This window comes from Uloborus diversus, chromosome 7 (assembly GCF_026930045.1).
Source record: "Uloborus diversus isolate 005 chromosome 7, Udiv.v.3.1, whole genome shotgun sequence".
Classification (NCBI taxonomy): Eukaryota; Metazoa; Arthropoda; class Arachnida; order Araneae; family Uloboridae; genus Uloborus; species Uloborus diversus.
In genome coordinates, this window is record NC_072737.1 from 143990363 (window position 1) to 144062451 (window position 72089).

At 32.3% G+C, this 72089-nt stretch overlaps 2 protein-coding genes across 4 annotated transcripts in view; both read right to left on the bottom strand.

Moving 5' to 3' along the window:
* Positions 1-1673: 1673 nt before the first annotated feature.
* On the bottom strand, positions 1674-49992 carry LOC129226043 (probable ATP-dependent RNA helicase DDX17). Of its 3 annotated transcripts, XM_054860622.1 has the most exons (15): positions 49852-49990; positions 40793-40970; positions 36590-36686; positions 24981-25114; positions 24828-24893; positions 23590-23731; positions 15467-15627; positions 11970-12142; positions 11710-11755; positions 11569-11633; positions 11434-11495; positions 9861-9920; positions 3554-3793; positions 2866-3027; positions 1674-2130 (listed from the first exon to the last, which is right to left on the bottom strand). In XM_054860622.1, the coding sequence occupies exons 1-15, from the start codon at positions 49881-49883 to the stop codon at positions 2102-2104; spliced, it is 1647 nt and encodes a 548-aa protein (XP_054716597.1). In that variant the 5' UTR covers positions 49884-49990; the 3' UTR covers positions 1674-2101. The 3 variants fall into 3 exon arrangements, with proteins under 3 accessions (XP_054716597.1, XP_054716596.1, XP_054716598.1); XM_054860621.1 differs by having other exon boundaries at positions 1674-3027; positions 49852-49992; XM_054860623.1 differs by lacking the exons at positions 1674-2130; positions 2866-3027; positions 3554-3793 and adding an exon at positions 5782-6040.
* A 4964-nt stretch (positions 49993-54956) lies between these two features.
* Positions 54957-72089, bottom strand: part of LOC129225939 (zinc finger protein 33A-like) — a 31443-nt gene continuing 14310 nt past the window's right edge. Inside the window, exons 3-4 of the mRNA XM_054860486.1 lie at positions 65199-65286; positions 54957-58731 (exon numbers count right to left, since the gene is read on the bottom strand). Of these exons, the coding sequence (XP_054716461.1) occupies positions 57257-58731; positions 65199-65286 (1563 nt within the window). The 3' untranslated portion in view covers positions 54957-57256. The remainder of the gene's footprint in view (positions 58732-65198; positions 65287-72089) is intronic.

Here is a 72089-nt window from a genome sequence, read left to right on the forward strand (position 1 = left end):
CGCATAATCTACACAAACACAAATGCATAACATTGTTTTCAAAATGCAGGGAGAGGCGCAATGGGCTGGGATGTCCCATTGTCAGTAAACTTAATTTTAAAATTTTATACATCACAGGAATGAGAGTGGTCAGAGAGAGGAAAAAAAATTTAAAATCATGCAGAAAAAGGATGAGATTAATATAACCCCTAGAGTCCATGACCTTTCAAAATTAAACAAAAAATGACCAATTAACCATCAGTTTCATGTCTCACAAATACAAAGATTTTTCACTATTAATAATGTTTGAAATAATTGGCACATGGAATTAATACATCACATGGCACACATTGTTTTTAAAGCATAGTATTTATTGCTCAAATTTCAGTTATTTTGAAAGAAAGACAGCAATTTCTAGTACCCAAGTCCTCTAATAAAGGGTTGAGGGAGCCAGAGTTAAATATTAGCTGCATCACTCAATATTATATTTCTCTAAAAGATATGAAAAAATTGATATCTATTTTAAACTAAAACATTTGAATTTAAGGTATTGAAAATGAGAATAAAAATTTTTAAATTAGGAGATTTAAAATTTACAGAGTAAAAAATCTAAGTTTTCCTTGTATGGTGGAATATACTTTTCACAGCGAGAAGTGAAAATTAATACATAATTGGTACCCATTTTCCTTGCATTAGAACTTCTAATTTGCCTTTAAAAAAAACTTGAAGGGAAAAAAAAACTGGAAATTGCTTTATTTAATCATGAAATTCCAAAAAAATTTACTGGCTGAAAAGTCTTCTGAACGCTTTCTTAAATTCATAAAAAAAGATTCATGCAAGTTTCAATACAATTCGAGAATGGGAGTTGACCACATTTTTGACTGACTTATTTTTCTAAAATAAATTTAAGAAATAAAAATATTATTGAAATAATGAATGAAATAAGTATATATATATATATATATAAAGTAGCATGTGGTGAAAAACCTTTCAACAATAAAAATGATTGAAATATTTGCAGGATGCTAAAAGATTGAAATCTCCAACAAGGCATGCAATTTTCGGCCAAACACGTGTTTGAGACCCCCCCCCCCCCCGTTGGCATGTGTCGCGTAACTTGCTTTCAACTAACTTCTGCCTTGCGGATAGAACATATACTTGAAACCAATATTAACTTATCACATTTATTGAAGAAAGAACACGAATTAAAATGAATGAACATAAAACAGAATCAGAACATAACTGAAATACATGAATTCACTGGGTATCTATACCGAACTGCTTGGTCAACATTACCCCCATTTTAAAGAACATAAAAGTTTTTCCACAGCATGTTTTCCAAACAAACGTTTTCGGCAGATATTGCGGAGGATGAAGATTTGAAGGTGGAAAATAGAAAAAATAAAAAAACTGGGACTGAACTTGATAGTTTAAAAATTAAGGAAATTTTCCGAAAATAAAAAACGTGTCAAACTCCCCCCTCTTAAATGGCTAGAGAAGCACTAGGAATGCCGCTAGTGCTCAGTCTTTTAAGATGCTAAATCCTCTCTATTTACTATTTCTACTTTAACTATAATATGGTACAATTAGAGTTTAAGCTTATTGTGTCAATCCGATAGAAATCTTGTAAGATATGTCTCCCAAAAACAATTTAATCCGGTAGTATGCAATTTTTCCAAATTAAAACAAAGTCATTCATCTTAAAAATCAGTTTATTCAATACAGCAACCCCAAGCCTTGGGATATAAATACATGAACTTCGTAGCAATTATTGTATTTGTTCTTTCAAATAAAGTTAGTGTAAGGATAGTCAATATATATATATTTAAGAAACATAACAAATATGAATTTTGCTTATTACAGAAGAAAATAGTGTACGTGTACAGTACAAATCAAATTTTAATATTGTTGAACTATTTGGTTTACAAATGCTGGTGTAATACGATCTATTGGTCCAATATAAGCATCAATTTAAAAATTCTCGACTTAGATGATTATGGACAAGAAAAAAAAAATAGAAAAGAAAATGGTGAAACATTTACAAATGCACATACAGTTCAAAATACTGTATGACAAGAATGGTAGATGGGTCTTACTTAAATCTGAGTTGCATATGAGGTTTTCACGTGTAGGTCTTGTGCTGTGGATTTCCTATATTAAGAATAAATGTACATATACATTACTATTATGAAATCTTTCACACGTAAAAATGTGTTCTAAAAATCAATGTTGAGAGGCATAATACTTCAAAATAGCAACCAGAGTTTTTTAAGTCAAGACTTCAACTAAAATACACCAGAAACTTAATCACTTCTGAAATTTATAGCCATAAAACTACTGTGAATGATGAATAAGTAGTGGAAAATACATAATTTAAACATCAAACAAAACAATGAAGTGAGAAGAGTCAAGTGTCATACAATACTGCATCACAAAATCATAGAAAGACAAATTTTGAGAAGATTGCACAAATAAGATTCCATATAAATAACATGAAAGGAATGCTAGTAAAAGAAAGCAAGTACATATTTTAACGCATCACAAAAGAGATTCACTGATAGTATCCATTTTGACTGGGTGCAGCAGAATGTGAGTTCTGCATGTATGCATTACTGTTATACGGTGGTGCTCTATACGCTCCAGATGTAGGTTGTTGTGGAGGACCAGATGTGTAGTTGGGAGCAGAGTTAGCTTTTGGTGGTACATTGTAGGAATTGGAAGCCTGAGAGCCGAAATTCCCTTGGTTTCTATTACCGTAATTGTTACGATCACTCCACTTTTCAGAAGAGCCGCCACTGCTATATGACCGGCCATTTTTTGAATCATGATGGCCTCCAAATTTTGAAGGACCATTAGAATTGCCATATTCTTCACGATCACTATTACCTTTGTAACCGGAATTTCCATATTTGGTGTTTTCTCTATTGCTGCTGAACCTGCTACCTCTGTTATCCACCCGAGAGTCATTTCTTCGATCGTATGGATTATGTCTCTTGTCATCAAATCTGCCTCGTCCGCCTCCAGCATTCCTCCCTCCCCATTTGCGATCTAAACAAGAAAAAATTTCAAACTAGTATCTAAAAATTGCAAAAACTAATTTCACACTAATTCAAAAGACTAGTCTCAAATCTCACAATCAGTTTGTTAAATATCAAAATGTTAAAATATTTACCAAAAAAAAAAAAATCATCCATGCTACATCTATCAAATGTCAATTCATGAATACAAAAATGTGAACAGTTTCATAAGCAATTATTACCTAAGAATTTAACATCACAGAATTAAAAGTTTAAAATGAAATGGGAAAAGCACACTATAAAAATACCGCCAATTCACTGTTCTGAGAAAAAATAAAAACGGCCTCATTCATTTCATTCTCCCTCTTCATTCCTTCCTCCACAATAGAGGAAAATCTAAGCATTACTATTATTTATTATTTTACAATGAAATTAAGACTACAACTAAATTTTCGTTAAGTTTTTATGACCTTATGAATGGATATTACTGCAATACCAAAACTAGTCAAATTTTGATACAAGCAACAATATAGTGCACACTAAACAAAAATACTTACTTCTTCCGCCCCCAAATGATTTGGACATTTCAACCAGATCCATCAATTTGGGATTTATTTTCTGATTAGCTTCTTGTAAAACATCAACAAGGTCCCTGGCTTGTTTCATATTCCCAAAAGTGAAGAAAGTGTAAGCTGTGCCAGTATTGTTTGATCTAGCCGTCCTTCCAATGCGATGGATATAATCCTCCGAGCAATTTGGAAAATCCACATTTATAACAAACTTTACATCATCAACATCTACAGAGAAAAATTTGTTACTAACTTGTAATTGAAGGAAAAATTAAATAAAACAAAGCAAGCAACTTAAGTTTAAATGCAAGTTAAGACAGTTTATTTACTTAATTTTAATTTTTTCAGGAGTTCTAAGAATCCAATAAATGTTACCATGAGTTATAACTATTAGTGCTCAGTTAAATATTTTATCACAGGCATGCACTTTTAAGAAAGGTGGTTAAAATATTTATTACTTGCACAATTTGAATATTTATACTGATTATTTACTTAATGGGTCATTCTCATTAAAAGTCATTTTGAGGTTATTAGTTCAGAAAAATTAAAGTAGGTGAAATCAGATGAAACCTTTTATAGAGGCAACAATATAAATATGCAAGGGCTTAATGAAAAAAATATTGATCCTGAAAAATAAAGCTACTTTTTAAATAGTTTACAATGTACCTTCCCTTAAGCATCGACGAATTTATTAAAATTCGATTCTAGTAGTTATGCCTAACTGGTACTTAATATTATTTGCCTAAAAACATTCTCAAATGAAGAAGTAATGAATGATTATTCCATTTTACTGCATCATTTTATTGAACTGCAAAAGGACCTCATCTGGTGTCATGCTTTTATATAAATTTCTAAGAACAATTTTCCTACAGCTTAATTACTAGAATGTATGTATAAGAGAAGTATTTCAGAAATTCCGAGTAGGAAATTGCTTGCTGTGAGACTTGGGAAAAACTTAGCTTATTTTTTAGTAACAGTGGGGATATTTGGGTACTTCAGACCATAGTAAGATAAAAGTATAAAGCATCTGTGCACATAGCTAAAAACTATCTACAGGAATGAAAATCAACATGCAGTGGATAGGTACAATTTGTAGTAAGAAAATGCTTTTTGCTTTCAATAATATATTATCAAATTTTGAAGATTTAAAATAAAATATAGACACTTTATCTTGTTAAACTGTTCAGAAGAAAAGTATTAAAGCCCTTAAAAATATATATGAGTCATAAAACATTTGTAAATCTTAACAAGGACATGAAAATGAGTTTCCATGAGGATGACCCTAATACAAAGAAGTTTTAAACAAAGTTAAAAGCATACTATCTTTAAATTATTAAAATAAAATTCACAAAAATGTACTTCAATCTAAGGAAAAACGAGGAAATTATGAATAATTTATAAACTTTGACATGCAGAATGTCTCATTGCACAAATTGTTAAATATGGAAATCAATTCTGTATGAAGTCACATTCAGTATAACCCAAGAATTAGGACTAAAATGCCTACCAATATATCACGGAAAATTTGAAATTTGAAAAACTTAAAAGTGAGTAACAAAAGGAAACAGTATTCTGTATATTGTCAACCTTTTCCCTCGAAAAGATTGTACAATATAGAACCTAAACCCCGACTGTTCTTCACAGTGCATACAAATTTGAGACATTCAGCAGTAAATGTTATAGAAAAATTGAAAGAGAATGATACTACAACCTGTAAAGCTGTTCATACTGAGTCCATCCACCAATTTCCAGCTACACCTCTAGATAACAGGCAAGAGACTTATCCTTCCAGGATGACACAACACAGAGATAAATGACCTCTGCGTGCTCAAGTTCCTTGCCTCTTGACTAGGGATACCGCAATACTGGACTGTTATTGATGGTCTACCCAGCAGCATTGCTCAACCACAATATTTAAATACTTACATTTATCCAAAACCGAAGCCTAAGCAACAAGAATTCTACACACTGTAACTATTAATAAAGAAAGTAGCTTTTAATATTGAATTTAATAGCAGATTACAAATTTTGTTTTAAAATTAAAAAAAAATAAAAAATAGAAATAAATAAAAATATTTAAAAAAAATAATAAAACATTAACATTTTGGCAAAAAAATCAATTGTTAAATTCCAACATTTTTGAATTAAGATGCTAATTAATTAAATTTGCTATATTATCAGACACATTGTACTGATACTTTCGTTAAAATACTTCAAATGCTTATGAAATATAAAAAATAAAAATCATTTTTGAAAGAATAAGTTTAAATTAAAATACATTAAGATTTCAAAATAAGACTTTCTTTATGCTTGTACATAAAAATTTTGAAGTTTGATTAAACACTGTGTGTAATTCAATTCGGTTGAGGATAAACATAACTCTGGAGACAATTTTTACTCCACCTGAGTAACTGTCTCCCATAAATTGAATTAACTGAAATTCATAACAGAGGCACTAAGTTTTTCTGCGTGCCTCTGAAAAGAAAAAAAATATGAAGAATTAATGACATGAATAAATCTATGCAAATACAATTGATAGCATGATATTTATTCAAGACAAAGGTTGAGCACACTGCATTTAACTATGAATGGTTCAAAATTAGGCTATTAAAGGGTCTGTCCAGATAGCAACGAGTGAATTTTCCGCACCAAGCAAAAGGCTGAAGGGCAGAGTTTGCGGGTGTTTGGACCTGTCATGGTACAGTGGCAATAATATAGCCTCAAGCCTCTACAATGCACATCACCAAGAAAACATACATGTTTGAAAGTGGTGTCTGGTTTTGAGGATGTTGTGGAATTTTGAGCAGCAATATATTACTAAGTTGTATAAACCTAAACAAATCGTCTACGAAGACTTACCACATTACAACAACATATCATTCAAGGAAACAGCCTATCAAACGGGAAAATAAATCAACTCCACGATAAAGAAACCAAGGGACGTTTCAAGCATTAATTTTACTGGTAAATATTTCCATATGCCAAAAAAAAAAAAAAAAATTCATTTCAACTTCCAATTTTCTTGGAGATCCATAAAAAGATTCTACATAAAAGTGCCCACCTCTCCACCCCTAAATACTGAAGAAACACTGAAACTAATGAAATTGACTGTGCATCAAATCGGGAAAGAATTTCAGATGAAAATTGTGCTAAGTTGTTTTCAAGGATTAGACCAAACCAAAACAAAGAGGCAGAGTGGCACATGCCCCGAACTTCTTGTTTAAAGAGAGTGAACAATTAAGAGCTAAAGACCATGTCCATTTTCTTGGACACTAAGAGAACTACCTGGAGAAAATTAATGCAGTATCTTTACTAACAAAAGCATAGTAAAGAACTGAATGATGAGCAATACCCACAAGGTCGATGTAAGAAAAATATTTTTATAAGTAGCAAAAATAGAAACTTTCAGTTACAAAAAAGCCCAAGAAAATTGCAACAAGTAGCATTTATATGATTTGATACACTAAGTTAAGAATAAATTGTGCAATTCAAAAATGATATAGTGGTAAAAAGCTCATTTTTTCTCTTTTTTGATGGATTTAAAACAAATGTGAATATACATATCCACAAGCAGATTTTGTCTGGCATGTGGGATGCTTTCAAACTGAAAATAGAATTTTTTCAACACTGAATTTAAAATATTTTTATAGTGCAAGGGGAATGGGGAGTCCAGTTTTACCCAGGCCACCCGCTTGCATCATTGGCCTCCCCACCTTGCCTTCAATGTGGCCCTTGAGCATAAAAGGGTGGAGATCCCTGGTTTAGATGACATAAACTTGATTATTGAAGAGGATAAGCAGAGGTGGTGATTGGGACTGAAAAGGGGGGGGACAACTAAAAGCCATAGTACTTTTAGCAGCAAAAAAAAAAAAAAAAAGAGAAATCCAGCATTTTTGTTAGGGCTGGTTTTGAGAGCAGATGAACGTAAATCTTGCAACTTTTATTAAGATTTTGATGAATTTTTACACAATAACTTTCCCCAAAGAAACACTTAAACATGAATTTGACTAACATTATTAACTCCAAACTATTTTGAGACGTCACAAACACATGGCAATTACATTGAACATGTATGGTTTGTTTTTAAGTGAAACAATTGATTTAACATTATCTAAACAATAATAACATCAGGGTTGAGCGATTTAAATCAACCCAATTTAAATCATGATTTTTAAAAAATAAATTTTTAAGTTCAAAAGAATGAACTTAATGTGTACAAAGTTTCGAGTATTTGTAATAGAAAAAACCAATAAAAAAGCAAATATTAATTATAAACAACCTTACCAAAAGAAAATAAAACGGTTCATATAGTCATTAAATAAAGTAAATTGAAACCAAAGAAAAATAAAAAATCATGATGTCAATAAATTTGAAAAGAAAAATTGCAAAGGATAGATGAACTAAGATGTTTGTTTGGAATTAGGAAGGATTCATCTGTTAGGAGTTAAAGCTATTAAAGGTTTCATTTAAAAATGAGCTTGTTATACAATACTCAACATTCAGTAAGTCGAAACAGTGTTAAAAAACAAAATATGCATATTAATAGCACAAAAATTTGAGGGAAAAAATGATTTTTGCCCTTGGTGAATTGTATTAAAGGTTTAAAAGGCAAGATGTAGGTTTTTTTTTAAAAATCATGATTGTTCTTTTATGGTTATTTAAAAAAGAATTAAATAAAAATTAATAAAAGGCATTATTTGAAGAAAATAATTCAATGTTTTATGTTACATTTATTCTTCATTTCTACAGTTAATATAATTCTATATTATTTTTAAATTTTATAATTTTTTAAATAGAAAAGATAAATATTTTTAATTTAATTGTTACAAGATGTCTGGGAAATAAATTCATCTGGATATGGGACTTGAGATTTGTGAATGAGAAATACTCTCCAGAAATCATACTTGTTCTGATAAAATTTATAGAAAAGTGGGATCCTTTTTACGAATCTTTTTGGTAAAGATGTTCTAAGTAAGATTTCCCCACTCGATTGGTTGAAAAGCTTTTCTCTTGTAAGAAGAATGGAGAAATTGATTACTTAAACCAGGCATTGAACCAACTGTTAACAGCGAGAGCATCAACTGCTTCGATAGAGAGGATTTTTTCTACGTATGGGTTAGTACAGTCAAAAAATCGCAAGAGGCTTGGAAATGAAAAAGCAGCCCAACTTGTTTTCATTTACAAATCATTGAATTTAACTCTTGAATAGAGAAATAAATTTAAAATTTTCATGAAAAATAAAAATTATGATTATCCCTTAGTTTACTTCATATCTCTAACAATTCTGTGGTTGAAGGAGTAAAACATTAAAATTAACATGAAGCATTCTTCATACTATATAATTAAAACAAGGAAAAATCTGTACATTGTTAGCAATTATTTTCTACTAATTTATTAACTGCTCTTTTTTATATTTTTAGTTTTATGTATTTTTCAATTTATATATATAAAAAATCTGATTTAGACATGTAACTTGAATAATTTAATTTGTTAGTATTAAACATGCTTAGTTAATCTTAAACTAAAAAAAATCTATCTAAAAAAAATTCAATTTAAATTTAAAAAAATCTGATTTAAACAAAAAAAAAAAGATTTTTTATTTAAAAAAAATCGTGATTTTTATCAACCCCGGATAACATGAAGTTACTGCTTGTGCGAAATAATGTTTCGTAAACAGATATACTAAGTAAAACTGAAAATGTTCTGAAAATTTTGCTTTTTTTTTAATTTTATTTTTGGTTACTAAGTTGAAAAATAAAAACAACCATTAAAAGTGATGGTATGGTCGTTGCACCCCCCCCCTAAATTGCCACTACTGACTAAAAGGCATCATTACTCCCCCCTCCCCTAAAAAAAGGGTAGAGAATAGATTAACTCTGCACCCTAATTGCAGTTTAATAGCAATGGCTTTAAATAGCCATTGTCATATTTTTGAATGAAAACCTTGCTTTAGGAAAAAAATCCAAAGTAGTTTTTTTTTACCCTGTTTTTGCTTTGATAAAAAAGAAAGGTAGTAGAAAGTCTTATTTATTAAGCAGCCTGTGGCAACCCTGTGAGCATTAGCCTACATTCATTAACTATTGGATTCCGCACAAAGACAATGCTCGCATCCACAAAACAGTGCATACTCAACATTTTTAAAAATAGTTCTGTTAAAAATTCATTTATATGTCTAATATCTTCAAATGAGCAAATTTACGGAGTTACGCTCATTACTTTCTGGACAAACCCAGCATAAAATGTTAGAACTTCTAGTTTCAAAGAAACAAGCAAGACAATTAAGAAATGAACATACCTAAACCACGAGCAGCAACATCTGTAGCAACTAAAATAGGTGATGATCCATTTCTGAACTCTAGAAATATAATATATACATAAGAAAATAGTAGTGAGATTTATCAAGTATGAGGAATAAAAAGCAAAAATTTTAAATTTGAATCATTTTAAATCAACACAATTTGTGGAGGAGACCCCCCCCCCCTCCCATCCATTATGAAATGACTCTCATTCCCTCTCATAAGCTAGGGAATGATGATTTCATTAAAATTGGATTCCAGTAGTTATGCCAAACTGATATTAGAGTTTATTGGCAGACAAATGTTCTCAAAGGAGGAAGCAACTTATGATTATTCAATTTTCAATTTTACTGTATTTCTCTATAAGAACAGTTGTAAAGGAATGACAGATGCAAAAACCTTACTTTGGTTTAAACTTTCATATACATTACAAGTGAAAATTTACGACAAATTAAAGACAAACATGCTGCAATATTATACTGGGTTTCCAGCTCTAAGACACATTTTTTGCTAAAAAAAAATAATTTTCTTGTGATTCTGGGAAGGACTATTGGGAGGGAATGACACCAACTGCCCCCCCCCCCTGGGGATAAGCTTAAAAATAATTACATCGACTAACTTTTAATGAAAATTTATGTTTTTTTACATAAATTCTTCAATATTTCAAAATAAGCCATAAAATTGTGAACTCATTGCTTAGAAATAATTTTTGCTCATTTCTTACTAACAGTGGGAACAAGTGAGGGAATGACATTTGGGTACTTTGGATTTACTTTAATGGCATTTAAAATAAAATATAGAAATTTTACTTTTAATCATCTCGTTAAACTAACCTAAAAAGTACTTAAAATATACCACCAGCTCAGTTATTCCATCCGAGGACTGCAGTTTCGTGCTTTTTAGCACTCATCAGCCCGGAATAGGAATCACATGAGCCGGTGGCGAAAATCCTCTTAAGGGAGCCAAGAGAGCCAAACAATCTGGTAGCTAAAGTAGAATTAGCACACCAGATGAGTGACCGCAGCAATGGTGCGGTTCAACTCAAAGATTGCCAACCTAAAAAGTATTTAAACTCCTAAAAACATGAGTCAAAACATTTGTAAATTATAACAAAGATATAAAAATGAGTTTCTGTGAGAATGACCCTGATGAATTATTCACTTATAATTATACTGATAAATACAGTGAAGCATCGTTTCTCTTTTATACATTTTAAAAATTGGTCCCTGCAAAACTGAATACACATTAAGCTATACTAGTCTAAATTTTTTTGTTTGTACACTTTTTTCATACAGTCCCTTCAAAAACGTAATAACTTCACTGTAATTCACTTATAAAGATTTATGGATCATATCTTGAAATCTAACAATAATATGGCCATGGCTGTTAACAAAGCTTTTTTTTTTTCAAATAAAAGTGATTTTGAATGTACCAACAAAAGTTCTACAGCTAACATGGATGCACAAAATTCAACTTTTGCTACTTTATTTCTAAATGAATTTACATAGTGAACTGTAACAAGACTGTATTTAATGTATAAAAAGTTTCTATACAATCATTAAAAATCATTACCATTTAAAACCCAATCTCTCTCTTGCTGTGATTTATTGCCATGGATACACATTGCAGGAAATCTATAAATAAAAATCATTAGTTTCAATCACATATAAAAGGGCTAAGTGCACCACAGAAGAAAAGTTTACATACCCTTGCCTTCTCATGTGTTTTGTAAGATCATCTACTCTTTTCTTTGTCTCAGCAAACACAATAGTCTACAAATATAAACAAAATTGTTTTAAAAAATATGTTCAACTTTTTGAAAAACTGACACAATGTGAATAAAATTACCTTGTTTTCCTTTTCATTCATTATCTCTTGAATGAGTTTATTTAATCTGAAAAGGAGACATTTAACCATTAAATAAACTTAAATTACATTTTTGTAAATTATTTGCATTTAATACAAAGGAGGGATAAATTTAAGATATGATAACAAGAAAACAATCAGTCATTCTAATTGAAATTGGGGGCAAATATGCGATAAATGGAATTGGATTGTGTTTGAGTGATTAACTCAAAAAGATAATGATCTCCACTTTTAAGACTTACCTTTCATCTTTTTCTGTTTCATCAACAACATCAACAATTTGGGTGATATTATGATTTGCAGAAAGCTGAAGAGCTCCAATGTTGACTTGCACATAATCCACTAAGAAATCTTCAGCTAGCTTTTGAACTTCTTTTGGCCATGTAGCACTAAACATGAGAGTCTGACGATCCGGCTACAAATAGAAAAATTATTTATAATTAGATTCCTAGAAATTAAGCAGAAAAAAGTTTCCAAGAAAAAATTCTTTAAAAATGAAAACAATTTTATCAAAAAAGGTATATTTTCTTAAAATACAAGAAAGTTATTTTTAAATATTAAAAACTACAGTGAAGTACAGTTCATATGTTTTTAAATTTGGTCCCCGCAGAGTTTAACAGATTAACATATGGTACCTATTATATGTTTTTTTCATTTATGCACTTTTTTCATACAGTCCCTTCAGAAACTTATAACTGGTGCTTCGCTGCATATAATATCCAGGTTCATGCACAGATATTTTGGGGCTCATCACAAATGACATTTTTGGATTCCTCTCCATATTGATACCCTTATCAATATATTATATTTCAACCCTATTTTTTTTTAAAGGCTCCCTTCAGGCACAGGCCAACAGGTATCCCTTCTCCCCCCTTTGGTAATATTTATATCATTTTCCCGTACTTAAAAGAAATGTACATGTAAATTATTATATTTACCTTTCATTGTCCTAACTAGTAATGCCTTTTTTTCCGATCAAAGCATTAAAAATTCTCAAAATGGATTTTTTTTAAAGATTTACTTGCAGTACAATAGACTGCTTTCTTAAAAAAAAAGTTTGGTGCATAATTTATCTGTATGAGTGTACATTACATCACTAAAATTTGATCTCAAGCATTTCCACTTAGTAGCATTTTTATAATTTAGTCCTCTGTACGTATTTAGTTTTGGTAGTTTGGTGTGGCGATTTCAAAAATTTTACGGCAGAATTTTGATAACTTAATATAATTTATAAGCTTTGAAAACTACAATAGAATGTATTCAATCTTTCATTCTTTAACACAGTAAGACATTATAAAGTAGAAATATTTTATCTTACAATTTGAATCTGGTTCAATCTAAGCAGGCAATATAAATGAAAAAGTTCTAATGAATTTGACAATATAAGTACACAAATGTTCTATAACAGCAATAGAATGCACCGTGCACAGCTGTTTTTATTTTCTTTAATCTGTTATTTTTATATCTTTTTTTGCAGAGAAGGGAATGACTAAGAATTGGATCTATGAAGTTTATTTTATTTTAAAATATAGGTACAGTAGGTGCCGTTTAATGTGATCAGTTAATGTTATCATTCGCTTAATGTTATCAGAATCACGAAGTCCCAGAACTCTCGTATATCAACACATGTAAAAAAAGTCGGATATTGTAATCAATGTCTTCGTTTATTGTTATCACTTTTTCATTAACTTTAAATTCTCCCTGTTTTTGTTCCTCAATAACAAATACAAAGGCAAACCCTCCTTCCTGTGTGGCACTTTGCAGTGTTCAACAGCAATACAAAATTTTCTAGGAAGAAAACAGGAAGTTCTTTCTCAGTGACCACAGATTCCCCTCCTAAGATGCCTTTCGTTTGCACATGCGAAATTTGCCATGTCCGTAGTTGCAGGGGTGGTGATCTTCTCCCATTTTTAGAATTAATGTAGCTTCTGAGAAAACAAGTTCCCTTCTATCAGTAAAGCAAAAAAAATTTTCTTCCTGTCCAGTCGCTTTAAAAACTTAAATGTAAACACTTAAACAATTTATCCATAGAGGAAAAGCACACTATCAAAGAAATCAGCATTTTAAAACACTTAGACAATTTACCCATGCTGAGTCAAAGAAATGCTGCAGCATACAGCTACAAATTTCTCAGACACTATTTGGTAAATTCTAAAGAATCGCGATGAGATTGGAAACAAAGCAAAGCTAAATGAAAATTTAAACAAGCGAAAACGTGATGGAGAAGATGGTGAAGTTGAATCTGTTTCAAAACTGTGGTTTACAAATACCATGGGAAGAGATGCAGGAGTAAACAGGCATATTTGATTTTACCTATTACAGTCAACTCTCTTTTATCGCGGTTAATTTGTTTCAGACTTTACTGCGATAACTGAATTTCTACGAAGTAGGATTCTGTATTTATAAACCGTATATTTTCCTAATTGGAGCGCATAAAACTTACTTACGACAATTTAAATAGGTTTTTAACATAGGTGGAGCCACCTAGACATGAAACCTAGCCAACATTACATTTGCATTACTTAAAAAATTGCACAAAATATAAGAAAATCAGATATGCAAGACGTAATAGGTATTACATTGTTAATATTGGGAAATGAACTACACACACATGCAGTTCGTACACACTACTACTAATTTATGAAAATAGCTCAACTTGTTCGATGAATTAATTGCCAGTTAGTGACATGTACCCACGTTCTTCCTCTACATTTATCCTCAATACATTGTTGAACACCATTTACAATTACAGATGTAATAATACAGTGATTTATACTTTTCAGTTAGTGTTTAACGATTAAAATGAGATAGGGATTCCCAACTCTTTCTTCGACTATTTTATACCTCCACTCCCTCAACTAGTACAATTACAGCCCTCAGAAGAGATTACCTTACTTTTAAAAGACATACTTTGTTATTCTTATGAAGGAAACAGTTTACAAGAGCGCATAAAAAAATGATTTTTGATTAAAAAAACTGCGATGTAGTGAAGCTGCGAAGGTCGAAGCAGCAAGGGAAGACTGTACTATGGTTTTTAAAAATTGCATATTTTAATTTTCCCTTTCATGACTCAGCTATTTCTATTCTGCTAATTTAGTAACTTATAATTTAAAACAGCGCTTAGTTGAATCATTGTAATTTTAATTTGTGGGCTTCTATTTTAGCAACGGATGCAATCGGATTTTGAAATATGCAAAAAAAAACAGGACTGAAGGTTAAAAGCGTAAGAAATGGATAAGAAACGTGAACCCAGGGGTTCCATGAAGATCAATCAAGAATTCCACGAAACTCTCATTCTTGATTTTCCTTTCTTAAGAAAATTTAAAAATCAGTTAAAATGATGAAATCTTAAAACTTAAATTTCAAACAACAAAATTTTGTTTTTCAGATTGTAAACTAACAAGATTTTAAAGACACATGCAATTAATAAAAAAGTGCTATTTTCTCGCATTAGAAAAGGATGTGGAAAGAGTTTTTTTTTTTTGGGGGGGGGGGGGGATGTCAAAGTAACATTTGAAAAATATTTTAAACCAAGGAACAAGTCGCTACAATAAGATTAAAAAGGTTGGATCAATTTCTGAACACATTGCAATGTGGCAAGATCTTTAAAAAATTTTGAGTGAAAATAGGCCCCCTGGGGGGAGGGGAGAGATCAATGATGTAATATTTTTTCAACTACTCCTACCTCTAATCTATACCTTAAGAAAAGCCAGGTAATTATTTTTTAAAAAAAGCTTACTCTTATTTGTTCAATAATTTTTCTTATTTGAGGTTCAAATCCCATGTCTAACATCCGGTCCGCTTCATCCAACACAAGGAATGTTATTCTTCGCAAAGAAACTTTACCACACTCAATAAAATCAATGAGGCGGCCTGGGGTTGCTATACAAATCTGAGCACCTAAAATAGAAAAAAGGAAAAAATACCTTATATATTTTATCAAAAATTTATAACAGCAGTTTGCAAGTCATCGATCGTGGCAACAGTTGAATACTTTTTGCCACGTTACCATTTATAAACTTAAAATTCCCTGTAAAAAAATGAGGGTCGAAATTTCCTATCAAAAAGTTTTGAAATTATAATCAGAAGTGCCACAATCTTAACATTTTCAAATATATCACTTTCACAAGGCCGAAATTTTTTTAATGCATAACATGAATTTGAATATTATAATATTTTACAAACTTTATTGTAAAACCCCAAACATCAAGGTTTCTCCGAATATAAATCCATTTTAAGGTAAGTGGATTGTTATTTCAAGGGCATCAAAAAATGAGTCTTAAAAATATTAAAAACTGTGCACCTAAGTCAGTATGATAACTTTCATTGAAACATAATTGAAAACAAAATGAAAAAAACAACATATGTTTGACTTAGAAACACTAATCCCCCAACCCCCACAAAAAACAGACATTTGTTTTGTCAAGTAGAACAAACACTAGCTTCTACCACAGCAGTTATCATGATGAATAACATGCTTTTTGTGAAATGGCCAAATTGCGAATTTTTTGCCCACAACATGAATTTTTTGGAAGGAAGTATCAGCTTCGTTATCTATCGACCTACTAAATATTGATATCGTGAATGTTAGTGCATCCCTTTAAGCATCCTGAAAGTCAAAGTTCGCACACCAAACTAGCTTAGTGCATCACACAACCACTTGGCATCTTTCATTTATTTATGTTTTTCATTCTAAATACAAAAGTGTCCACCTTAGTGTCGCCTTCTTCTAAAGTTTGAAGATGGGAAGAAAAATAAAGTTTCTGATTTAAAAAAAAAAAAATCAAAAACAGGCTAAGATTCTCAATATGCTTGAACTACAAAATTTTGACAGTAGCGAAACAATAAGTATGAGTAAATCTTCCATATGTACTATTAAAAGTTAAAGGGGGAGATCATTAAGTGAGTAATTATGCAACACTTCATGTTTTCAACCGGCTATTATAGACTTTTTATTCCTTAGCAGCCGGCATATTTGAAGACAAGGTAAGACACATGTTCCACTTGCTATTCAGAGGGCAGACATGAAACACGGGAAAGACACGAAAAACTTGTTGTGGTCTTTAAGGTGTGTGCACACGAGGGAGAAATAACTGGTTTCTCCTTGCGCTATTGCGAAGACATTTTAGTCTCAGACACATGTCTACTCAATGTGTGCGCTGCCTAACCATACTCTTGATATGTTTAACTCCATAAAAAGCAGGAGAAATTTCCTTGATGGTAGGAGAAGAGAGATTGAACACTAAAGCAGCACTAATTTAAAAAATACAATGCAGAGCTATAAAAATTTTGTTCTTAAATATGGGACATAAAATTTATAATAAAATTTAGTTAAATAAATAACGAAATAAGTAAACTAAAGGGTTTGTATTATGTTATGTATTTTAAGCATTCAACATAAATTTTTGCTTCAGGCGTATCATTTACGGTGGGTCAGTAAGTAGAGTAATTTCTCCCCTCCCTGGTTTTGTAAAATTAATGCTTAACTATACAAGTTTGCATTTTTTTGCACTCAGTACACATCCTTCGCTAGCCACCCCCTGAGGGAAGAGGGGAATGAAAATAAAGGGCCAGTTTTAATTTTAATCAAGAAATAAAAACAAATATTGTTTTATTGGTTTGATGAGTTTTTACCTCTAAGTTCCAAAATGTTTGTCACTAGAAAAAAGGAAAAATCTATGCATTATAAACATGACATTTTTATTCCAAGATAAAGATCAGTTACTTATGTTTTTCTGTGCACAGAAGAGAGGGCATGTAGTTTCAATCCTCCCCATACAACAAAAATATTCATTCGGAAATTGTTCAGCACCTGGCATCAAAGCCTGCATATATCTCTTTCTGCCCCCCCCCCCTTTTGATCAGGTGCCCTAAGTACAATAACTTACAGTAGATACGCTGCATAGCTCTTAATTGCTGCACCCCGAAAAGAGCAAGAATCTGTCAAAGAAAACTTTGAATGTTCTGAAATGCGACATTGCCATAAACGCAGCACTTAAAAATGATGAGCAACTCCTCGATATTGATGATATATCAGAGTAGAAAATACCCATTGAAAAGAAAAAAAAATACAGTACATATTTGCTTGTGGCTCTATCCAACAACTTTTGATTTCAGATTTTTCTCCAAAAATCGGGATTGTTTTGCCCATCTGGGTTTCGCCGTGTTTTTTTTTTTTTTTTTTTTGCAAAAACACTTTTCAAGGAAAGAAAATGAAATTTTATAAATTTTATAATTATGTAATAATCAAATTTATGCATGAAAAAAGTCAGTTTCCGCGATTATTTTTGAAGTGATCCATTTTTACGAATTTCTGCTACCTGTAGTTTTTATTTTGTACTAACATCAATAAAATATGTACAGTGTACAAGTTATTCCTTTCCTTTTAAGGTTTAACATTGCATTTCTGTTTAATAGAGAATAAATATTTCACTTGTAATTATCAATACAAAACATTGGCGAATAGGAAATTCGGCTTTTTCAGCACTTTTAGAACTAAAGGTCAAGATTTACGGTCGCCACTCGCCACGTGGCGACTCAGTTTTCAAAATTGGCGACCCCAAAAAATCTCTACAGTCGCCAACTTTTTTGGGTTTTTTCTTTATTTTACATCCCAAGAAAAGAATTCCACACCACAGATGCATCAGTACAATAAGGATTCACCGATAGAGACCGTACTCCGACTGAATGTTGTTTATTTTACAAAGCTTGCATGTCCTTTCTCACTGCCTGCCTGAATGTTGGTTATTTTACGTTGCTTGAATGTTCCTCTTACGCGATTCAGGCAATGTAAAATAAGCAAAAATACAGTGAATTAGGAAGCCATTTGCACAAGATCAGAGCGTTTGTTCCTTTGTCTTGACTGTTTTTCAAGTAATTAGCGTACTATAATCATGATTTCAGGAAGAAATCATTATATTTTAGATAAATTTTGATTATGCCTTCAAAGTAATTACCTTTTCATTTTTTTAGTTTAGTTGCTCAAATAGTATATTAAATTCAAACTTTATTTTTTTACATTGTATTATACACCTGGGATTATACGAAGCTTTTTTTTTTCTTCAGTCCCATTTTAGAACCTGCAGATTATAGGCTGCCCGCTGATAATACACAGGAAAATATGGTTATTAAATTACAGGGTTCGTACGCTCCAGGAAAACCTGGAATTGTCTGGGAAAAATCAGGAAAATTTCAAATTTTTCCTCAAAAAAATTTTTTTCCAGGGAATTTCGTACCTTGAGTTCTAATCTTTGTTTTTATCGATGTTCCCTGAAAAAAAAAAAAAAATGTAAAAAGTTTTGAGGCAAAACGACGCTGGCAATAAAATAAAAAAGGCGAACCAAAAAAAAAAAAAACTTCCGCGGACGCCATTTTTGCCCCTCAATAGTTCCAAAGAAAAAATTTCCTAGGGTGAACAGGAATTATGCACAAATTTAACGGGAGAAGAACATTTTCCTTCTTCTAAAGCACAAGCCTGCGGATGGTAGGATCAATTGAGAAAATCGTTTTTTAATCGAGAAGTCTTTTCAGCTACGAATGAAACCTAGTCGCCATGTTTGGTCATTGATAAGATGGAAGTAGACATGATGCTTAAATGTCTAAGATTCCAAAAACAAAGCAGAATTGGATGTTTTCTTTAACCGTTAACTAATGAAAACAACGCAAAATGTGCTGCAACTTTTTTTTTTTTTTTAATTTTATTTTAAATATGTAATTTTCTTGAGAAATGAAAATTTTTGTTCTTAAAACTTAATCTTATCCTCATTGCCTTGGACGCAAATGTGCTAAAAACTTTTCAACTGAAGTGTAATTTCATGAAGATTTATTATTTTTAAATTGTTTTCATGCTACAAATTCAAAAAATTATTTCTTAATTTTTGTCGTAGCCGCCATATTTGGTCATTCTAAAGATGGCAGTACACAAAACTTTTTAAGTGTCTAAGTTTCCGAAAATGGCATTGGATATTTATTGCAATGCAAACTATTGATAACAACGCAAAATGTGCCCTTTTTTTCCGGGTAATTCGTAATTATTTTCTGGAAAAATGCGAAATTTTATCTCCAGAACATTTTTTTTATTCTAATTGATTTAGACGCTTATGTGCTGACTTAAAACTGACTATTTTGTCTTATAATTGTACTTTTTGAAGGATAAATTATTATTTATAACTACTTTTATGCTACAAATTCAAAAATCTACTCATTATCTTAAATTTTTTACTTAGTCGCATATTTGGTCGTTTGCGAGATGGAAGTAGACAAAAATTTACAAAAACATATTTAAACTTGTGACAGAAATTTTTTTTTTTAAGAATCCAAGTTTTTTTTTTTACAAGTGGAAAAGTTTCAGTTCTTATGCTACTTTGAACAATTTTGACTATTTTGAAAATATTGTTACTTAAATTTAATTTTGAGTGAAGCGAGTAACCTGGAATTTTCTAAAAAAATAACCTGGAAAAGTAAGGGAATTTTTTTAAACCAAAAGTGTATGAACTGTGTACTTTTTTCAAATTCTTTTTTTAAAACAGTTTTATGTTTTGCTTTAAATCTTGTTCTGAAAGTATGGAAATATTATGCAAATTTTGGCTCTTTAAAAAAACACACCATTATGTATGTTTTTTTACATAAATCCTCGAAGGTCGTTCCGATCCTATTTGATTCCCAATTAACTCAAACAGCCTTTATTCTGAAAATCGTCAAAATAGGAAAAAAAATTAATTTAAAACTTAGGCAACTTGTTTTTGACTGTACAAAGCCCCCGCCCCCCCCTACACCCCGTTTTATCATTCTTTTGCCATAGTCAAAGTTCCATGTTTTCCCACAAATCCTGTATTTCATTATAAATCCAACATCATTAAACAAAGAAAGAAAAAAATATATATTTCTATAAACTATATCTTATATTTCTGCTGTGATGCGGACGGTAATACTCGCGATCAATTAGGAATACGTTCCATTGAAAATCGTTTAAACAACGGGGGCTAGTTTCTATTTATTCAAATAACAGTTGCAATTTTTTAATCTTCAATCGCATCAGATTAAAATATAAGCCAAATAGCCAGTCCGTTGATTGTTTTCCCTTTATAGTCATCCTAACATGGCGATGCTGTGTATGTAACGTAGTCAGTCGCCATGTTTGGTCATACTCTTAGTTCAAATAATGCAAAAAGTGATTTTTTTTTTGGAAGATATTCCTGGTAAATGCCAAATTGTATATTACTGGAGGAGGTTTAAAGTTAAATATTTTTATGCCAAAATTTCTTTTTTCACTGTGGGACCACAGTACTGTGTACACTATTTTATTTTTGGCTTAATGATTTTTTTTTTTCCTTATGAAACTTTAAAATGGGTGGAATGAACCATTTGCTTCAGGAGCTCCCAACCTTCACCATATGCCTCTTATATTTCCATGATTAATATAATTTATATTTCTTGTTAGCATTCCTTTAGCATCACTTTCATAATATTTGTTTCAAAAAATACAAATCGAAATCCCCCCTTCCCCACTCCCATTCTTGTACTACAGCGCTGTTTTCGAAACCCGGTAAAACTGGTGGCCACCAAGCTTTTTGGGCCTAGTGGCCATTGGCCACTTGAAAATTTTCTGAACCTTGAGGTCTATTTTGAACAGTCAGCCGTTTAATTAAAGCTTCTAATTGACAGGTAAATAATATACAGGGTGTCCAGAGAAAGATCCGTACAACTTCAAAACTTTATTGAAAAAAAAACAATAGGGTTACAGCGATAGTAGTATATCGTGAATCTTGGCATTTGTAACTCCTGGGATGATAGTCGAAATGATATTGTAGGGCTCCTACGAAATTTTTTATATTCATTCCACACTTTCATAAATTTGTGATACCACTCACGAATGCTTGACCGAGATAGTGGCGATTCCCCATACGTTGTTCGATAATTCAGTTGTGTTTGTGTATCGGATTTTGTTTTGATAAACCAGGCAACACATTGAGCTTTCTTCACGCGATCCGCCATTGAAATAACTAAAATGCTTTAATATTCCTTTGCGTGACATGTAGCGCCACCTATGGTCAGAAACATTCTGCAGAAAAAAACTGAGTTATTCTATCTAATGTACTATATCTTAGATAGAAGTATCTTAGTTTTTCTGTAACCTATTGTTTCTTTTTCAATAGATTTTTGAAGTTGTACGGATCTTTCTCGGACACCCTGTATGTTGTATGTTGTCAGTATTTCTGTGCATCAGAATGTTCCAGTATCTCTTGTTTCGTTAAAACAGTAGGACTGAAGTCGGGGCGATAAAAAGAAAAGTTGATCATAAATGCCTAAATGGCAATAAAGTCACTTGCGAAAATTTAACTTTTAAACACAGCCGCGGCGTTCCTTTCAGAAACTACTGTAGTCAGTCAATGAACAGCTCAAGATCCACTTGATTCTTTTGCTTTTCTTTCAAAATCATGTAGAAAATTATCGGTGCGGCATTGTAAAAATAAGAATCGATGCATAATTAGAAGTGCTATACTAAAGAAAGAAAAAGTAGGAAAAAAAGGAGAGAGCTCTTAAAAGGAGGAAAAATAGGAACTCTTTGGGGTCTGCTAGATTTGCAGTGGTCAAGGAACAGGAAAAGTTATTGTTCAATTGAGGAGCATGGGTATTCAATGCAGTCAAGAGAAAATCATTAAATCAAAATTATGCTGTTTATGCAATTCTTTATCGCCTTAGCCAAGATATCGATAATTAGATTTTTGGGTTCATGACTATTTAAAAATTGTTTAATTTTGACTTTTTGCTACATTTTTAAGATACGTTAAGCCTTCAAGTTTTATTCTTCGACTTTTACGGGAAAGTAGGCAATTCTTGATTTTTAACCATTTACTTTTTTGCATTTTCTCAAGTTATCCACAGAAAAGGACAAGGTGTTCTAGCCTGCAAGAATCATCTCAGTATGATGTGCGACCCTCAGGTACAAAAGTTTAGGCGGGCACTACTGTTGAAAACTGAGAAATTCTTTGTGAAATTTTAGTACTGGATGGATACAAAAAGATTGCCACTTGCACCAACAATTATTCAATTTTAAAACATCAAGGTAAAAACAGGGATTGAAGAATAACACATTTAAGGGGGTCCGGGACACATTTTGAAAAAATTTTTATTATGTACTTTAGAGTTTTGAAATTTTTTGAACTGATTCATCATTTATTTAATAAGCAAAATCATAACATAAATATGAAAAAAAATTATTTTCTTATTTAAATTTAATTAGTTTTTTTCAAAAAAATGGGGTTGCTTTAAATTGCTATAACTCAAAATATTGTTGGTCAATTTTCAATTTTTTTTCAAAAAAGTATGCACAAATATCTAAGCTTTAATTTTTATTCGGCGATTTTAAAAATATTGATTCAATAAAAAATAAAAAATATTTGAAGAAAAATTTCGAAAAATTCGAAGATACTTTTTTTTAAAAAAATCATAATTTTTGCAGTAAACGTTTTTTTCAAATTCGCCGAATAAAAATTAAAGTAAATTGCTTGAAAAAGATATGCTCCAAGTTTCATTACTTTATCTCTATCGGTTCCTGACTTATAAGAGTTTGAATGCAGGAAATCGGGAAAAATTGCATCATGGAGAAAAACGCGTTTAAAGTTTTAAAGTTATGTACACATTCGTTAGATGCATGCAACAAAAATAACTATAACTTTCGTTCTATGTAAGGTAGAAACAAGATTCAAACGTCCTCTTAAGCAGAAAAAAACGGAGCAATTTTTCAAATTATAAAAAAAATTTGCAAAATTTGAGGATTTTTGTGTCCCGGACCCCCTTAAGCAAAAGAATTAAATTATGCGGAACCAAATTATTAGAAATGTTTTATTCGATAACCATTACCTCGCTCAACATCTCTCAATTGGGGTCCTTTAGGAGCACCACCAAAAATGCAGCAATTCCTAACGTTAGTTGTACGTCCAATGTCAAAGCACACAGATTGAATTTGCTGTGCTAATTCTCTTGTTGGGGCCAAAACCAAAACCTAAAAATCAAGATATATATATATATGTTTTACATGTAACAAAACATACTAATAAAATTTTAAAAAATATACTCCTTCATAGAATTTCTATGAGTAAAGGAATAAAATGCTTTCAAAGATACATTTCATGAATGAACTTAAAATCGATCTGTAAAATCAAGCCCAGACCCCAAAGTGGTCTTTTGGGCGGGGGAGGGGCGGGAGTAGGAAATAAGGAATCAAAAATTAAGGAAAAAATCACCTAAAAAAGTAAGACATAGGACTACACACACGTCAAGAGGAAACAAATTACGTGTAAATTTTATTTCTAATGTAAAATAAACTAACAGTATTTTTAATTTAACTGTCCCAAAAATAAACTAACAGTACTTTTGAAGTAATAAAGGGATTAAATGTAAGACCGAGTCGCAAAAACAAAACGAAAGAAAGAAACTGACAATCATCAGTATGAAAGAAAAAACTTGGAAAAAGATTAACTACAAAAATATGGAAATAAAATCCAAACAAAGAAACACCTTTCATCAATACTAAAATCAGTAAAATATGTAGTGTACAGCTTTTTGCTTCCTTACATTCTTTTTCTGCTTAAATAGAGCTTCATACCACTTGTTATCTATACAAAAAAAATTGGCGAATAGGAATTCGGCTTTTCCCACACTTTTTGACCTGTCGGTCGTTTAATTAAAGCTTCTAATAGTCGGGTAAACATTTTATAATTGCATCAGAATGTGCCATTATCCCTTTCTATACTGTTTCATTAAAACAAACACTTAGACGCCGCGTCATTCCTTCCAGAAATTACGGTAGTCAATCAATGAAAAGCTCACCATCCGCTTGTTTCTTTTGCTTTTCAAAAGTAAAGCATGCAAAAAATTATTGGCGCAGCATTGTAAAAATAAGAATCAATGCACAATCAGAAGTGCTATGCTAAAGAAAGAAAAAATAGGAACTCTTCGGGGTCTGTAAGCCTTCTTTATACAAAAAAAAAATATTCTGCAAATGAAATTTTATAAGTAACAAATACAAAAACATTTTTTGCATAAACACCAATAATTATGCAACTTTCTACAAGAAAAAGATTATGAAAAATACTTACAATAGGGCCATCACCTCTTTCTAAACGTGGCTGGTTATGAATATGAACAACTGATGGTAAAACATACTACAAGAAAAGTTTGAAAATTAGAATCAGTCATTCAATTTATCATAATACTGTTTTTATATAAAGTATAAAAATTAAAAAACTCACAGCAAAAGTTTTTCCAGATCCGGTTTGTGCAATACCAACAAGATCTCTTCCACTTAAGGCTATAGGCCAAACTTGAGCTTGAATGGGCGTAGGTTTTTCAAATTTTTGATCCATGATGGCCCTAGTGATGTACTCTAAAAAGAATTAAGATACAGGGATGAGAGTGGTCAGAGAGCAAAAAGGAGGAAATCCAAAAAAAATTTCTTGAAAGGGATGATATCCAAAACTGCATCAAAATAGAACCTGGAAGCCATGATATTCAAAAATTCAACAAAAAATGGCTAATTTACCAGTTTTAAAGATAATACGTATTTAATTAAGTATGAGTAATAGTTTTGTACAATTTGCTGCATTGTACCATTTCTTGCAAGGGTGTATATTCCTAAATAAATCTAAATTTTGAAAAAGAGGCAATAATTTCTAACCCCTGAGTCCTTGAACAAAGGGTTGGGGGAGCCAGAGTTCAATCTTGGCTGCATCACACAATAGTGTCAACTTTTCATATTTTTTTGAGAAAAACACATTTTTTTCATTAAAAACATTTGAGTTTAAAGTGTTAAACGAGTGAGAACATAAATTTTAAAATTGGGTCTGTTTGTAAAATAAAAATTTACAACAGAAAAATCTAAAATTTCTTGATGTGGTAGAACACACTTTTTATAGTAAGAATTGAAAATAAATATACAGTCGACTCTCGATGTCTCGAAGTACGAGGGACCAAGAAAAAGATTCGACATAGCCGAAGTTCGAGATACCGAAAACTAACTATTATTTCCCTTTTGAAACAATTGTAAAAGTAATTAAACAAAACCACACATAAATGCTCAGATAAGAGAGAAAACTTGTATTAGTTTCCCCCCCCCCCAAAAAAAAAATACAAAAGTGTGTAAAACTTGAAGAACATAAGCAAAAATAATATTACTAATAAAAAAATGTATTTCTTACTTCACATTTAATAAATATTGCTTTATACTTGCTTGTTTTTTTGAATTAATATTTCTGCTATGTATGAAATCATTAATTTTACTCATGGCACTGAATATATCCTGTGGAACATTTTCCCGACTTTCAATAGAACGATGAATAATCGATAGTGCATTACTAACATCTGCATTTGTTGGCAAATCATTATGTTCAGAAATTTCAATTTTCTCTTCATTGTCCGTACCATCTTCTTTAGCTGTTACTTCTGCAATAATATCTTCATCGCAAAGTTCATCGCAGGTAATGAGCTCGGAGTCAACGTTTACGAAGTCAGAAAGTTCCAATGATTGTTCTTGAAACACATCTCTGAACTCGTTGTCCAAACATTCGTTAACCTCATCAACAATATTGGGAGCACTTGAAGGAAAGAATCCGCATTTCTGAAAACAATGAGCAATTGTGTCTTGGGAAACATCATTTTGCCAGGCACTAAAAACCATTCGAAGAGCATCTAATACCGATATGGAACTTGTATGCTCTTTATTATTTTCAATATCGTTGATGAGCTTTCTAATTACTCGTTTCCTATAATGCACTTTTAAATTACGAATTACTCCCTGATCAGCTGGCTGAAGTTTTGCCATTGTATTTGGTGGGAAGAATTCAAGCTTAATTGACTTTAAATTTTTTAACTTTGGATGTGCTGGACAATTGTCCACAAACAGCAAAACTTCTCGAGATTTTTTATGAAAACTCAAATCAAGTTTTCTCACGTATTCTTCAAACAGCTCGCTGGTCATCCAGGATTTCTTATTGCTTTTGTAATTTACCGGCAAAGATTTGACGTTTTTAAAGCAACGTGGGTTTTTCGATTTACCAATAACTAAGAGGGGTAATTTTTCTGATCCATCAGCATTGGCACCAACAAGAACAGTTAAGTGATCTTTGCTCATTTTTCCTCCAGCGCAGGACTTTCCTTTGAACATTAAAGTTTTTTGGGGAACACATTTGTAGAATAATCCGGTTTCATCAATATTAAAGACGTCTGATGCTTTGTAACCAAACAGTAGGGTGGGAAGTCTTATTCTCCATTCTTCACAAAGACTTTCCGGGACGTCTTTAGCTTCTCCATGTAAATTCCGAAAAACTATGTTATGACGAGCTTTAAACCTCTCGAGCCATCCACTGCTTGCTACAAAGTCCATGTGTCCAAGGAGTTTGCCAAAATCAAGTGCTTTTTCACGAAGGAGAATTCCACTCACAGGGATTTCAGTCCGCTTATGCTCATAATTCTTAAACCATTTCAAGAGTGCCGTTTCAATGTCGGTGTATGTGCACTCCTTGATTTTTTTACGATTAAGATTTGCAGAACCGCCCTTTGTTTCGTAATGTTCTAATATTTTTTCTTTGTTCGACATTATTGTCGATAATGTATTCGGCGGTATGCCATATTTCAGGGCCAAGTCCTTTTTCTTAACGGTAGGATTATTCTCTACATCTTTAATTAAATCGACCTTTTCTTCAATAGTTAAAATTTTTAGCTTTCTCTTACTCATTTTTCAAAACGCTGAGCATGCAATCATTTACTAAATGCTATGAGTGCTAAAAAGCTGAGATCAGCGAAGCTTCAAGTGAGCAGTTCCAAGTTCAATTGGTGGGTCACTAACTGGTTTAGCCCTCACCCAGGGGGTATTACACGTGCTCTCTTTCTTGCTAATCCCTTATCAACGTCTGGTCTATCTCCCTTTTGTACTCGTTCTAACAGAGCCACTGAAAAGAACTTATCGAAGCGTGAACAAGCAACGCGTGAACGAGTGCATTTTAGCTCTTTCTCTCGTCAAAAGAGGTGGCGACCTGTCAATTACGCCCCCGTCTTCAAAGCCCTAACAAAAGGGAGCAGGTGGTGAAAATAGCAGAATTTTCTCCGTCATTTTACGGTCAAGTTGGTTTCGCTACTGGTAATCAGGACAATAAATGTTAAGAGATGTCTGTCTCAAACTTCGAGATAAGCGGAGTGAACTTCGAGTTAACGAAAAAAAAACCATTAAGAACATTAGCAGAAGTTTGGGACCATCCAAAAACTTCGACATAAGCGGAAATTCGAGTTCAGCGAAGTCGAGATATCGAGAGTCGACTGTACATGTATATAAACGATTGGTTATCTTTTTACTTGCATTGGAACCCAAAATTTGTTTTTGAAAACTTCGTAATACAATTTTGGAATGAAAAAAACATTTAATCATGAAATCTCAAAACTTTTAACAGGTTGTAAAGCCTAAACCATTTGAGATTCACCATAAATATTTTTTACACTTTCTTAAATACACCAAGCCATGATACAAAAAAAAAAAAAAAAAAAATCGAGATTGTGGGTGCTAAGTCACATTTTTTGATTGAGTTTTGCATTTGTTCTAAAATAAATTAAAGAAATAAAAATATTATTGAAATGATTAATAAAATAAGCAGATATAAGGTAGCACATAGTAAAAAACCACCCAACATTAAAAATAATTGAAATATTTGTTGGATGCAAAAAGATTGAAATCTCAAACGAGGCATGCAACTTTCGGCGCTGCACGTGTTTGACGTCGTTGGCATAATTATAATTCTAAAACGTACGTTTTTGGCAGATATCGCGAAGGATCACGATTCAAAGGGAAAAAATAGAACAAATAAGAAATCAAGAACCGAAAATTTTAAAAAATCGTATTTTTTTCCCGATTTTGGAGAAAAATAAGGCCTGAAAGAGGCAAAAAAAGGAGGAAAAGGTCAACAGAAAAAGCCGGAACTCCGGCAAAAGCCGGAAAAATCTCATCCCTGAAGATAGAATCACATTAAAATACATTAACACATATATATCAAAATAATTGATAAATCAGCCAAAAGTTACAATTGAAGAATTATCTAAACTTTGAGTCGAACAAATTTAAGAGCAAATAAATGAAGTACAAAAAGCATTTAAGTTCAGTAAAATCCCTCTAATGCGAACACTAACAGGAGAAGTTTTTTTGTCCGCAATACAGGGGTGTCTGCAGAACAGGCGTTTAACAATGTTATTTGCCCTTAAACCGGGGAATCAAAAATTGTTCTCATAAGAGGGGTGTCCATTAAGAAGGGTTTTAATGTATATGTTTTTCAATAAGTGAACAATGAGGTCGTTTCCAAAATTTTAAAAGTATTTTTTCTGAAAGAGCATGCTTAAAAACATAGGATCTGACCATTTTTTAATTATTTTGTTTAAGTTTAGAATTTAAAAAAAAAATTACTTAAATTGGCGCACTTTCATTGTTTACGCTTCTGTCGTGTGACATCACAAAGGATGAAATGCTATTCAGTGTTGCCATTCACAGAGCAATATATTTAATTCGCAGCTTTACTCACGTGTATTGGCAACTGGATGGCAATATAGATGATAGCAAGCGTAGAGCGCAATATTTAATTCGCTTCTTGAAGTGGAAATGTGGTAGAAAGATGCCAAATTGTATCTTTTATGACGTCATAAAGACCACACCTTGTTTTCAAAATTGGACATTTAAAAAAATTAACTAAAAATAACTGTTGGGGAAAAAAAAGTATTTTGTGGGTCCAGGTTATTCTTTTTACTCATTCTATCAATTTCAGTGACTAAAAGTAGTACTTGTGACTAAAGGAAATAACCCCATTAATTTCAATCTCATCTCTCTTAATCAGTCAAAATTTAAATATGTAAATAACTTATGCTATTTTGATAAAACAGGAACAAAAACAGAAATGAAAAATTCATCTTCAACATTGATTTTATCACTGATCAACTTTAAACATTTAGTTCAAGGGTCTGGCCATAGAATATTTGAGTCCCTTCACAAAAATCTGATCAACTAAAAGACCTTTCACAAAATCCCAATCAACCAAATGGAAACTTCACAAAATTCTGATAAACGAACGGAACTTTCAAATGAATTTATTGAAAAAGCAAATCTGAAAGCAAAATAACGCATATTTCCGTGAATAAAACCGATAATTTTTCGAACCTTTCTTCAAGTCAAATAAGAGGGATCAGCTTGTACAAAATCTGCTAATTTTGCAAAGAAAAAAATGGGCACTCTTGTGATGCTCCTACAAGCAATAAATTGCTGCTGCCAAATAAATGTTTGTTTTATCACAATAGGATTACCAACTTCAAAATTATCGCCACTTAGCGTCTGGAGTTATACTCTACAATGTCTTGATTACAAAATATTCTCATCATTCTACCAACTTGTCAATATTTGCAGGTGCGATGTTTAACTTATTTCGGGAGAAAATTATATGGGTTTGAGTTTTTGATGCTAACAAGGATGATTAACTTTAAATAAGCTCTTAGTTACCGTTTTTTTTCTTTAAATGTCTACATTTTGAAAAATGCAATCTTTTAACATCGGATATGAGGATCATATTTTGTTCTTTTTTCAAGCTAACTTCGCTTTATTAGGATGCAAATAAATGAAAAGTCTCTTTATTTTTGTTAGAATGCTCATTTCAAATTTTGAAAATAAAATTCCATTTTCTTTTTATGAGTCTAAAATTTAAATGCTGAATCGATGGTTTAATTTTTTCTGCTTCAACTGTGTCACAGATATTGATATGTTTATTATAGGACTCTTAACTCCAATTTTAAAATATTTTCAAAAATATTTTTTTACAAGCGTTTTTATACTTTTGATGCCTTCACTTTGAGAATATCAATCTATTTTTACACGCTATGGGAATCCTATTTTTTTGAATTTTTGATGTTTAGTACGCTTTGTTCAGAGGTAAACAAGTAAAATCTTTGTAATTTTGTTAAAATCACGGAATTTATAAGTTTTAAACGAAATTCTGTGATTTTTAAGCGTGTCTTGGGTCAAAAAGTAAAATGCTGAACCCTTGTCTGAATTTTTTTTTGTTACAATTATTTTAAATACTGTACAGAAATTTTTCTAGTTTAATCTAACATAATGTAGAATTGTAGATAAATATTGATACTCAACAGAGCGATGACCCCCCCCCCCATACTATAACACACCTCAGAATGATATTCTTAACATAGAAGAGGAAAACACTCAACTTCAAATGGAGCAGTTTGGGTCATCTCTAAATTCCAAAATTTTGTGGTACAAATGTGATATACCCCCACCTCCATTTGGTGACATCCGATTTTTTGCAAAAAATTGAAATACAGTACAATCTCAATATCTCAAATCTCTTGGGACGGGAAAAAATTCCGAGATATCGAGTTCAGGTTTTTAAAAAAATTACACTAGTAACTCTCACAATTACACACACGTATGCTATATGCATTTATATATGTACTGTGGGACCACTTCGAATCACGATGAATAAAGTAGTCTCCACAGGGTTCATACCCTTAAGGGAGAAAAAAATTCCAAGCACTTTTCAAGGCAAAAAAATTTTTTTTCAAGGCAATATCATAAATTTATACTAAAAATATTGTATGAAGATTTCATTCAATGCAAACATATAAATAGGTAATAATATACAAAAGTAAAGAAAAACAAAATTGCCTTTTCTACAACAACAGACTCTAATTAAAAAAAAGATCCACTGTGTTGAAAGTTTTTCTGCAAATGTTTGAAAAACTTGGTCATAAAGAGGAGCAGTTCCTACGAGGTTTAATTTTGAAATATTCACATTCAAAGAAGCATATTTTATAGAATATGAAAGTTAATATTTATAAAAAAAATATAAATAAATAAAAAAAAGAACTTTTTCTGAGTGATTTTAATTTTTATCAGAAAACACCACAATGCCTAAATTTAATGGAATCGCTAGAGGAGGTTTTGATTGATAGTGGTTCATACACATATAAGGGCGGTTAGGATCAAAAACACAACCCAGAAGGTAATTTCCGGTTGCACTAAGTTTATATTAGACTTTTGATAATTATTTATGGGTTTCAAAGTATAAATCAATCAATCGATTTCATACAAAATCACCTGTAAGTTTCACCGAGCTAATCGGGGAGGGGGGGGGAATAATTTTTAAAACTAAGACCCCTATTACTTAAATATACATGTGTACAGCAATTACTTTTGATACATATAAAATTCATTTCTTATGTTAAAATAATTTATGAAGTTAAAATATTGCACAGATAAGTGCCTGTTGATAACCAGCAACAAGCAAAGGGCCTAACTAGGTTGGTCCTAGCCAATTTATTTGACCCCAATGAATATCAATGACCTTCCTTAAGCTATCTATCCCTTTGCTGATTACAGCCTCTTCTGGTAAGCTGTTCCAAATGCCCCACAATCCAACAAAAGTAGTAATTTTGAATATTTGAGGTAAAGGGGGAAAATTGGAAGTAGGGAGGTGAAAGCACAACAAACTCTACTGGATTTCCAGTGAATAACCAAAACACAATCACCCGTGTTATATACCTTAATTATTTTAGCAGACATAAAAAAATGATGTACTTATAAATTCAACTTTACAAAATTGTATAACTCAACTTTATCATTAAAATACAAACTTTAAGTCAAAATGTTAAGTGCTCAATCGCGCTTAAATTAAATTTTTTTTCAAAAAATCTGTTATAACGAAGAATTAGCTAATGATAAAAGTAAAATCAAAATTGCAAAATTAAGCAAGTATATATGTAATTAAACAAAACAAAAATAATTAACTTTTTAGTTATTAAAAATAATATAAACAAGCTAATCTTATGTAGCATGTGTCAAAATAATTTCTAATTGCTAGAAAATATAAAAATATTTACAAGTTGCAAAAGGGTTGAAACCTCAAACAAGAGAAGCAAATTGTCACGAATTTAAGTTCAATGAAAATAAATTCATTAATTTTTTACTAAAATTAAACATAAAATACATCATAAAATTAAACATAATCTAAGGTAGCATGTATGAAAATAACATCTGATTAGCCAAAATATTTAAATATTTGGAAGATGCAAAAAAATTCAAATTTCAAACATGAGAAGCAATTTTCCGCTTAAGTCTGAGTAAGTTCAACGTTGGCATGTTTTCCATAAAATAAATTTATTAATATTTTACTAAAATTAAACTTAAAATATGCTAATCTGAGGTAGTATATGCGAAAATAACAATCGATTAGCCAAAATATTTAAATATTTGCAGGATGTAAAAAGATTGAAATTTCAAAAAAGAGAAATTTTTCGCGAAATTTGGGAAAGTTCAATGTTGTTATGGTTTACAAAATAATTCCTTTTTTTAGACATGGAAATTAAACAAAAAATAAACTAATTTGAGGTACTATACGTCAAAATAGCTTCCGATTGTAAAAAACTTCAAAATATTTACAAGATGGAAAAGGATTGAATTCCCAAACAGGGAAGCGATTTTTCGCGATGTTGCAAATGGAACGCATGTTCAGAAAATAGCATTAGTAAAATACTTTATTAAAGGTTTTAAGCACAATCCGATGATTTTTGAAAGAATTTAAGCACCAAGAAACTTTTTCAAGGTTTTAAAACTTTTTCAAGGTTTTCAAGCACTTGAAAATGAACTTTTTTTTTCAAGCACTTTTCAAGGTTTTTCAAGGGCGTATGAACCCTGCTTCAGTATTTCACTAGACTTGTAATTTTGTAATTGTTGGAAGTGTGAAGGATGAGATTTTGAAAGGAAAAATTTCAACTGTCTTTTTTTTAATCTAAAAATTAAAAAATTGTAATATAATCTTCAGCTAGTAACCCCACATTCAAAAAGTTCTCAGCAGCCATTTTGTAGGAGTTAAAAAAGCAGAATGATGAAAATGAGGAATGCATTTTCCGTTTTCGCTTGAAAACTGACGGACGAAAAATCGACCGCCTTTCTTCAAAGTGGACAATATGTTCAAGAGAAATGCACTAACTTCTAAACTCTGGGGAAAACACAGCACACCCCTCATACCAACACTCCCCTATTATCTTGCCCCGAACCCCTATTCACAAAAATTTCAAGAAAAGGGATGAAAAACATGAAACAATTGTCCCTGGAACTGGTTTTACTACAAAAATTGTCAAAGAAAAACGACAATTGAAACTTGCTGCTGTGCAAAAATTTAGACATATCAAGGGTTTTGAAAAATAAATTTCGAAATAACTATGGAAAATACATGAGGTTTTTTTAATAGAAAATGCTGGGGAAATATTTTTTCGAGACATCAAGAGTTTCGAGATAAGGAGGTTTGAGATATCAAGGTTTAATTGTACAGGGTGGCGACAGGAGCAGGAAAAAAAAGTTCCCTGACTTTTCCCTGATTTCCCTGATTAAGTTCACCAAATTTCCCTGATTTACGATACCAATGATAATGGTTTCCTTTCTTTGCCCTACTGAAAGGCATTGCATATTAAATGAAATGCAGCGTTTAAAACGGTTTAAGCTGTTAATTAAAATAATTTTTTGAAAAGATGCTCCTTTTTTTGGTAAAAATAGTTATTAAATTATCGACCAAGAAATATTATAGGAAATCTAAAACAAATACTTCACCTCCAGGAACCAGTTAACATAAGAATTCTAAGAGAACTTATTAAAAACCACTCTTAAAGACATATCTAATCATGATAAAGCTAAAAAATTTAAATGGAAATAATCTTGAACTGAACTTTCAAGTAGTATAATTGTTACTGCAAGAGTAGCAAGTGATAGTTAAAGTATAGAAGTAATGTAGTTTTACTAACGTAAAAAATACTGCACCGTGTGCAGGTAAACGGCAGTATCTGCAGAAATTAGTTTTCGAGATATTTGATAATCTGAAGTAACAGGGAATAATAACATGGCAAAACAAAAAAAAAAAAGTCAAAATTAATTTTAGCAATTAAATTAAAAATGCCAAGTGATAACTTTAAAGATTTTTTCAGCATTAATTTAAAAAATAAAAATCCGTTCTTGAAATCGTGATATATTAGTAGTATGCTAATTACTTCAAGACAATAATAAGTAAAAGCAAGGGAGCAAAGTCATCAATGACGGCTTTCTCTTTGCCTGTTGGGTTGTTTATTTTACATAGCATGGAATGCGTGAAGGAAAATTCAAGCTAAGTAAAATAAACAACTTTACAGACACAGAATCAATCTTAAAAAGCTCATCCTAAGATTGAATACTTTGACCTTGAGGAAAAAAGATGCACAAATATTCAGCACTGTATAATCGTACCTCATTAATTTTACTTAACAAATAATTGGCGAAAAATTCGTAGGGAACCAAAGTACTTCATTTTGCAAGGGAAAAAAAAATTTTTTTTCTTCATTTGATCAATTTTCCCTGATTTTTTGTTATTTTTTCAAAATTCCCTGATATTTCCCTGAGTGATAAAGTTCCCTGACTTTTCCCTGATCTGTCGCCACCCTGTTGTATTTTTCTCACCAATCAGGCGTTAATCTTTTAAGCATGGCATCCCTGCCAAAACTAACCTGTATTTGGCAACCCGAAGGCAAACTTAGATCTGTTCAAACTTCTTTACTTGTTATCGGTTTCACGCAGAAGAGATCATGTTTTTTCGTGCAATACACCTTACAGGAAGGCTTATTTTGTGTTAGTTAAAACTCTGTAGTTGTCTGTTGATGAATAAATATTAGAAAATGCCAGTTTCTTCAAACTTGAACATTTATTAAACGTAAACTCCAACTTGGTGTGAGGATTTATACCATAAAAAGGTAAGTTCTTTTTTCAGAATTAAAAAAACTCTTACTTCCGAAATTCTTTTTTATAAAATCTTGAGGGCTTCTTGTAGTTTTTAACATTTTTTTACTGTACGTAAACTAATTTTACAAAAATAGTTTGGTTATTTTATTCTAAAAGTTAATTCTTATCAATGCCATGAATTATTTCGACATTCTATAATCGAGCCTCCTTTAGGTACTGAATTTCTGAAAATAAGTTACTACAGCATTTTATAAAAATATGAAGGTGTTATTTTATGTAAAATATAATAGGTATTTTGAATATTAATAGGTATTGCTTATGTTTGGGATGTTCTGCTAAGACATTTCTACTTTTCATACATCGAAATTTGAGTAACAAAGCTTTTTTTGGCTGAAATAGTTATTGATTTTGGGGTAGTTATTGATTTTCGGGATGTTTTCTGCTTTAAACATTGCAATTTGAATCGTTTTGCTCTTTTTTAGCAGACTATGAGAAAAGTTTTTGTTCGATGAAATGCATGTTGGAAAATAGTTTTTATTTCTATTAGTACATATTTCATTGGTGAGCTGTTATAGAAATTTATTAATTTAAGCATCTTAAATACTTTCTAGTGATTTTTCTTTCTGTACAAAAACGTTCTAGTTTCTGGTATTTTTGAAGCGTACATTTGCGATGTTTTTTGTTGTTTATATATATAGTGTTCTGAAGTGTTTTGATCATTTTTTTTATCTGACTTTTTCCTGTCTGAGCTAAAAAAGCATCAATTACAACGATGTATGACATGTCGTCATACATTGTTTTCTTGGCGCCAACAGGAAAAAGTCGCCAAGGGTGGGGTATATGATATTAGTTCCAATTTCGTTTTAACATTTTTTTTCTTTTGCGAAATTCTTTGATTTTTCACATGTTTTGTGAAAATTAATTCATTTTTCACAAAATTATTCGAGTTTTCACAAAAAAAAAAAAAAAACGGACTGTGGAAAATCCTGAACAGACGACTGTAGTTATCACCAATGCTTGAACAATGAATGAAAAACAAACTTAAAAAAAATTAATCAAGATACATACCGGGAAAATTTCCTTCAAAAAAACTGCTTATAGGCCTGGGCACACTTCTGCCTCGTACACTCATTTCCAAGGAATTTCTAAATACCTCAACATCACCCTGTTGAAATTTGTAAATTTACTTTACAAAAAATTACTTAAATGCATTTACAAAATTCAAAATATCTATTTTGATCAAAAGATTTGTTTGCAAATCTTCATCAAAAATCATTGAATATACATACTACCAGACCCAGATAATTCAAAACATGTAAAATGACTTCTCAATTTTTTGCAAAAATTACTTAAGTACTCCTCCCGAGTATCATATCTTGGACAACAGCAGTATACCTCAAAACTCAAATTTTGAATTGGTAGCCAATGGCTACCAAACAGATCCTCACAAAATGGTAGACAAATCTCAAAAAATGATAGCCAAACTTTATTTTAATTTAAATTATTTAATTTTTTTATTCCGTTTATTTATTTAGTATGTGTGTATATGTCATTGGCGTAGCAAAGAACGTTTCTTATAAAATAATAATTAAAAATAAATAAGTAAATAAAAAATATTAAAAAATAAATAAAAAATACAAAAGCTAAAAATACAAAAGGAAAAGATGGTTGAGGAAAAATTTTGGAGGAGGGGGGGGGGGGGAATTGAACTTGGAGGGAACGAGCACCCCTGCCCAGATATTTAACACATCTTTTGCAAACTATAATCTGCATTAATTTATCTTTAAGCAAAACACATCACGATAAAAAAATAAATAAAAAAGATTATTATTATTAATTTTTTTCAGCTTTCAAAACTTCTAGAAACATCACAGCTTTCAAACAAAATACGAGTTAGTTTCTTGATAAAGAAAACAAAATACCAAAAACTTGAACAGAATGTAAAACCTAAACCATTTGCGATTCTACAAAAAATTTTTTAGTTTTTACAAATGCATGCAGAATTTTATAAAAATCGAAGCCTGAGTGTCAAAAAATGAATAAATAAAAGAAAGGTAAACAATATAAAACAAAACGAAAAAAAAAACCAAAAAATGAAATAAAAGATCCAGCAGAAGAAAAAAAGGGTTTCAGCCGTATTCTTTCCACCTTCTCTAGACGGCAAGGGTGCTATTTTTTTTTTAATTATTTATGTGTTTTATAAATACGATTGTACTTCTCTTTATTTATTTTAGAGCACACATTTTCCTGTTTTAACTGGTAAAAATGGATAATCTACAACCGGCGCCATTTTGAAAACGCGGGACGCAATTTTTAAAATTTACTGCGAAACTTTAAAATAACAACTTTTTAAAGGATAAATAAAGTAAATAAACGGATATGTCATGTCCTCCAGTACGTTTTATATTTTAAAAAGAAAAAAAATTAAAAACAAACAATATGATTAAAACAAAAAATCAAAAATCTTGCAAAAAAAAAAAATTTTTTTAGCGATATTGTTTATACCTTGTCTTGGTGCATTTTGACTCAAAGGCGCCATTTTTGTTTATTCATATGTAAACCAAATGTACAAGATTAATTCTTTTCAATTCTTTTTATTTTGGAAAGGACATTTTCGTCTTAACTGGTAAAAATGAACAATAACAACGCGACGCCATTTAGAAAACGCATAGTTTAAAAATACCGCAAAGCGAAGAAATAGCCATTTGTTAAGGACAAATAAAGTTAAAAAATGAATTCAAGATCAAAAAAGCATAATTTACTAAATTGGTGCATGAAATTTGTCTATTTTTACGATCGCGTGTAAAGAAAGCAGAGTTTTCGAAATAGAAGTTTTGTAACGAATTTGCCGTCGTGATTGCGATTTTTGTTTTCTATTCAGAACAAGAACACATAGCACAATTAGCCACAATTGGACAATACTCCCCCCCCCCCTTCCCTCCTTCATCCCCAGCGATCCGACAGCCGAACTTTTAGTGGACAAAAGAATTTGGGGAAAGGTCATATGTCAAGACTATAGGTCAGGGACGGGTTGCATTGGCGATTGGTAGCCACATTGGCGACTGAAGTGAAAATAATGGTCGCCAAAATTTGAAAATTGGTCGCAATTAGCGACTGGCGATCGCGAGTTTTGAGCTTTAAACAGCAGAAATATAAAATTGAAAGGGAGTAGAGAACCACTATACAACCAGCATGTTTTCACTAATTTTCTTATCTACAGAAAAAAAATATTGGATTCATAACAGCACAAAAAGAGAAGCCCAACAATTTTTCTGCTTATTTGTGACTGCTACGCTCAAGAAATAATGAACGGAATCAAACAAAGAATTATCTTAGACAATGTGATTAGTCCTCAAATTCTAGAGAACATAATCCAGTTGGAAGAGTTGCACAACTATCAAATATGTAGTTTTGATCAGTAGAGTAACTATGGGATCTAGTGCCCCTGGCGAACTAAAGAAATTGTCCCCCCCCCAGGGCCGCCCACATGGAAAGTTACGGGTCACTGTGACATCCAAAAAGGAAAAAAATTTTGGAACATTTTGATTAATTGATTTGATAAGTAAGAGGCAGCATTGTATTTCATTTTTCTTATTTTCTTTTTTAGAACTTTTAAATGATGCCCGATGTTCTTTCTTAGTAGATATGTTTCTATGTGTGTATACATTATATACACACCCCCTCTAGCTCTTTTTTGTGCAAGTTTCTTAAAAATTTTCTTCAAGCATTTTCAAATTCTATGAAAAAAAATAACGTTTTTTTTAAAAATCAGTCAAAATGTTGCCCACCTGACTGCTGCGCCCCTGGCGAGAGCCTCTTCTGCCAACCTCTAATTACGCTACTGGTTTTGATCTAAGTTCAAAATTTTGAATCATGGGTGCAAGTTTGATGATGTGTTCAAGACGGAAAATATTTTCAGCCGCCCTCCCCCTAAGCATGTGTGCTTAAGGAAAAATTCATGTGTATAAATGTCCGAGATTTAAACTATGCCAGTTTTGGAATCTGATTTGAATCTTAAGCTTTTGACGTTTCTAACATGAACTTAGCTTAATTGTAATATTTAAGAGTTTTGATATCGTAATTCCAAAAAAGCTAAAAACCGCCAATAATGGGAGTCTGTAAATTTTTTTAAATTGAAGTTCAAAAAATACAATGTTAGGCCACTTTGATAAAGTTCTGGGAAAGGAGAGGTTCAGGAACTCTTCAATTTTTTTCAAACTGATAGTCCTAAAATCACAATACTGGGCAACCTTCAAAATTATTAGAGAAAGATCGTAAGCATTTTTATTACAGCAATAAAATCGCTTGGGACATAAGATTTTCACTTTTGCAACAAATCAATTATGATCGGAAAGTCCACCCAAAGTAACGCCAACAAACCAGAAAAGATGGGTAACTAATTATAATAAACTGGCACTCTTCCCCCCATAGTGTTCATTTGAAAAAAAATTCTTTTATAAGATAGCAGGTGGTGAAATTAGCCATAAAACAACCACTTCAGTGAAGTAAGTAGTAAGTAGTTACATTTTTAAAATGAGGTACTTTCCAATATTCAGTAATCAAAACAGCAATAGGGGACTTTAAATTTGATAAATCAGGGAGAATAGTGAGCAGCTCCGCGGTCTGCAATGCAGTGAGTTGGAAATAACAGAGCAACCTAAAAAAGTTGAACGACGGAAGTCTAAAGTCACTCTTCTAAAAGCATGTTGCAAAGAAAACAATCCCATGGTGGAAAATAGAGAGAATGTCGATGTAAATTCGTTGTTAATTTAAAGCATATTTTATAAACACTATTTCTTTTTTAAGTAAAAACTGAAAAAAAAAATCTTTGAATTTTTTCCGTCCCAAACTCCGTCTCGGAAATTTTGCCCAAGACGGAAATCTGTCCCGAGACAGAAGGTCTTGCACAGGGTCGGATTTAGGGGAGGGCAGGTGGGGCTACTGCCCCGGGCCCTCCACAACAAAGGGGCCCCCCACAATAAAATTTTTATAAAATATCCTAACTTTCATGGGTCGAAAATATTGGATATATACATATTTTTCCAAATATTCGGATATATATCAAAGCATTGAATAGTTTTGAAAATATGATGATCTTTTCGAATCCTGATTAGGGGCCTCCACATTTCCAAATCCGGCCCTGGCCTCGCATCTATGTTTTAAATTCCTTTCGCCTGTGTAACTTAAATCCTAACGCCACAGGAGTAGCTTAACATATTTAGGTTTATGCATCCCAACCAAAAATGAAGACAAAAACTTTAGATAGCTTACCTCACCAAGATTTGTAATGGTCGGATGCTCATTGTAGAAATTTTTCTGAATAGGTTGCATGGTGCTCAGGTCAAATTTAGCTTTACGTAAATTCTCACCAGGTTGTTGCTTTCCACGGAAGCTATTGAAACCGCCACCTCCGCGATTTCCACCATAGCTACCGCGTCCACGAAAGTCACTAAAAAATAAAGAAAGTGTTGGACAAGAACCAAAAGAATAATACAGTAGAATACCTTCATAACACCGACCTAATATAGGGTAATTCCATATCAAATAAACAAATGGTCAAAACGTCATGTCTTTAGATTTTGCTCATTTTTTGTTCCAATGGAGTATTACCACAACAGAAAAAATATACAAAGTTTTGGATTTTTTCACTCATTTGTTTTCGAATTATAATATTTGAAAGTTTTGACGAAGTTGAAAATTTTTCCTGACACGTTTTCTTTAAATGGCCGTAGTTAAAAACCTATTTGACTCAAAGAGTTAAAACTGGTAGTGTTTTGTTCTGTATTTAATAAGGTTTTATAAAATATATGACATGACCTAGTTGTACCTTTTTCTTTAACATTTTTTTGAAAAAAAATTATGTTATTAAGTCTTACTTTAGCAACATTTATGCAAAATTTCATGGCATTATTGTGGTATCAGAAAAAAAAATATTTCCTCTTTCAACATCTTTATTCATGTAACAATTCATACTGCTTGATCAGCTGGATCATCCAAAGGGGGTGGAGGGATGGCAAAGACTGTGCCATTAAGATTTTTAAGGGGATGTTTAAGGGGCATTTTTCTCTGTAAAGAGGTTTCATCCCTGTGGGGGAGGGGGCTGTACAGTATTTGAGGAGGTGTTATTGGCACCCTTGGCTTGATTCCTTTAAATATATATAGATGTTTATACAGAAATATATATATATATGTATGTATATATATATAAATATATATGCAGGTTTTTTAAATAGCCAAGAATTTAAATATATTAATTGAAAATATATTAGTCTACTTATCGATGGCAAATGGTCTCTAATCGAAAGTGTTGAAATAATTCAGTAAAGCAAAGGTCTCCAATCAACATTTTTTCAATCCTATGTTCATGGGTTGATACAGTAGAAGGGCTTGACCATCATGAGTCATGCTTCAGCACCTACATCCCTGCTACCCATCCCCTAAGTAGCCACTTCCACTCATTAGCTACCTGCTGTAACGAACCCTTAGGCTTTCTCCTGGTGTAATATGAAACCCGTCTGCTTTCTCCCACTACAGAGGCATTGAAATCTTCAGAACTTTGTATGTTCTTGGACACAGGGGCGTAGCTAAGGGGGGGGTTTTGGGGACAAACCCCCCCCCCCCCGAAAAGTTAGTCTCAAAAAAAAAGAGAAAAAGAAGAGAGAAGAGAAAGAAAAAAAAAGAAGAAAAGGAAAAAAATTCCAAGCGATTATACATATATATATATATATATATATATATATATTTATATATTATATATATATATATATATATAAGAAGTAACTTCTCAAAGTCGGGTCTAGCTACGCCACTGCTTGGACAGAACACATTCTAAATTTTACTGCTTGCTTTCTTTGAGAATTTTTTTTCCAAGTTTTATTCTTATTTTAATGTTAAATTTATGCATATTTTTGTTAAGAGCCAACTTTCAGTTGAAAATGGATAAACAATGGAGCATATTTTGCTGCAATCCATTTAAAAAGGAAGGACATTGGGTGAAAAAAGATCTAAGAACTGCAAGCTTGTGGATGACAACACTAACATATGGCATTGAAGAAGGAATGAAAATTTGTACTGCTTGTCGCATACAATTAAGTAAGCAAAAACGTTCTTCAGTTCCTGAAACTGATGATGTTATGAGTTCAGCAAAGATCCAAAACCAGGCTCCAGTATAGAGGATCCCGAGTTCATGAGCCCCCATAATGGGGATGCACAGTTTGAAGAAATTGTGGACTATATTGCTTGTGCCTATGACAGCAAATGGTGAATAGGATATGTAATTTCAAAAGATCAGGTAGAAGAAGAAATCCAGGTTTCTTTCCTTCATCCTAGCGAACCATCATCATCATTCATTTATTCTAGAAAAGCAGACATTTTGACCATCCCTAAAAATTTTGTTCTGTGCAAATTACATCCTGTCACTGCTACAAGCAGAACATACCAAGTCTCGAAAGAGGAGATGGCAAAAGTAATTGAAATCTATACATCAGGGGTCTGTCCAGGATATTTCGCAGGGTCCGTTTTTTGTGAAAAATCAAATAATTTTGTGAAAAATGAATTAATTTTGTGAAAAATCAAAAAATTTTGCAAAAAAAAAAAATTGTTATAAAACGAAATTTTAGAATTTAGAGATGGCACAAACTGCATCAATTAAACTTAAAGTTGAGTGTTTTCCTCTTCTACGTCGAGAAAATCATTCTGGATTTTTTTTCTGATATTTGGGGGGGGGGGGGGCATCGCTCTTTCAAGTATCAATATTTATCTACCATTCTACATTATGTTAAATTATACTAGATATATTTCTGTACAGTACTTAAAATAATTGTAACAAAAATATAAATAAATAAAATAAAATTCAGAATAGGGTTCAGCATTCAACTTTTTGACCCAAGACACTCTTAAAAAGCACAGAATTTCGTTTAAAACTTTTTATTTTAACAAAAATAAAAAGATATTTCAATTGTTTACCTCTTAACAAAGCGTAATAATCATCAAAAATTCGAAAAATCGGATTCCCATAGCGGATGCAAAGAGATCGCAATTCTCAAAGTGAAGGCATCAAAAGTATAAAAAGGGCTTGTAAAAGAAATATTTTTGACAAAATTATTTTAAAATTACATTTTAGCGTCCTATGATAAACAAAACATATCATTAATATCTGTGGACACAGTTGACCCAGAAAATAAACCATCTATTCAGCATTTTAATTTTTGACTCATAACAGAAAATGGAATTTTGCTTTAAAAACTTGAAATGAGAGTTCTAACAGAACTTTTCATTTATTTGAATCCTAACAAAGCGAAATTAGCTTGAAAAAAGAACAAAATATGGTTCTCATATTGGATGTTAAAAGATTGCATTTTTCAAAATGTAGACATCTGAAGGAAAAAAAAACGGTAATTAAAAGAGTTTATTTAAAGTTAATAAATCAAAACCCATATAAATTTCTCCGAAAATAACAAGAAAATAACAATTAAACATCGCACCGCACCCACCACCCTAAAAACGCAAATATTGACAAACGGGTAAAATGATGAGAATATTTTCTAATCAAGTCATTATAAAGGTTCAATAAAGGTTCAACGCCAGACGCTAAGTGGTGATAATTTTGAAGTTAGTAACCCTATCCCCTATCTGAAGCGATCATATTTTTTCCCCCACCCTTACTATCCCTTTGCAGTTATAAGTTCATTTTGCAGATATATATTATTATTGTTTATTAAATCATGAGCAGGGAGAAAAGTTCTTACCAATGCCTTTTCAGAAAAGTTTACAACAACACCGCTGCTAATTAGCTGTGATAAAACAAACAACCATTATATTTATTTGGCAGTAGCAATTATTTATCGCTTGCAGGAGCATCCCAAGAGTGCCGTTAGCCCAGATTTCCTATAAGATTTTGTATAAGCCGATCCCTCTAATTTGACTTAAAAAAAGGTTCCAAAAATTATCGGTTTATACACAGAAATATGAGATATTTTGCTTTCAGATTTGCTCTTTCAATAAACAATTTGTGACAGATCCGATCTTGTTTATCAGAATTTTGTGAAGGGTCCGTTTTGTTTGATCGGGATTTTGTGAAGGGTCCCTTAACGGACCCAAATATCCTCTGGCCAGACCCTTGTACATATAATAAAATAAGATGTTTGTGTGTGTGTGGCGCGTATCCCGGGAAAAACGGTAAGGCATAGAAGGATGAAATTTGGTACACAGGTGTAGTTTTTGCTGAAGTTGTGCACCTTGGGCTTCGATTTTTGATATTTTTAACCTTACAGACCCTGGACCAATCGCGCCAGACAAATATTTTTTGGTACTTTAGTGTCGGAAATTTAGTTTTAAATATGATGAACAAAAAAATTTAAGATAGAGCAATTTTTGTATTTTTTATGAATTTTTGAAAAAACCTTTATTTTGCATTTTTTTCTGGGTTTAATTTTTTTTTAAACGCATCCCGTGAAAAATATAATAACCTCTTTTCTACAATTTTACTATGTAGTAGCCAGAACATTTCGTCCTCTACAGAAAAAAAAAGTTTTCAAAAATATTCAAAAGTTTTTTTTTACAATTTTTTAAAGGCAGAACGAAGATATGAGCTTCGCTTCACCGAAGATCTGCTGACCGCTTCGAATATGATGTAACACACCCACGTGATCTAACTGATGTACGTAACTTGCTTTTTTCTTTTCTTCCTTTTCGAAGGATTCATTCGCTTTTTTTTCTTTCTAGGTATTTCATTTGTTTCTCCCCCCCCCCCTCGGATGTTTTGATAAACATTCGACTTCGGTTAATCAGACGGACCACATCGGATCGTTTTGGTCCCAGTCACTTTTTTTTTTTGGAATTTCAATAAAATCAATGATTTTTATACTTTGGTAAACTCCGGGTACCACAGAGACACCAATTTTTTGTGCTATTTTAATAAATAAGTAAGCACGCTTTTTTTGCATGATTTTCTTTTTGTTAGGGAATAAGATTGGAGGTTAGATCAAAATAAATAGAGATAGATGAGAAAATTTAGAGATAGGTCGAATCGGTAGATAGATATACATTAAGCGTACAAAAAATGTTTTTTTTTTTCGAATTAATATTTTTTTCCTTGAAAAAAAGATTGTTAATTACTATCAGAGGTAAATTTACATGGATCTAGAGAAAGATAAATCTACAGGTCGATGTACAGTGAGAGATAGACAGACCCGTTATTTAAGGATTAACGGGGGTTAGAGGGGGGGGGGGGGGGGCGCCGCTACGATTTAAAAACAATGCTTTCACATAAAAATGGACGCGATTTTTGTTATTTAACGACTTCTTGGCGTAAAATGGTGAATGACAAGTAAGCCAAACACGGCCGCCGTAGGCGGCTGCTTGTATATAAATAAAAAGATTGTTAATTACTGTCAGAGGTAGATACGCATAGATCGTATAGATAGACAGACAAATGCAGAGGTCGATATAGTAGATGGACAGCAAGAAAGAGACATGCCCGTCATTTAAGGAACTTCAACGGGGTGTCAGTGCCCCCCCCCCAACACACCATGACTTTGAAAAAATAATGCTTTCAAGTAAAAGTAAAAGTGTTTTTTGTTATTTTTCGACAAAATTTGCATGAAGAGCAAGCCGTTTGTGTCTCCCCTCCCCCTCCTTTAAAAATATTCCAAACGACGGATAGATAGATCTAGAAAATATTTTATTTAAATTAATAATGATATAGATATAGATTGATTGATACTGCCACGAAACGTATTTAAGCAGCCGCCGAATGCGGCAACATTGTCGTAAAAAGGCAGATGATAATATTGATATATAGGGAAAAACATCGATTAATACCGTCGCTAAATTGTCTAAGCTGCCGCCGAAGGCGGCAACCCTGGCGTAAAAAGGCGGACCAGCTGGTCACCGAAGGCGGCTAGTCTTACATAAGAAGAAAGTATATCTATACTATAGTACCTACAAATCGAGTTCTATAGTAGCAAAGTGAGTTACACACATCTCAAACTGCTTCTTAATGAACTTAAAAAAATATTAAATTTTATGATGTAGCAATTAAATTATATATAAATAAAACTTAAATTTGCTTTTAAAATATGGCTAAAAAAGCTTCAGTAACTTAAATTGAAGTTTTCAAATTTAAATAAAATTTAGATTTTTTATTCAATAATAAATATTTTTTCACCGAAAAAATTGTTTGACCTTTTTAATATGCTTGCAATGCTGCCAAATACTTGTTTTTTTACGCAATAGTACCGGTTTAAACCTTAACTACTTTTCATTAGAATAAATGTTTTTTAGAAATAAAATTAAAGCAACTGTTTGAAAGAGAATTTTTTTTTCTCCATGATACCACAAAAATGCCACCATGAAAATTTGAATTTATGTTGCTTAAAGAAAACTAAGTACCCTGTCCCCCCCCCCCCCCCAACAAAATTAAAAATTTTGATTTTTAATTTTTACAAACTATTTTTTTAAATGATATTTTTTTATGTAGCTGTTTTGTTATATATTTTTTTAAACCTCCTAAAATACTGAACAAAACAGCACAAGTTTTAACCTTTTAAGTCAATTAGTTCTTTGATAATAGCCTTTTAAAGATTACTAAACAATGTAAAATTTAAGATGCTTCCAGAGTTAAAAAATTTATAACTTTGGAAAGAATTGTTGAAATAATTTGAAACTTCAGATTTGTCATCATGGAGGTGTGTATCATAGACAGATAAAAAATCATTACATTCTAAAACATTGAACTTAAAAATTTATTTTTTATTGGTTGATTTGACATGGAATGACCCATTAAAGCACTTTTTTTTTCTGCATAATACCAAAAGAATGCCATCTTGAAATTTTGGATAAATGTTGCTAACAAAAGGCTAAGTAACATATATTTTTTTCAAGAAAATTAAAAATTTCAATTTTGAATTTTTATAAATTAAAAAAACTTTTTTAATAAAAAAATTAAAAAAATATTTTTTAGCAACTGGGCTTTGTTATATATTTTTGAAAACCTTATAAAAGACTAAACAAAACAGCACCAATTGTAGACTTCTAAGTCAAATAGTACTCTAATAATAGCCCTTTTAAGATTTTAATCAATGCAAAATTTCGGATTCCTCCAAAATTTAAAAAATGTATAACTTTGCAAAGAATTGTTGAAAAAATTTGAAACTTCAGTTTTTTCATCCTGGAGGTAAGTATAACAAACAGACAAAAAATCATAATAATCCAAAACATTGACCTTCAAAATTTATTTTTTATTGGTTGATTTGATATGGAATGACCCTATAATGCAATTCTCTATAAACCGCACAACTTTTCAGAAATAAACATAAGGCTTTAAAGTTAAAAAAATTCCTGTTTTGTCTTGCAAAGATAAAAAATGTTAGGCAAATTAAATTTTGAAAGTTTTTTACCTTTCTATTTTAATTCAAAGCTTTTAAATGAAAATTAGTATTCACAGTAATAGAAGTACCAGATGGCTCTTGAAATTGCAGCTGTTATGCAAATCACGAAGCTAGCAGAACTGCCGGATAATTCACTCTTGATTGTGAAACATATTTTTTTTTGAATGAGTAATTGTATAATAAGTGCTTTAATACTCCTTGCCAATAAAAGTTATCCTGAAGCTCTAATAGATATATTCTGAATAATAGTTCCAAAATTTATGAAACGACCTATATAACACCAAAACCTGTATAATGCAATAGTTCTGATCCCAAGGTGTGCGTTATAACAGTCTTCTACTGTATTGCTTGAGAATCTATTACCAATTTAGTTTCAAATTAATATCAATCTCAATAAACATGCAAAATTAACATTAAATGTTTTCCCAAGCATTTTTGGGAAGCACTGTGCCTTGCTCCTCTTAAGGAGACCTTTAATGTGACTTTTTTTTTTTTTTTTAAAGGTTAAAGCAGCACTTGCACTTGATTACAAAAGCAAATCTTTCTAGAAAACATAAAATTCCAGGTATCCTAGCATTGTAACATTACTCCCTTGGTTATGTTGTCCACTAGAATATCGCAGAAGATAATAAAATCAATAAAAGTATCTGCTCTCTATTTTTCATGTTATAAATTTCGCAGATTCAAAATTCTAACAAATTTACTAATTTTTCAAATAAGGATCCACTTTCAAATGAAAATTTTGTTCCGCAAAAATTAGTTTCTTGTTGATGGTTCAAAGTGTCAGCATAAGAGGTACAACTAAACACAAAAGGCATTTTGTTGTTCAAGAAAATAATAACTATTGAAAAAATTCTTTACTTTGTATGCATTTAGAGCGCAAAGTAAAAGTGCCCGTTTTACAAAAGAATTCTTTTGAAAGTGCCTTTTCATAAAGAAGCAAGTGTCTATATTTTTTTTATCTGGAGGAAACATGGTAAGCATATGGATCGATAATAATTGCATCATTTTAATTTAGTTCCTTCGAAAATCCAAACATTTGATGGATGGATATAACAGAAATGCAAGCATGTAGTTCCTAGTCATTTAATGTTTATATACTTTTTTATTGTACCAAGGAAAACATTGAACATCTTCAATTATTTTTTAGATGAATCGCAAATGACTTTACTTTGTTAATTTTCAGCAAATAATTACTGTATCTAATAGCCAATATATTTAGTAGATTTAAGGTTTTTTTGATTAAAATCTGAGAAACAAATATTCAACTCATTTTATAAAACTTCATTGATGAACAGTTTAACAAATTTACTTAGACAGGTGTAGAAGTATTGAGAAGGCGCAAGGACAAAGGATAGTGATACAATCCTGTTCAACTCGCTACACAAATAACACACGAATTGTTTGACACAGTTAAAAATGCTTTTGCATTTTGAACAGTTGACATAAATAAGAACAATCCTTTGTTACTTTTGCGAGATTATATTTTATTTTATCCGGGAGGAGTATGTTTTACTAGAAACTGTTAAAGTAGCGCATAACTAGTCTAAATTTATAACTAGGCCGCTCTTAGACGGTAATTAGTTTCCTGAAGCAATATATTGTGCACAATTTTTTCCGTAATCAGTCGAATTTATATATTGTGATTTCGTTCATCAGCAACTGCGTCACGTCAATGCGGCAAATTGCGATGCAGAGGCATTGACCTTACGTAATCAGCGCAAGAAATGTTTAACCTCACACGAGTTACCAATGAAAAAAACACATTGCAGAGCATTGAGGAGTTATAAACTTCTATTTTATAACTATTATTAACTTCACTGAACCAAAGAAAGCCAAAATTATCAATATTTTTTTACAGACATTAAGCCTACAATGAACACAGAGATTATTTCATTAAAATTGAAGGTTGTTGCTGTAAATAAAACTGAAATTACTTACTTTCCACGACTAAAAGATCGTCCACGATTCATTTTGAGCTTAATTTTAGTTTGAAAACTATTAAGTTAGTATTAAATGTTTTAGACTTCTTTACAGAACAAATATGGTCGCCACGTAAGAACCTACGACGAAGTGAAAGAGAAAGATGGATGAAGAAGTACATGCAGTGTTGCCAGATTTTCAGAAAAGAGAACAGTTTGCGATATAAGTCCCTTCCGTCACTTCGTGAACGGAATGTAGCTCTGTAATAAATAGGATAAAATCTAAACTTTTAACTTCTTTTTACTCACTTCTGCTATGTTGATAAAGCTATACTTTGAGTGATTACTTTTCTAATTGTTTTTAGTGGCATTCTTATTTTTTTAAATATTATGCTTGGTTTGTTCGGATTTGATATGAACAGCAGATTTATCGATTTTCTTTTAACATGTTGCTTTACTGTATTGTTGAGGGCCGTGGTAGCCTGATCGGTAAGGCATTGGACTCGGGACCGGAGGGCCTTGGGTTCGATCCTCGCTGGTCGAAGACCCACCGTCGTCATTAATGGGGACTGGGCGACGTTAAATATGCTCGTGGTCTCAATGTCCTCCAAGTGAAATGATACCTCTGGGGGTGCTAGTACTAGGTAGCTATTAGCTCCTGGACTAGTTCAAAATTCTCACTAACTGTTCGATCCGGTGATGGTGCTGTCATCTATCGGTATAGAAAATAATGGAGGCAAGGCACTTAGTATGCAGTCCTCGACATAAATACAGTTGAAGTCAGTTGTGACTCTTGAATACTGTATTGTTTTATGCGTTCATGTTCATCATTCTCTCTCTCTTTTACCGTTTACAATCATTTTCGATCTTTTTTTACCATTCCTAACCTAGACTTTGAACTATTGTCTACTATAAAAGAGGCTCTAACCCTTCCAGAGACACTGAATACTGCAGTCCTTGTTTGAATTCAGCTGCCTGGAATAGGGTAAGGCCCCTATATATGCGGCTCTATATAGCGGCTCTAGAATAGGGGATGGCCGAGTTAGAGGCAGATATCATCTTATTAAACTGGTGAGATGACTTGATAACTGCTTTCAGCTCGATTCGAAGTGAGGAGATTGGGCGCCGCAGATTGGGCTCCGTCAATTGGGCGCCGAGCACTTTGGGTGCCTAATGTTACCGGCGCTCAATCTTCCTAGACTGGCTCGGTTATCCTCCATTCCAGCAAGGACGTAGCCAAAGGGGAGGTCCATGGGGTCCGGACCCCCCCCCCCCCCCGTTCCCGAAAGACCCTTGTTCATTTTTCTCAGCTATTGCATCAGCTGGAATCAACAAAATTTTTCCAAAAGAGAAAACTTCTAGAAAACCCAGTATTTTCCCCTTAAATATTCCCATTAATCGGCAATTTTCCCAGCGTCCGAGTCAATTCAGAACACGAGAAACTCGTGCAAACAACTGCAGGTTCCTAATTTCCGTTTCGTCTTTCAAATGAGCTGGGTCGTGTGACCTTGAAATTCAGCCCCTCTCCTTTGGTCCACCAGATTGCCACCGGCAAAGTAAATGTAAACAAGCATTTATTGCCACTTTCACCGTGCCCCAGTCTCATTGGAGTGGTTTTCTTTCTTTTTGAATTTTCGTATATTTCATAGACGTATGTTGCCAGTGGTGTTCCCATAGGGTAACTCCATATACGCCGTATACCAAATTTTTTAGACACATAGCGTATACCCTCAAGCTTCAAAACTTTTCATATTATGACACATTATGTATATGATCGCATACATATATTGTGCGCAATGGATTACTGGGAGTATACCCTCAGAAAAATTGATGGGAACATCACTGCATGTTGCACGAAAGACAGCCAGAGTAAGGAGCGTTCCTGGTGAATCAGTAATTGAAATTTCTATTCTTTTCTGTTTTAACGCATAGTTTTGTTTTCTACGTCACACTTATAGGAAACATATCTTGAACTAAATTGTAGTCAGAAGAAAATGAAGTTTACCCAAACAAGGTAAGTTGCCGTGCTCCCTTTGAAGTTTTTTTTAAATAATACGAGCAATTTTGTGTGTTTTCCTACTTAAAAACTAATTTTACATTCTAAGACAGCAATGAAAAAGAAATTCTACACATTTCGTGCGTTTGAGGATGAGAAAAGATAATAATAATTATTATTATTTTTTAATCTTCATATTTTTGGCATGATTCATTTCAGATTCATTTTATATTTTGATTAATAATTTTATTCGAACTTTTAGTTTATTTCCAACAATAATCAGGCCCGGACTGACTCCTTCAAGGGTGATCGGCTAGGTACTGGAAAGGGGCCCCCTAATATGGGAATTCCAAGAGCCCTTCACCCGGAAATGTATTGGATAATGTAAGGGGTAAAAGCGTTTGCAGCTCCCCGCCATTAGTTTTTTGCCGATCGTAAACATTTTTATTGCAGCAATAAAATCGCTTGGGATATACAAAGATTTTCACTTTTGCAACATGAATCAGTTCTGACCGGAAAGTCTACCCAAGGTAGCACCAAGAAACCAGAAAAAGAAGGAAAGGTGGGGGGAGAGTATGGGCGACTAATGATAATGAACTAGCACCATTCCCCCATAATCTTCATTTGAGAAAGAATTCTTTAATAAGATAGCAGGTGGTGAAATTAGCAATAAAAAAACCGCTTCAGTGAAGTAGATATATTTTTTAAACGAGGTACATTTTCCAATATTCAATAATTAAAAAAAGAAATAGGGGAACTAAATCCTTATCCCAGGCAGTGCCCCCGAATCACATCCCTCTTAAGGCACTCAAATATAGCCTAAATTGACGTTTTAAATATTTCAGCATTAAAAAAATTTCGGAAGAGAATTCCCGAACCCCTTCCTCTGAGTTCACCACAAATGTCCTAAATTTGAATTTTTAAGGCTTCAATTCTAAATTCTTTTTCTAGGGATAGTACCCCCCTTGCCTATAAACATGATTTATGACAGCCCAAAAAATTTAATACTTTAATTTCGGAAGCTTTTTGAAAGAAGCTTCTTACTCCCTTCCCCCTTAAGTCATTCAAAGATAAGCGCAAAACAGCTCTTAAAATTTCAGAAACGGAAATATTTCGGGCTGGGCGGCGGAATAGCCCCCTCCCCCCTTTCATTGTGTTTACTAAAGGTAGTGTAAGTTTGTGTTTAGAATTAATTTTTCTATTGAAAGATCAACTCCCCTCCACACATCGCCAAAGACAACCGAAAGTTTCAAGACTTCAATTTCATTTTAACTATTAAAAATAATTACTTATGTACACAACAACTTCAAATATTTCATTCCTTGCCCCCCCCCCAAAAAAAAAATCTGATTACTTTTGTAACAAAAATTGCAATACAAAAAACAGTTATTAATTTCAAAATATATATGTTTTAAAATAAAAGAATTTTACAGTCTAAAAAAAAACCTTCATATAAGCTGAGGCGACAACAAATGCAATAGCAAAAAACCAAGTTGATTTTCATTTAACATTAAATTTTAGCAATTAAATTGAAAACACCAAGTAATAACTTTTAAGCTTTTATCAGTATTAATTTAAAAATCAGATTGATTAATTTAAAAACAGATCTTGAAATCGTGATTACGCTATGCTAATTACTTGAAGACAATGAGTCAAGGCAAAGGAGCTAAGTCATTAAGGACGGCTTCCTCTTTGCCTGTAGGGTTGTTAACTTTACTACGTAGCATGGAACACGTGGAAGGATAATTCAAGCTACGTAAAATAAACAACTTTAACGACACAGAAGCAATCATCCTGTGAAGTTCATCTTGTGGTTAAAAATTAAGATTCAATACTTTGACATTGACTAAAAAAGATGCACAAATATGCGGCAGTGTATAATAGCACCTCATTGGTTTTACTTTTTTTTTTTGAACAAATAATTGGTGGAAAATGCATAAGAAATTAGTGGACTCAATTTTGCAAAAAAAAAAAAAAAAAAAACATTAAATCAATTTTCCCTGAATATATGTTATTTTTTCAAACTACACTGATATTTCCCTGAATCTCCCTCTTCTTCCTGATTAATAAAGTTCCCTGATCCGTCGCCACCCTGTACTATATTGAATTATTTTCACTTTGCGTTCATGCTAAAGCTCAATATGTGCATCAGCTGGAGTGTAGTGAGCAGAAGATTCTGTATTCAACTAAACTCTGCTTTGGGCCATCACTAACCCAGACTTCAAATTTTTTTTGTTCCGACTATGAATTTAGTCTTTAATCTTAAAATTTTTTATCGCCACTTTTTTATTGGCCAAAAATTAATACACAGAATAAATTGTACTTATCTGCACACATGGTAAAATGCAATGATATTTTATTTTCATAGTTCTACATCATTATATTGCTGACATTTTTGAAATGAAAAGTAACACAGTAAAAGTACAAAGAAATTCAACTTCATTCTCCGTGAGTTTAACATGCATACCAACTTTTCAAATGCAAGGTTAAAACAAGTATTGAAAATGTAACACAAATATCAAACTACTAAAAACTGAAACATAGCCTTGAAATCTATAGCAGCAGGAGCAAACTTTTTTGTTCTCTAAGGTCATACAACGTTCAGAAGGGCCTCAACACAAATGAAAACTAAATAATGTACATTTCTTGTGTCACAAAAGAAAATAAGAGTACTAACATATAAAATAATCATCTAATGGTCAATCCAGATATGGAGAGGGGGGGGGGAGGGTAGGATCAGCTTGTATTGTGTGTGTGAAACTTTGGATTTTTTAAAAAAATGTCCCTTATTTTTATGCCTGGGACAAAGTTACACCACATATACAGAGCTTTAGCTACGATAATTTTATCTAAAAAACTCTAAAGCAGTACAGTGAGAAAATTATAAGACACAGGTAATAACATGGCAATTTTTAAATGAATGCATAATACTGCAGTTTTCAGGCTTTAAAGACATTCTGCAGAAGTTAAAAAAATATTTTCATCTTCAGAAATGATATTCAAGAAGAAATACCATTCAACAAAATTGTGATTTATTGAAATAAAAACATTTAATGGGCATTTTGCTTTGTGTAAATAATTGTTTTTGATATATACTTATTGTCTTAGTAATAAAAAAAAAAAAAAAAAGAGAAGCTATTTTTTATTTAGATGCAACGACTTTATTTGCACGAGCAAAAAAATATTAGTGTATATTTCTCAGTTTCAGTGCATGTACAGGGTATTTGATTATATCCCACAAGAATTATGGGAGGGGTTATTTTGACTAAAAGAAAGATTCTTTTGCTAACTGCTTCTCTGTATTTTCATAAAAAACTTGATCCTTCCTTGCATTTTCCTAATTCATTGTGCTGTACAGCAACACAACATTTCAAAAAGATTGTACTTTTTTTAAAACCCAAACTAAAGGATGATACAGAAAAGTGTGAGCAGCTTTCATTTTGACCTTTTTGAGAAAAAAAAAGGAAATTAAAAAAAATACATTTACTGATGCTGTAACAGAGCACCAATTCAAAAATGCTTCTTAGAATGTAACATTGCAAGAATTTAAAGCATTCATAACGTTTTGTACGCAAAAAGGAGCATTAGCAGTTAGTTTCTGAAATGCAACTCAAACAGTAATGGTTATTTTAGACTTTTTATAAGTAGTTTATTATACATTCATAAACTCTACATATTTTAAATAAACACTGCATTTATTAAATATGTTTATTTTTAACTAATTTTTTACAAATGTATATCGTCATGAAGAAAACAGCAGATTTCTTTTGGGGTCAAAAGGACACTCGCTCTAATTCTAGGTATACTGAGACCGGAGTTAATTATAGTGATAAACTGGCATTACAGCAAAAGGGCGGCGCATAGAAAGGTGAAGCAAGCGGTATGTTGGACAGACAAGTCTGGAATTTCTTACGCACCAGATTTCCAAAAAACGTTCCAAGATTGGACATAAGAAAGCGATGTAGTCACAAATGTCTGTGTATGAAAATGTGTTCATTGAACAGTAGTCCAATCTTATTGCAATGAGTTTGATATGGCAGGGGTGTCCACCCATGGCGCAGGCTGCGGCATTGAAATATTTAGGGGGGAGGGGAGGGTAAGGGGTAACTTGCTCTTTTTGTTGGGAGGGTATCCTCGTGGTATTTGGGGGGAGGGATGTGTCCACACATTGCATCAAGTGACTTCGCACTACACACCTTGACTGCATCATGTTACTGCTGTGAAATGAGGCCATATCGAATTCATTGCAACGAGATTTGACTGCTGTTCAAGAAATACACTTTCAAGATATTTGCGACTACAGTCACTGTCTAATGTCCAATTTTCAGAAAACCAGTGCATAAAAAAATCCAGACCTCTCAGACTAACATACCACTTGTTTTACTTTTCTATCTGTCACCCTTTCGCTGTTGCTTTCATTTAAATTAGAGGAGTCTTTTCTGAAACAACCTACATGTTCATGCTTACATGAATTTTGAGTGCACATAATTTGGCCTTATTTATAACAATACACATTCCTTTTACCTTTGATTACATATAAAAAAAAAGATTAACTTAAAATGCATTACGGTTAGTAGAAACCTCATTTAATAATCGAATAATAAAGCAATTTCATTAACATAATAACTTTATTTAAGATTCCTAGCAATTTTCACAGATAGCAGAATGCATACATTAAATCAAGTATCATATGAAACACAATATTGTCGACTCAGAGCAAGAGTAGAATATCTGAATGCTGTTCTGAGGCTTAGATATTTTACTGCTGCCCTAAGAAATCAATATAAGTGTCTTTTTAGAAAGATTTTGATTTCAGATCAGCTAATCAAAATGGCAAATTACGATAGAGCCATGCAAACAGTTGCATCAAGAAATGTAAACAGATGGATTTTAAGATACAGAATTTTAAGAAATGGCCATTTTTATGGACTTTATCTTGTGAAGAGACTTTAAAACATGTCAAGTTTGTACCTGTATTACCTCTGGTTATACATAGTTAAACAATACTTTTTTTATATTGTTTTAAAACATATTAGGGTTAATTGGAAGATTGATACCATTCATATATTGGAAAATTCCATTGAAAATATCAGTAATATTTGATGATAATCTTTAAAGCTGTTAAATAAAATTCAAGAGTAAATCTAAGATATCCATGGAAAGGGAATATATCAAGCTTGTTGGGTTCAAAAATTTACAAGATTTACCGAATGATACATTACAGATTTTTTAGAGTATGCACTTCCTGGTTGCACACAAATATTTTGTAAAAAAAATACAAAATGAAAAGTCTAACGTTCAATTACTTGCTCTAAATTGAAGGGGAAAAAATGTTTCAGGAGAACTCAACACTTTCAGCTTGGAGCAATTGTCATTTTATAAAAAGCTAATGAATATGTAATACATTGAACAAGGTCCAGCAATACATTTATTTAAAAATATCATTAGCAATATGCATCAAATGCTTTTTAGAAATTTTTGAGAATTCCTTATGGAACTTGTATAAAAGTGCAAAATTCTGTTGCTCATTCATTTTAGTTAGCGGACGGCCAATAATATTGGAAATTACTTTCAAACAATGAGTGATCCGTTCGAATAGCTCATACTGTAATGGGTATTCACAAGACTCAATCATATTAAGAAACTTTTGAAACCATGGAATGTAACTTTCAATATTGAAATTAATGTAAGCAGTGGTAGCGTCAACATATTGTGGTACAAAACCAGTAGCAAGAAGTAGCGGATCCATCAGCGGATTGAATACGTTGGGCTGAACAAAATTTGAGACAACATTATTACCCAAATGATACATTTCAGGTTTCTGAGATACATAAATGGTTTCATTTCCAATAGTGGAACTGCTTGCATCCCTGAGATTACCACTTGTACTTGGGCTTTGGTTAACATAGCTCATTTCATTTACTGGTATAATCGTTGAATTGAGCATTTGTTTGGTGCTTTCATTGACATTGGCTTTTGCAGGAGGCACTTGCTCTTTGGTTTGAGGCGATTGATGTTTTACTGCCTTGTGATGCAAAAATGATGCCTTATTATTAAAAACCATATTATTGCATTGAGGGGAACTGCAAATGTAGCGTAAAAGAGAACAATTCTTGGAGTGTTCCTGAAGAGCAGTTTTCGTCTTAAATTGGACTTGACATTCAAGACACATGAAACACTCAGTTGCACTTTTCTCTTTTAAATTATGAGAAACATTCGCAAAAGAAACGTTTTGCTGTTTAGAAACATTGCTTTCAAAATTAGTTATGGCAGTTTGATCAAGACCAGTGCTGTCACTGCCCGATGCCTCTGCAAAAGAATCAACTTGTCTTTCCTCATCACTACACTCAGAACTATCATCGCTGACAGATTCTCTTTTTGCAGCATTGGCTGAGTTACTTTTATGATAGTCCATCACATGGGTACGAAATTCATCTAAACTTTTAAATGAACACTTACAAAGACCACACGAAATAATATGACGCCTAGCATGCTTTCTTTGGGAAGAAATATTATTAAAAGTGGCATTACAAAAGTCACATTTAAAAGATGATTTCGAACTTGTATGAGTTATAACATGTCTCTTTAGATCACGTTTGTGGGCAAAAGTAGATTTACACATTTTGCCATTGTTAGCTTTTGTCACATTATGGGTTTTTGAATGGGCAACTAACAGCCGTTCTTCAGAAAAACATTCGCAACAATCAGGGCATTCGAATGGAAATAAATCAACCTCTTCATCTTCGAAACTCGTACTGCAAGAGGCCTCATCTTCATTATTAGCAGAATGAGTTTTCATATGACTTAGTAAATTGTTCTTCTTTGCAAATACTATGGAGCATTGGGAACAAGGAAATTTATCACCATCCATATCTTCATCATCAAATGCCATTTTTCTAAACTCTGAAAATAAATAAAATAATAAGAACAAAAATAACTAAAAATTGAAACTTTCTTTTCTGTTGTTTAAATTTATATTTTATGTGTATTTGGCTCTTAGCTGTGCACCCCTCAAATCTTACTTCACCTCTTTAGCCTATTATTTATGCTTTAACTTAATGGCCTGGGCCAAAAATGTAAACAAGCATCTGCAGTTTTGAGCTGTTCTACGGTTTGGCAAACTATACTTGCTTGCAATTTAAGTTGACAATGACGTCACGACACGTGGTATAAAAACCGAGGCAAGGGATAAAACACCACACTTACTAGCTACCAACCCTACCTATTTCATGAATAAGAGGAGATCACCACCTGTCTATGAGATGCTATTGGCTGGCGCGTTCAATTCAAATGGATAAAATAATCTGCGCTGCTGGAAAACGGAAAATATTTAACTATTGACAGAAATTCTGACAAAAAAGGGTTACATATGCGAGGGTTTAGCTAACTAATCCCATTTGTAAAGTGAAGAGTGTAATTTCACCCAAATATCGGACAAGGCACTAGGAATTATTTCCTTCGCTTGGCCTCAGCTTATTTCTCCACTATCAAGTAAGCTTGCAGTTAAGTATAGTTCCAAGTTGTACCAGGGTGGTACAACCAGGGTCTGTACCAGGGGTGGGGGTGGGGTTTAGGATCAGAGGTACACCATTCTCATATTACGCATCCAAACATATTCCTTTGATTTTATCGATTGTTGGGAACAATAAACATTTTGCTTTTAAGCTGTCAAGTCAACTTATTGTACCTTTATTCAAAGGCTCACCAAAGTTAAGATGCGTTCCCATACATTCTTTGTTGTTGTTCTTGCAAATCTCCGGTATTTAGCAGCGCTAAACCAGGTCTATGAAATTCGTCACTCTCAAAAAATCCAACACCAACATTGGATCCGCCAAAAAATCCAATCTTGAAAGTCCCAGACAATTCAGTATATGTTCGCGGATGGCCTGATGGTCGGCACACTTCACACAGGTTGGAAAAGTCTTTTTTTCACTGCAATAAGTCAATGATTTTAGGTGTCCACTAATGAGCCTAGTGATGGTCGTCTGATCTTGCCTACCACACTTGAGAGATAATGCACCTCCCGGGCACTTCGCCTGGTACCAATTATGGGTAGGAGGGACAGTCCAGGAGGATTTTGCATCTCTTTTAGCCTTAGAAAATAGCTCCAAGTAGTGAAGTGGACTGGGTAAATATCCAGCGGGTAGGTAAATATTTTTTGGGTATTTACCCAAGGCCTGGGTAAATACCCAAAAACTGGGTATTTTACAAAAAAATGCAAAAAGTGAATAGGAAATTAAAAAAAAAAAATATCTAAATATGAAATAATTGGTAAAACTGATACATACATATGTATTACACAGTTTATATATTTTTTTTAATTGAAAGACTTGATGAAATTATGAAAGAAACATATCGTGAACCAAAGAATCTTTCTTTTCAATATGTCATAATTGGAGAAGTATAAGCAATTCAATGATGAACTTTAGGATTTCAAAATCACAATCTAGGTTAGTCATATCCAAAACAAAATAAATAAATAAATAAAATAATTTGAATTTTGACATCTTGAATTCAAATTATGTTTTTCCGCAATCACGAGTGTGTGTATGTAGGCGTTTGTGTCTGTGAGCAGGCATAAGTGTGTGGGTACTTGTGTGTATGAATGTGTGTGTAGGCAGATATGTGTTTGTGTCCAGACATGAATGTGTGGGTAGTTGTGTGTGTGTATGCGTGTGTAGGTGTATGTGTGTGTGTGTAGTTGTGCATGTATGCGCGTGTGTGTAGCACATTGACGCAACCTGGAGACGGTTTTCGCTATAGGAGCAGCATCGTGAGGAGCTGGTCGACGACGGTGACGCTGCAGAGGGTGCTGGCAAGAAAATAAAACAATAGCACATCAAAACAGTCAAGTGAGAACAATAAGCAATCGTGTTTGCTCAAAAAAAAAAGAAAAAAAAAAGGAAGCATGAGGGATGTTTGGAAGAATAAACTGAGAAGTTATTAAGACTATGATGTTATTTATTTTACTGCCGTTTAAGTGATAACGTGGCAAATATAGAAATAGTTTTCACATTAATAAGCAAAAAAAAAAAAAAGTAAAAATATTGTTTTCTGTTGCCTTGTTTATTTGTATTTGCTCCCCAGTACTTCATGATGAAAATTTATTCAAACTATTTTTAATACACGCAATTAGTGATGTAGGGTGGGAAGGTAAATATTTTTTTGGGTATTTATCCGAAAGCAGGGTAAATCCGCCTAGTAATTGCGCATTTTGCAAACAAATTTAGGTGGTATAAAAAGGTGATGATTTTCTTTTTAAAACATAAACCGTAAAATGAAACATAAAAAATATAAAAATTTAATTTATCATTATAATTTTTTAAATTAAAGGAATGATTTAGAAAAAAATTTCAATGAAAGTCTACCTAGGATGTTGTCTTTAAACACGTTTTACTCAAAACTTGAAAATGTTCACTTACATCCTTTTGCTCCTCACTGCCGCAATTGATGTTTGCTTTTTTTTTTGTAACCACTTAAGCTTTTTACTTTTTGTAGAATGGCTTTTTATATCTGAAATTTGGCTATCAACAGTGATTAGGCATATCCAACACATTAAATGTGAATATCATATTAGATTGCTAAGTTGTGTTTCACACAATAATTCTTTCAATATGTGGTCAAAATACAATTTTTGGGTAAAAATTTATTGCTTTGCATATGGTTTGTATAAATATTCATAGTGGAGTACATACAGAAAAGGATTTTAGTTGAATATAAATTTTTAAAATAAATACCCGGGTAAATACCCGTTTTGGGTATTTACCCGGGTATATACCCTGGGTATTTACCCCTAGAAATAAATACCCAGGTATTTTACATCACTAGCTCCAAGTAAGTCAAAGAATCAGGTGTATATAATGGCTCACCAGTCCCTTTTTTAGCCAAGATATCAGCTATCTCATTACCGTGTACATCAACGTGAGATGGAATCCACTGAAAATGCACCTCTCGAAAAGAAGAAATATGCTCCAGTTTGTTAATAATAGAAACACCAGTACAATCACCCACTTTATGCCAATTAGAGAGGTACTCAATGGAACTTCGGCTATCTGACAGAATTCAAACGGCTGAAGAGCCGGGAGAAGACAAAATTGAACCGAGCCCCTCATCAATAGCAATAAGCTTGCTTCTAAAAACTGAGCAACAGTCTGGATTTCTTCTGCTTAATTTTGTTGCACATCCTTGGAATAAAATATAAACACCACTACCAGAGCAGTTACGTTCATCCTTACTACCATCCGTATACATTATAATAGAGTCCTCAAGGATATTGTTTATCACTTCTAAAGCCAATTGTTTCAAATAAGCCGGTGCATCTGATTTCTTGTTCACCTGGGAAGGAAGATCCGTGTGGAAGTAGACTCTGTTTAAACCAATTGAGAGATTAATATTCTGTTTCAAACTATGCTGAATTACAGTTTTGGGATCAACTTGTCTGAGTCAGCCAAGATTAAAGGGCTATTTTTCTTTAATCTTTTATTGTTGGTCCACCCCAACAAGAACTCAGACGTTCGATTCTGGGTCCCATAACTGGTGAGCTTTGAGAAATATTTCACCAAATTAGTTTTTCTCCTAAGGCTGAGAGGTTGCAGATCGGCCTCATATAGTACTATCTCATTTGGGGAACTATTACGAAATCCTGTAATAATACGAGCCGCACTAAGCTGTACCCTTTCAAGCTTTTGTAATTTGGTGTTTGAGGCACAGCTGTAGACTGGATAGCCGTATTCTAGAATAGGCCTTATTAGGGCCATGTAAGTAGTTCTGAGAGTTTTAGAGTTTGCACCCCAGTCGCACCCTGAAATATATTTTAAGATCATTAAGCGTTTTTTGCTTTTTTGTATAAAGTGATCGATATGTCTATTGCAAGTAACTTCGCTGTCCAGAACAAAGCCCAAGTATTTAGTGTGCTTTTCCACCGCAAGCGGATGAGCATTCATATAGATTTTTGGCTGATAGTTAAAAAGTCTCCTATTGTTGTAAAGAAACTAACTGTAGATTTGAAAGGCTTAAAACACAATTTGTGACCCTCTGCGAAACCACACACTTCATTGAGTGTAGAGTTGATGCAACATTCCAATTTATTGATGTCAGGGCCAGAGTCCCATAGCACTAAATCATCTGCGAACAACCCCACTTCGCATCTTTTCGAAACCTCCCTCTCAAGTCCAGCTATAAATAATGAGAATAGGGTTGGGCTCAGAACAGATCCCTGAGGAACACCCTGAGAAAGCCCAAAGCTCTCCGACAAAGTGTTGAACTTTACCTGGATGAATCTGTTTCTCAAAAAGTCGTAAATCCAGGCCAAGGACCTCCCATGGATTCCAAAGGCAGGCCCGTGTCCAGATTTTCATAAAGGGAGGGGTTTTAATCTTACCTGAGGGAGGGGGGAATCAATCCCTCACAACCTTTAGTTGAACTACAAATTATCGATCCCAGTATGGCGTTTATGCACCTGTAAGTACTGCTGTAACCCCCCCCCCCCTTCCCCTAGAAGAATAATTCTGGCTACTCAAGTGACCAAAGTATTCCTTCATTTTACAGGTTCACTTTTATCAAACCTTGTTTGTTTCTTTTTAATGAAATCTGTTACCTATGCGGTTTATTGCAACAAGTATTTAAAACTCTCCACGAATTCTTTTTGTGTAAGAGAATGCATATCAGATTTTATGTTCTGAAATAAGGCTTAGAACGAGTGTATTGTAGATGCAAATTACATTACTAAACACTATCACTAATACATCTTCATAGCTGCAACATATGCCAAAGTCATCATTACCTACTTACAATAAGCAATATTAGTGCTTGTATTGGTAGATAATTCAACGGTTCTACCACCACAGTTTTTCCAAATTATTATTTTAGTCGGCAAAGCTTCAACAGTTGTAACTTACATAACATTTGAATGTTATGCAATTTTTTTTTTAAGTTATAAAAGATTCAAAATAAAGTTAATTTAAGTCGATCGTTTTCTTCATTTGACGTACTTTTTTTTTTCAATGGGAGGGGTTTAACCCCTAAAACCCTCCCCTTGGACACGGCTCTGTCCAAAGGACTCAAAGAGTTTAGTTATGAGCTTTTGCTTCCATACCCTGTCAAAGGCCCTACATTCTTTTTATTCATTCCTACATTCTTTAATTCAATCATTTGCTGATAAGTTTCTGAGAGACAGAGTGAGTTTTCTTTACTATTAAAGATGTCTAAGCAAATACTCTGTCAATGATATTAAAGGAAAAAGAGAACTTCTAAAGGGGTAGAATCCATGAATCTGAATTTGAAACGAATCAGCTCTATTCAAGTGGTTCCAGCAGTATCAAAATCAAAACCATGCTTTTGATTTTTTCCCTTCCATATTTTTGATTAAACAGTGCATATTGTGCTTAAAACTTTTAACTTCTGTAATTTTGTCAGTTATACGTACATATTAAATAAAATATTCAATGGTTTTTAATATTAAAATGTCGAAAACTGAAACTAGCGGTAAGTCGAACTTCCGATAAGTCGAAGATTTTCGTTGGACCCTTTAGATTCGAGTTATTGCGAATTGACTGTACTTTTTTCATAGCTAAAAATAAAAACAGCGAAGCAAAATCATTGTTCTAGAACAATTTATGTTCACATACAGTTGGATTTTGTAGGGGAATAAAGAGAGAAAATAAATATTTTTTTTCATTTATTAAATCTGAAATTATTGTTACCTCTCCTTGGAAATACTTTACGTACATTAGATTTCATGTCATAAGATTACAGTCAATTAAAAAACCCAAGGGCCATGGGAGGTGTCGAGACGCCCTGGACCATTTCCTTGTGTGGGCCACAGCCTACCATTGTTTTAACTTTTATTTTATATTTATTTTCAGGATCGCTTAAGTTTTTATATGCAATGCTGTTAAATCACTCAAGATTTCTGATGCCCTTTTAGCTACTGTTATTTTCTCTTTGCTCTGGAAATATTCCTAAAATTCAAAATAAATTTCCATGACTTTCATTGAAAATATTAATTTTCCATGACTTTTCAGGTCTGAAAATTGTTTATTAATTCAAACTGATATCATGTAATTGCTAATTGTTGATTACCTTTCAAAACCAATTAAGTATTTGCAGGGCATCTAGGGCAGTCCATGGTGCTGTCTGCACTTTTGAAAGTTTTATGAAGGGGGGGGGGGGAAGCGGTGTATACCTAGGGGTGCACTTTTGCTGTTAGAGGGGAGGGCAACCCTGGTGTTTGTAAGCATTAATTGTATTACTTATCAATTGAATTCGATTAAAATTATATTTAAGTACATAACAAACATTTTGGACATAATTTTCTCAATGTATACATATATGAAATATGAATGAGGAGAAAAAGTAATTTTATCACTTACCATCATGCATTTTAATATGTCTAGTGAGAGTACCTTTATTCTTGAATGTTTTGTCACAAAATGGACAAGAAAAGTAATCTTCTAGAAGCTACAAGGGAAAATGATCAAGAATAAAATTTTCAGAAAGAAAAAGATATATACGCAATGGTGCATTTGACCGCAAATAAAAAATATTAAGGAATAAATTGCACCACAGAATGAAAAAAATAAAAAGAAAATAAAATTAAGAGAATCAAACATGAATAAAAACAAACACATAATACAGCTATATGAGAAATGAAAACAAAACATTTAATACAATTACGTACATTACATTGCATAGTACTAACATAACTTGAACTATATCTGCTACGGTTGTAAAATATTGTTTTTAATGCTACGTTATAATGCAGAGGCTCTCCACTAATAGAACATGAACTCCATGGGATACATGTAAAATCTGTATATTTAACTGCCAAAAAGTATACAAACATTTAGTGATAATGCTAGAATTTAACAGAGAAATGTTCAAGTAATATCACGTGATCCTATATTGAAACAAAGGTATTGCAATAATATGTTATACTGTAAAATCCTGAAAGTATTTCCTTTTTGTGAAATCATTTCATAATCCCAAATATACCCCCCCCCCCCCTTTCCAAAAAATTTTTGATCATTTTCTTTCTACTTTTCTGCTCCACTAGGCAAGTTTTTTTTTTTAATTTTAGATCAAACAATAGGATTGAAAAAACAAAAAACAAAATTGAATATTAAAATTGGGAAGAATTTTATGAATAAATTTAAAGACCAAAGTTTGAGCCCAAAAGGGAGTTTTCAAATTTAAGCAGGAGTAGAGATTCATAAAATTGAACCTAAGAACCTGAAATTCAGAAACTGCAATTAATTTTTACTTTCTTGAAGTTCAAGAATTTTTTTTCAACTTATAGGTATGAAAATATGTTCAGACTAAATTTCCCTTCTCTGAAAATAAATAATGTCTTGCTACAGGTAAAAATTTAGGACGTTCAGAGAAAAATCAGGAGCATTTTTTACACCTTTTTCTGGCACCATAAAACGCAGGGATAGCGCAACGGATTTAGGGGAGGACAGGCGGGGCTACTGCCCCGGGGCCTCCACAACAAAGGGGCCCCCACAATAAAATTTTTTTACAAAATATCCTAACTTTCACGGGTCAGCAAATTTTACGTTTTTTTCTCCCCAAAAAATTATAATAATAATAATAACGTAAAAAAATAAATAGCAGTAACTTCAGGATGTACCGTACAACCTCAATATCTTGAATCTCTCAAGATGGGAAAAAATTCGAGATATCAAGTTTTTGAGTTATCAAGATTTCATAAAAATTACACTAGTAACTCTCACAATTACACATACGTACGTTATATGCATTTATATTATGTGCTATAGGACTACTTCAAATCACAATCAATAAAGTAGTCAATATTTTACTAGATTTGAAATTTTATAATTGTCGAAAGTGCACAGGATGAGATTTTGAAATGAACAATTTTAACTTGGTTTTTTTCATCTAAAAATTTAAAAATTTTAATTTTACCTTCAGCCAGTAACCCCACATTCAAAAAGTTCTCAGCAGCCTTTTGTAGGAGGTTAAAAAAGCAGAATGATGAAAATGAGGAACACATTTTCCGTTTTTGCTTGAAAACTGACAGACGAAAAATCGACCCCGCTTTCCTTAAAGCTGACTACATCATGTTTGAGAGAAATGCACAAAAGATTTTAAACTCTAGGGAAAACACAGCACCCCTCTCATACCAACACTCCCCATTCACAAAATTTCCAAGAAAAGGGATGAAAAACGTTAAGCAATTGTCCCTGGAACTGGTTTTTACTACAAAAATTGCCAAAGAAAAACAAGAATTGAAAATTGCTTCTGTGCAAAAATTTCGACATATCAAGGGTTTTCGAAAAATATTTCGAGATAACTATTAAAAATAAAAAGGGGTTTTTATAGAAAATGCTGGGGAAAATGTTTTTTTCGAGACATCAAAGGTTTCGAGATAAGGGAGGTTTGAGATATCAAGGTTTGACTGTATTTACTATTAAAGTGCTGATCGAAAATATTGGATATATACATATATATATCAAAACATTTGGATATATATCAAAGTATCGGATGTTTTCGAAAATATGATGATCTTTTCGAACCCTGATTAAGGGCCTCCACTCCTTCGTTGCCCCGGGCCTCCACACTTCCAAATCTGGCTCTGATAAAATGGCTCCACAGTCAAGAGAAGAAAATCTTCACAAAGCTGCAAAAGACTCTCAAATATATATTGTTTTTCTTCAATTCAAAAATGTTCATTTCTTGCACAATACTTTGAACACTTTCATTTGCACGTTTTCTCACAAAATAGTTTCTCTAAAATGTTGTCTCGGACACTTTCGAAGTTTTTGGACAGGATGTATTTACTGTGGTGTCCAAAACCCTTACTAACCCTAATATTTTCGAGTCCTAAAAATATAAATATTTGAAGAGAAAGTTAATTAGCTAGAGTTCAAAGCTAGTGGTTGTTAACCTTAACTTCTACACTCAAGAATCGAATGGTCGGCAAGATCAACGTTTTTTCTCACACATCTAACATTGTTCCAGCAGACAACTCAATTGATATTTCATATTGCTTTCTGATTTTTCATAATAGCAGGCACCCTGCTTGCGAAAATACTAAATTTACAAGAAATGACAATTTTGCACCTCCATACATCTTCATTCCTCGGCAATTCAACTTGATCCGCAACATTAGGGGAATTTTGTTTTGACAATGGTAATCGAGAGAAAAATAAAAAATCAATCTAACTTAACTTGAATGATTTTCACTGAAGCTAAAAAGACTAGAAATGATAATTAACAGACAATAGGGGGTAACTTGAAACTGATTTTACTGTATTACTGGTTGCAACTAAGATTTGAAATAAACTTGTGGGAATTTAATAACTCCAGAACGGAACAACGCCCCATCTACACACCCCTCAACTCCAGATTCCTTATGAGTTTTGTAGCGACTTACAGTGCACATAATTTTTTTCCTAACCTTTATTTTTCATAACACAAACAGCAGGGCTCCCAACACATTTTAGCTTCAGAAAAGGTTAAAAGAGGACCATTTTCAATCAAAAAGGGGACTAAAGAGGACCAGTTAGGATCAAAAAGAGGACCTTGGGAAGACCACTCATAATTAAACCCTGGGAAGCACCAAAAGGCAAATTATTTGCCAGCTGGCTAAATTCATGAAGATAATTCGTTAATTAACTATAATAATGATACAATTCCTTTATCACCTGTGAAACTGATCTTTTTTATCCATTGAATAATATTATTTACAACTATTTGCAGGGGCGTAGCTAAGGGGGGGGGGGGGTTTGGGGACAAACCCCCCCCCCCCCCGAAAAGTTAGTCTCAAAAAAAAGAGAAAAAAGAAGAGAGAAGAGAAAGGAAAAAATTCCAAGCGATTACACACACACACACATATATATATATATATATATATATATATATATATATATATATATATATATATATATATATACTAGCAAAAATACCCGGCGTTGCCTGGGTCAGTAATAATTATTAGAAAAAATCGTTACTTGCTTTTGTTTTCTGTTTTAAGTGAAAGAATACCTTTTGAAGCATTCCAAGAATGGAAAAGATCTATTAACCATTGAATTTAAAACTTTTTTAGCTAAACAAATTAACAACGCAGAACACCAATATCAAAATTTGAAAAAAGATGAAATCGAATATATCAACAATTTAAAAAAATTCTTTGTCTTTGTTCCAATTGATAAAGCTGCCAATAATTATGGCATCATTTGCAAACATTTCTACGGTTAAACAAGTCTTACAAGAACTTAACTCGTCTCTTTATTACGAAAAATCGAATCTTTCTACAGACGTGATTATTAAACAGTTTATTGCATACAATAAACTTTGCAAATCGAATTTTTCATACAGTTTTACAATTTCAAATTGTCAAAATCTGCCTTTCATATTTATGACACCCAAATTCCACAAATCACCAGTTAAATTTCGTTTCATTTGTTCTACTACAAAAAGTTTTGGAAAAAATATCAACATCAAATTACAGTTTATTTTGAAAAAAATTTATGATTTTCTGAAGGTCAAATTTATGCATACGAGCTATTTTTGGTGCATTGACAACAGTTTCGAAATCATTAAAAATCTACAACGCACACCTAAATCAATTTACACATTTGACTTTGAGAATCTGTTCTGCAACATTCCCATCGAAGATTTATATACAACTTTGTTAAAACTTTTTGACATATTTTGCATTGGTGAGGAATTGGGCATCGACAGGAATTTTTTTCAATAGTCTTTGTCATTTCTGTTTCTTTAACAATTTTGTGACTTTCAACAACTTTATTTTTAAACAAATACATGGAATTGGCATGGGGCACCAACTATTCCAGCACAGCTGCTAATCTGTATCTCTTTTTCTATGAATTTAAATACACAGTACAGTATAATAAAAAACATGATATTTTCAGGTATATAGATGACATCCTTATCTTCAACAAAAGTATGGAGGACATTTTCCCTTTAATTTATCCACAAAATCTACAGCTCAATAAAGCCAATGACAACTTTCCTGTCTGCCGATTTTCTGGACATTTCTTTCAAAATTGTTGACTCTAACCTTATTACAGATATCTATGATAAAAAAGATAACTTCAATTTTTTACACAAAATGTATGCCACATTGGTACAGTAATTTACATAAAAAGATCTTCATTAATATTATAATTGGACAGCTAAGCAGATTCTTTAAAATTTGTAGCAAACAATTCTCAATTTAATAAACAAATCTTCAAATTTGCTGCAAATCTCTACTATTACAATTTTTATCCTGCCAATTTCACATTTTATTATCTTAATTTGTTCAAGAAATCTTTTCTTCAACAAGGACAGATTTAGTTTTCCACCCAAACAACTGCGATTTGGCAACAGTGTAACTGGGTAACTTTGATGATAAAGAGTGCTGAAATCCTTTCAACAGGAAGGTGCTTTTTGGATGCCCTGCCCCAGCGACCTGTTCGATTGGCGTGGCATCGGATTTTCGTCTCTGGCAAATGGATACCTAGACATAGACATTGTTGTCGACGAAATGTTTGAAATCATGTGGTATGTAATTTTTTCTTTTTATTTTGCAGGTCAGAGCTGGGGGGTTGGTAATACATGACAGGCATATTACTAATAAGCATACTATTTACATTTATAAAAATTATTGCATATATACAAAAAATAAGCATATATAACGTTTGATAATTTTCCTGCCTTATAAGTAGCTACACATATTAGTTCGTTAATTCAAATACATATACTTTTACTTCTAATCAATTTTGCTGCATGTATGATACTGACCCGCACAGAAACCTTGCAGAATATTTAATATACCAGCTGCTCCAGCTCTTCGTAAACGTAGCAGCAGTTTAATACCCATGATTTCATCAATTCTTGTTTTCAATGTTCCTAGTTTATTTTTTAACGTTACATGTTCATTTTTGTTGTTGTTATTGTTGTTTATCTTCGTTGTTACATACACTTATTTCTGTGCTACCCGTATATGTGAAACTACACACTTTACTATATATATATAGATAGATATAAAAGAAGTAACCCCCCCCCCCGAAAGTCGGGTCTAGCTACGCCACTGACTATTTGGATGGGAGGGGGGGGGGGGGGCATTTAGTTCAGCACTTAAGGCAGCCTCTTTAGAACTAAATAGGCATAATGATACATTTTGACTTGAACCAGGGATGCTGGTAGTCTCACTGAAGGACAGATGAAGCTGTGCTTCATCTTTATTTAGTTTAAAACTATTTTTATGTTTTTCTGTCTTGTAATGCTTCTTAATTGCATTGTATCCCTTCTCAACCAATATTAATCTGTCATACACCAAACATAAAACGTTATTCTTTTGTTGTTTTCCCTAGTCTCTAATTTTGTTCCCATCTTCATCAGTTTCATCTAACCATTTGCTGAGAAATTTGCACTTCCCCATGACTCACACTGAAACCTAAAAAATATTGTTGGGATTTTCAACAAAGCTACAACTGAGTTTATACTAAAATTATTTTATATTTGAATTTTAAATTTAATCTCTTATCACAGGGTTCATACCCTTTAGGAAGAAAAAAATTTAAGAACTTTTTCAAGAGTAAAAAAATATTTTTCAAGGCACTACCCTAAATTTGCACCATAAATATTGCATGCAGATTTCATTTAATGCTAACATATAAATAACAGAAAGTAATAGAAAATGTATGGAAAAACAAACTGCTTTTTCTACAAGAGACATTTTGATAAAAGATCTACTGTATTGAAAGTTTTCCTAAAAATGTCTGAAATGCTTAATCACAAAGAGAAGCAGATAACATGAGGCTTAGTTTTGCAATATTCAAAGTATATTTTCAAGAATCATAAAGCTTAGATTAAAAAAAAAAAATCTCCATGATTGCACGGCCATGAGTGCTTTGAACTTTTATAGGGGGGGGGGGGGAGACTAATTCCCCTCTTAGCATGACAATGAAATGATGCACATAAATTCAACTTTATAAAATTTTATGCATCAACTTTTTAAAATTTTATAATTCAACTTTGTTTCAAATACAAATCCTAAGTTAAAATGTTATGCACTCAATTGTTTGCATTTAATATCCCCCCACCATAAAAAAACAGTAATAACCGAAAATAAGCTAATAATAACTAAAACTAAATTTGCAAAACTAGAAATTTGAATTAAAAACAAAAAAAGAAATATTAATTTTTTAGTTATTTAAATAAAAATTTAAACGAGTTAATCTAATGTAATATGTCAAAACAACTTCAAACTGACAAAACTATAAAAATAT

Coding starts and splice junctions, on each gene's coding strand:
- LOC129226043 (XM_054860621.1), bottom strand. CDS start 49,883: ATGAATCGTGGACGATCTTTTAGTCGTGGAAA. Junction 25,115..36,589: donor TTTTGAAGGAAATTTTCCCG/GTATGTATCTTG, acceptor AATTCTTTTTAG/AGTACATCACTAGGGCCATC. Junction 11,756..11,969: donor GAAACAGAAAAAGATGAAAG/GTAAGTCTTAAA, acceptor TCTCCTTTTCAG/ATTAAATAAACTCATTCAAG.